Raw genomic sequence first — 71,770 nt, 5'->3', positions numbered from 1 at the left:
AATTTATTGTAAATACGCTTTTAAAATTCTAAGTGATGAGACTCTGATCTTACTAATTTTAATTGATGGCATGTAACTTGGATGCTAAATACGTCAAGATATTCGGATGCTAACACCTGTAACTTGCTCAAGATATTCATCATTTCATTTAAAATCATTTTTGTTGTATTTATAATTTTAAAAAAAAAATACTAAAAATTTGGGTAAAATTTTGAGGTGTTACAAATGTCGTCCATCCCTGTGATAAATAATATCCAAACACTATGACTTTAAATGCAACCAACTAGAGCGTCAACAGCTTTAGAAAAAACTGTAGGACCCATCCAATGGTGTTTTTTTTTAATATTCAATATGGGAAACCTCAAGCTAGGCCTCAAAGACATTGTCTCCTTACCCAAGCAAGAAAATGGGAAGGGTGTTGTGTGTTCTTGCGCGAAGACGCATTGTTTGCTACAGTGCGTGTTCGGGGGTCCGAATGCGCGCCACGTATATAAGCACATGGGGCTCGTATTCCCGTGTGTGTTGGCATCACTTAGCGTTGGAGTCTGGTGCGGTTGCAAAGACTTAAGTACCCTTTTTGTTATTCTCATCACGAAACAATTGTTTAAGAAAATGACAAAAATAGCCTTCATTCAAAAAAAAAAAAGAAATGATGGTTCGAGAAAAGGACAAAAATGTCTTCCATTCAGAAAGTGAGGATAATGTTAACTCTTCAAAGTCCAAACAGCGAAACGAACATGAAGTGCTCTCTCTTTCTTTTCTGTTTGAACTTTTCGTCATCATCATCTTCTTCTTCCTTCTCCGTGAAACACTGTAAAACCCTCGCTCTCTTTCTCTAGAGAAGAAATTAAGAGAGGCAAAGAGCTGATGATCCGATAGCGATCGTCGTCCTCTTCCTGCTAGCAGTGGTCAGAATATTGCCCTCGTCCAGTAGGCAACTGACTGTGGCGGCTCCTCCGCCGCCTTTGAGGGACACCTACAACAGAATCTTCCTCCAATACACCTACAGCGAAGTCTTTCAAAGTACAATCTGTCTACTCCTATGTCGGCAATACTTCCGATCAAGGCTATGCCTTGCAGGCCACCCTGACGCTGCTCAACATGGGCGTTCGCACCCTCAAGTCCTGGCAGGCATTCGTCGGGTTCTGGCATCATGAGGTCCTCAACTCGACCTTCGGTGTCGTGTTATCTGATAGGACCCACCTCCCCGCCAACGTAGGGAATGGCATGTTCCTCTCCAGCTTCCCCGTCATGGACCTTATGACTGCCACCTGGACGACTGGCGACTACAGTCTGATTATGGTGAAGATCGTGCTCAAGGAGGCGGAGTTTGACGTCGTGATTTACACACAATAGTGATTTATGAAAATCGCGTAGCAAAAAATGGAAAATCGCTGCACGATTTTCGTAAATCGCTATATCGAGTAGCGATTTACAAAAATTGTGTAGCAAAAAAAATAGAAAATTGCTAAATCGAGTAGCGATTTATGAAAATAGTGTAGCAAAAAAAAATGCTAAATTGAGTAGCGATTTACGAAAATCGCGTAGCAAAAAAATAGAAAATCGCTAAATCGAGTAGCGATTTACGAAAATCGTGTAGCGAAAAAAAAATGCTACACGATGTTTGTAAGTCACTAAATCACGTTGCAAAAAAAAAGGCAAATCGCAACGCAATTTTCGTAAATTGCGTGGCTAAAAAACAGGAGAAATTTTATCCTTTTCTAGAATCATCGTTTCGTGACACCAATGACAGGAAAGGGTGTTACGAAAACCACGAGCAAGAAACAATTGAAGGAAACAATAAACAAGAATGATTAAATAAAACACAACGATACACATATTTACGTGGAAAAACCTCCCCTCAAATCCGAGAGGGAGTAAAAAACCATGGCCGCCCAGAGGAAAAACTTTATTTCTCTTTTTCGATAGTTTCAAGAGGGAAAGAAAAGAAAGAATTTTTATAAGGCCCAAAAAAAATTCTTCTGTGGGGGGGGGGGGGGGGGCTAGACTCCCACCCACTGAATGCGTAGCAGGACCCGTGTCGGGGGGAGCCCCCGGACCCCCCTCTTGTAAGGGCAAAAACTTTGAATCAGGCTCCACAACTCATCAAGTTGAACCATGCTACAGTCAGTATGCAGGTCAGTCGGTACTTGATGGAGCAGTGTAGGATCGTTTGTTGGATGTGCACACAGGCAGAAAGAGAAGGGAGAGAGAGAGAGTTGATGTTCATAGCCTTCAGGGGGGATTCCTTTCTCGGATAATACTGCAGTGCAGGGACTGGGTCTTAAATAACCATCTATGGGGTATTTAAGTCTTTGCAATCGCTCCTTTTCTAGAATCGTCATTTTATAGCACCAATGGCAGAAAGGGTACTTAAGTCTTTGCAACCGCATCAGACTCCGACGCTAACTGAAGCTGACAAACATGGGGATACAAGTCGCATGTGCCTACATACGTGGTGCTCATTGGGACCCCCAAACACGCACTGTAGCAAATTGTGCATCTTCGTGTGTGTGTGGGGGGTGGGGTGGGGGGGGGGGGGGGGGGACATATAACCTGCTTCGAGAAAACACTATCCTCAACCCCAGGGCTTATGCTTGCTTCGGCTTACAAAAGAGGTTACCACCTGCGGGAGTCAAACCCTGATTGTCTGTTTGATAGATGAAGCCCTCTCCAACTATGCTAACCCCTTTGGGTTAATCCATCGATGGTGTTTGGGATGTTGTGCATCATCAAAAGGATGAATTACTGTTGGGGGGTAGTGGTGGGCATCATGCCAGGTGGCCCATGGGTTTGTTTTGGCTAAGCCCGCCATGGGTCAAGCTTGGGCTTATAAATTAGGCCCAAGCTCGGCCAGAATCGAGCCGACTCGGGCCAGCCCACAGCCTCGTTCAACCTATATATATATATATATATATATATATATATATATATATATATATATATATATATATATATATATATATATATATATATATATATATATATATAACATATAATATAATATATATTTTATATATAATACAATAGGCCCGACCCGATTAGGTCCACGAGCCCAGGTTTTCCCTATCTAGTCCATTAGCGGGCTGGGTCGGCCCATTGCCCACCCTTAGTCAGGGTTACCTTTGACCTGATTGGCACTCCTTGTGGCTAGGGTTGTCAACGGATCAGGTTTACCCAGACCCAACCTGGACCAAATCATATAGGGTCCAAGTATGGTGATAAATAAGAAGACCTGATTAAGACTCGGGTTTGGACCCAAAGGTCTGATTAATACATGGATCCGGGTACAATTTGTAAAATTTTATACCAGACTTGGGCTCGACCAGAGTTATGATTAAGACTCATAATTTTTCGATATAAAAATGATAAAAAAAAATTAATTTACCAAGTATGATCGGGGTCTGGTGTTGGGGTTAAAATGGACGTATCAGGTCTTCCCACAAGTATGAATCGATGAAAACAATAAAGCAATAACAGTGGAAGAAATAAAACCAAAACAAACCAATAGCGAAAACAAAATAGCACACAACGATTTACGTGGTTTTCTCTCAACTAAGGTACTTCTTTACTTTAAATGAGTGTAAGTACAATAAATGCTTTGAGATATTTATTTGTACATAGTCATGTCAAGTGTTGTGTTTTTCAAAGTCTACAGAGAGAATGAAGACTTTAAACAAGTCGACATTCTTGAGATGGATATTTAACAAAGATTTCTTACAGGAGGTATTTAATGCTATACAAAGAGAATGATGACTTCAAGTAAGTCAACATTCTATGGTTTTATAAAAAGGTAACTAGAGTCCTTTTTAAACATATTATATTTGTATTTTATGTTTAGCCGATTTCCTGTTTTGTCTTTTTCCTATAATTGAAATCATTTCTTTAAAGAAGGTAACTAGAGTCTTTTCAACAAGTTTTATATTTGTTTTCTTTGTGTAGCCGATTTCATGTTTTGTCCTTTTCCTATATTTGAAATTATTTCTTTAAAGAGGGTAACTAGAGTCTTTTCAAAACATATTTTATTTGTTTTCTTTGTGTAGCCGATTTCATGTTTTGTCTTTTTTCTATATTTAAAATCATTACTTTTCAAGTTGTCTTGTATATGATATAAGGTGCAATTATTACATTTTGAAATCATGTCAAAATACATTTTTCATAAAGGGTTGTAAGAAGGTACAATTATTTGTTTTCAAAAAGAAGCTTTTTGAAACTATCGTATACTTTTATGAAGTAGCTTTTATGAATGAGTATGTAATATGCAATATGCATGCTTCTGAAGGTTCTGTTACATATGACTCTAAAGAAGAAAAAAAATCTTCAACTTGAGGTAGCCGGAATCTTTAGATGGTCTTTAGGAATGCATGGCTCATCAAGCTTTTTCTTCAAGGAGTATGATTGCACCATAGTTGTACTTGAACAGGAGGTCTCCATCCTTTTTGAGTGAGATATCCTTGCATCAAATACTCGTTAAGTATATGGCAAAACATATCCAGTCATAATATAACATTTTTCAAGAAGACATATTATCATATCATATGAAATCAAATAAGACAGTGTATCATATTATGTGACATCAAAACAAAGTTTCTCAACATTCTCCCCCTTTTTTATGATGAAAAAATATGCTCCCCCTGTCAAAAAGACATTATGCATAGAAAGAATACTTATCATAAAAATATTGAAAAATGTTAAATACGAGTATTTTTCTCCAATAATGGAGACAGGTTTTCTCCCCCTTTGTCATAAACAAAAAGGAAGGGATCAGAGTAAGAGAGTTATTACAGACAAACAAACAAAATAATGTAAAGTTATTACAGACCGAAGAAAGTACAGTTAGTATATTCTAAAAAATAAGTGGTTGGATGTTGGATCTTCTTCATCTGAGCCGGGAAGGTGCAGGGACCTTAGATTAAAGGAAGTTGCATCGAGGATCTGAGAGGGATAGAGGATAACTTTGTTTTGAAGAGGTACTTGGAAGTATTTTAAAATGGGAGTTATAAAACACCCGAAAAGAAGAGGCTAAAATTTTTGATAGCGACTAAATAGGTCGAAAAGGATGTTGGACCAGTTGATATGAGTAGAACTGAAAATTGCGTAAAGAAGGAGAGAGATTTTTCTTGGTACTAATCCCTTGCGTGGAGGCTTGGGATAGATATTGTGTAGAAGAATCTGGGCAAGCAGTTGAGCATGAGGTTGAAGATTCCTCATGTGCCAGGGAAGTTGTGAGCAGTTGGTACAGAGAAGAATTTTTCGAAGTACCGAGCGTTCGAGTGGTACTATGTTGTCTAGGTCTATGCCGGTGGAAGAAAGGTTTAGAATTCTGCCTAATGAGGAAGCATTAAAGAACATCAGGCGTCCTCGGACTTTGGTGGTGATGGTAGTTTGCTCATGATCAGAGGAAAAGTTTGTGTAGAAGAGTCGGACGAGTTCGGGATAGAAAGCAACTTGGGATGAAGATCCTAGAAGGTGTTTAAGTTCGGGGAGAGATCTTTCTAGGTCAAATAATGCGAAGTCGTTGTAGTGAACCAATTTACCTTCATGAATTGGTCGAGAGCAAAGTGAGTTGTAGTGGTGAAGTAGATCGGGATACCTTAGGTCGGCGGCAGTGATTAGAGTGTTGGAGGAAAAAGCCATGGCAAGAGCTTAGGAAGAACGAGCAAGAGATAAATAAAACTTGGAAAGAGTTTGTAAGAGAATAGAGAAATTCGTGGGAATGAGATATGAATCAATCTAATAAATAGAAGAAGAAAAATAATGGTGATAAGAAATGAATGACATTGGAAGTGAAGGATTTTTAGATTTTAGTTGAAAGAGGAAATGCGTGAGTTGTAAAATAAGAAGCTTCTGAATGACAAATCAAATCAATTTTGGAAGATAGTGTATTATATTAGTGAAGAAGGACATGGTTTCTAAAAAATTGTTCGAATTTTCCATGGGCGAGTTTCTTGAATAGTGAGAAGTGTCATGAATTGAGTATGGAGTGTCATATTACACGAAATAGAGAATGATTCAAGAGTTTTAAAGACTTTCGTGAAGATTATGAAGAATAGATATAGAGTGAATAATGGCCTAATAAGAACAAACAACTTTTTCAAGAATTTACTTTATGTGAAAGCATTCCAAAATCGTGAAGAGGGAGTTTGGAATAGGACAAACATGAGAGTATGAGGAAATGCAATAATTTCTTATTTAAGAAGTGTATATTTTGGTATATGTGAAAGGAGTGTGAATAGATATAAAGAGAGGTGGTACGGATATGTAGAGAAATGAGAGTAGTCATAAAGGACAACAATCACTTGATGTTAAATAGGAGATGACATAAAGTGGAGTTAAGGACAAGGTTTTAATGAATCTCGATTGGAGAGAGATATAAAATATATGAGAGAGTCATGATCACGGATGGAAAGGTACTTCGTATAATGTAGAGAGAGATAAAAGGTGATACAACTCGTACTTATGAGTGGAGTACAAGTTTTTGAAAAGAGAATTTTACAACACTTTTTCGTAAAAGATGTAAAGTATAAAGAGATGATAATAGATTGTTCTTTAAGCTATGATATAATAGATGATATAGTAAGAATTTACGTGAAGTATAACAACTTAAAAGGTGGTACGAGAGGATAATCATTTGAATTTTTCATAAAAGGCATTAAGATTTTAGTGAAGTGTCTCGATAGGAGGAAAGGAAGACATGATAGAAATAGGGTGTATATGATATAACACATGATATAGTAAAAATTATACGTAAAACACAACAACTAGATCTTTAAAAGAAGATAAAAAGAGCTAAAAAGATAATCATTCGATTTTGTCTAAGATTTGAAAAGCAAAATCATAAAACACTATTTTAAGTTATGTAGGTCGATTGAGTGAAAATATGTTATCATGTTGAAGGTGAACCAACTTATCATAAGAGAAGTTTTCACAAAAGGATAAAAGTAATAAAGGAGTTATGAGATGAGTGATGTGAACAATGTCATGATAGCTTTTACTTTAATATAATTAATTCTTATGGATATGAGTGAAAGGAAATAGGACAATGAGTCATTATGGATGTGTACTTGAAAGATGACAAGTTGAAAGACATAAAAAATGAGTCTTATAAGAGTTTAGAGTATACGTGAATATGGAAACCTAGTTTGACCAAAAAAAATCGATAAGAAGAAAAATCCTTTTAAAATAAGATTTTAACATAACTTATAAAAAGTATTAATTTTAATAAGTGTGATTAATTTATAAGTCACTTAGTTTGCATATTCCTAGTTCTCTTCTAATACGTGTAAAGTCTTCATGTTTCAATGGTTTAGTGAATATGTCTGCTAACTGTTGATTAGTGGGTATGAATTCGAGTTTAATTATGTTGTTTAAGACTTGTTCTCTTAAGAAGTGGTGTCTTATTTGAATGTGCTTAGTTCGTGAGTGTAAAATAGGATTCTTAGATAAGTTTATAGCACTAATACTATCACAGAAAATAGTAGTATTTTCAAAATTTAGACCAAAATCTTTTAAGGTTTGTTTCATCCAGATGACTTGAGTACAGGCTAGGCTAGCAGCTATGTATTAAGCTTCAGTAGTAGATAAGGATACATAGTTTTGTTTTTTACTGAACCATTAGCATATGACATGTTCCACTTGTGCTTTTTCTGTCAGATTTACTTCCAGCAAAGTCAGCATCGTTGTATGAGATTAGATCAAATGTAGAAGATTTTGATAATAATCCAAAATCAACTGTGTCTTTTAAATATCTCATTATTCTTTTTACAGCTTTAAGATGTGATTCTTTTGGATTTGACTGAAATCTAGCACACAAGCAAACACTGAACATAATATCTGGACGGCTAGCAGTTAAATATAGTAGTGATCCTATCATACCTCGGTATACCTTTGTATCAACAGACTTACCATCTTCATCTTTGTCCAAAACAGTGGTTGTGCTCATAGGAGTGGTTTTTGAAGCAGTTGAGTTCATGTTGAACCTCTTTAGAAGTTCATGAGCATACTTGGATTGATTGATGAAAACTCCATCCTTGGTTTGCTTAATATGCAGTCCAAGAAAGTAGTTGAGTTCTCCCATCATACTCATTTCGAATTCCTTCTGCATGGGCTTAGAAAATTCTTCACAGAGAGTGCTGTTAGTAGATCCAAAGATGATATCGTCTACATATATTTGAACAATTAGGGTATGATTATTCACTATTTTCACAAATAAAGTCGAGTCTGCTTTGCCTACAGAAAAACCAGTTTTTAATAAAAAGGTTTTGAGTCTGTCATACCAAGCACGAGGTGCTTATTTTAGTCCATATAAAACACGTTTTAGTTTGAAAACATGATCTGGATATTTTTCATTTTCAAATCCTGGAGGTTGATTTACATAAACTTCTTCATTTATAAAACCATTTAAAAAGGCACTTTTAACATCCATTTTATATAATTTGAAATCCATATAGCTTGCATATGCTAAAAACATTCTAATAGATTCAAGTCTAGCAACAGGAGCAAATGTTTCATCAAAATCAATACCTTCCTCCTGGTTGTATCCTTGAGCTACTAGTCTTGCCTTGTTTCTTATAACATTAGCTGTTTCATCTAGCTTGTTTCTGAAGATCCATCTTGTCCCAATGATTGGATGATCTTTTGGTCTTGGTACAAGATCCCAAACTTCATTCCTTTGGAATTGATTCAGTTCTTCAGTCATGGCTAGCATCCAGAACTCATTGATGATGGCTTCATCAATCTTCTTTGGTTCAAATTGAGAGATGAATGCCATATTTGCAATCCGTTCTAGCTGAGCTCTAGTCTGAACCCCCTTTGTCAGGTTTCCCAAAATCTGCTTTTGAGGATGATCTTTGATATCGACAAATGTTCTTTGATGATCATCTTCATTAGACTTAGCTGTGTTATCTAAAAATAAATTTGTACTTTCAACATCATCATCGTTAGTTTGCTTATGAACAGATTGATTAATAGATTCACAGAAACTAACATGCATAGATTCTTCAATAGAATTAAAACTCTTATTGAAAATCATGTATGCTTTACTATGACTTGAATATCCTAAAAATATGTCTTCAATAGATTTAGCATCAAATTTATCTAGGCTATCTTTTGTTTTTAGGATAAAGCATTTACATCCAAAGACTTTGAAATAGTCTATTCTTGGAGTCCTGTCATAGAATAATTCATAGGGAGTTTTATTTAATAAGGGTCTAATGAGAACTCTATTAGTTATGTAGCATGCAGTATTAATAGCTTCTGCCCAAAAAGATTTAGCAAGATTATTGTGTTGGAGCAAAGTTCTAGCAGATTCTTGAAGGGTTCTATTCTTTCTTTCTACTACACCATTTTGAGGTGCAGCTCTAGGAAAGGCAAAGTTATGAGAAATACCATGCAAGTTACAAAAATTTACAAAAAGTTCATTTTCAAATTCTCCTCCATGGTCACTCCGGATTTTAACAATAGAACAGGATTTTTCATTCTGTAATTTTTTACATAAAATTTCAAATTGACAAAACGTATCACTTTTGTTTTTCAAAAATATTACCCAAGTAAATCTTGAGTAGTCATCTACAATGACAAAAACGTATTTATTGTGATTAAGACTAGCTACTCTAGAAGGACCAAAGAGATCCAGGTGGAGAAGCTCTAAAGGTCTTTTGCTTGAAATGATATTTTTTGATTTGAAAGATGATTTAGACAGTTTTCCTAATTGACATGCATCACAAAAATAATTCTTTTTAAAAGATATTTTAGGTAACCCACGTACTAACTTATCTTTAGCTAATTTAGACATGTACTTAGAGTTGACATGACCCATTCTCATGTGCCATAAATGTTGAGAGTCATTATTAGCTATGAGGCAATGTTCTGTGATGTTTTCTAGGTATAGTTCATATATATTATTTTTTCTTATACCTTTTAAGATGATATTTTCGTTGGAGTCTGCTATGAGATAAGCATTATGATTAAAGCTAACATTATAACCTGTATCACATATTTGACTAATACTTAGTAGGTTATGTTTTAAGCCTTTAACCATGAGAACGTCTTTGATAAGAGGTTTATCTATATTGTCAATATTACCAATACCAATTATCAAACCTTTGTTGTTATCACCAAAGGTGACAGTTCCTCCTTCTTGTTAATGAAGAACAACAAAGAGGTCTGAATGTCCAGTCATGTGTTTTGAACATCCACTGTCTAGTATCCATCTGTTCTTCTTGTTTGGAGCCTGCAAAACATTAAGTAAAACTTTTTTTGGTACCCAGTCGGGTCCCTTTTTGATAGACTTTGGAACCCATATCCATTTAGATTTGGGTTTGTCTACAGACTTAGAGGAGTTTAAGAAATTAAAATTATAATACTTCTTATTGGGTTTAGAAGAAATTTTCACAAAAGTGGTCTTTTGATTCATACAAGAAGGCTTATTGAAATGAGAATAGCCAATACCATTCTTGTAAAAAGACACTTTTTGAGAGGATAGGAGTTTATCCAAGTTCTTTTTTCCTTTAGTAAACTTGAAAACTGTTTTCATAAGGTTCTCAGTTTTACTTTTTAATTCTGAAATTTCTACTTGCAGATTTATAGTCTTGGAGCTAGTAAAAGAGATTTCAGAAGTAATAAGAAGATTTTTCTTTTGTAACTCAGAATTTTCAATACTGAGTTTTTTATTTTGAAGAGTGAGCTCCAGATTCTCAGATTTCAAATGTCTGTTTTTGAGAATCGTTTTTCTTGATTCTTCAAAAAGTTCCTGAAAAGCATTTTGAAGTTCTTTAAAAGACAAAATCAAGGGATTCACTTACAGAGCTTTCAGCCATGAAGCACATGTTGGCGGTTTCTGCTTCATCATCATTTGACTCTTCACTTGTGGATGGTTTTGAATCATCCCATTGAGCATGCAGAGCCTTTTTCTTGAAGAACCTTTTCTTTGGTTCCTCATTCTTGGATTTTCTTTTAAGAAGAGGGCAGTCACGTCTCAAGTGACCTGGCTTGTTACACTGGTAGCACATAGAATCTTCCTTTGGGTCTTTTCTTTCTTTGTGCTTATTTGGAAGCCGGTTCCTTCTCATAAAGCGCTGGAATTTTCTGGTGAGTAGCGCAATCTCAGTTTCTTTTTCTGAGTCCTCATCTTCAGATAGGGCTGGGAAGGCTAGAGTTTTCTTTACAGGTTGTTCCTCTTCCCTTCTTTCCTTCATGTGGACTTCATAGGCCATAAGATTGCCTATTAAATCATCCAGAGTAAGTTTGCACAAATCTTGAGCTTCTTTAATAGCAGTAGTCTTTTTCTCCCAATCAGTTGTGAAAGATCTCAAGATTTTCTTCACCTTTTCTGTCTGAGAGTGGGTTACACCCAGAGATTTCAGATCATTGGTGATGTTGGTGAATCTGGTGAACATCTCTGTGATGGGTTCATCTTTGTTCATCTTGAACAACTCATATTTTCTTACAAGAGATGAGATTTTGGCTTCTTTTACTTTGTTGGTTCCTTCATGAATAACCTCTAAAGAATGCCAAATATCATATGCAGATTCATATATAGATATTCTATTGAACTCATTCTGATCAATAGCACAATATAAGGCATTCATAGCCTTTGCATTTAGATTTGCCATTTTTTTTTCTTCATCAGACCATAAGCTATAGTCTGTGGATGGAGATGTGTATGGATGCTCAACAATTTTCCATACAGCAAAATCTATGAATTTGAGAAATATAGCCATTCTGCACTTCCAGTATCCATAGTTGGAGCCATTGAAGAAAGGAGGACAAGATGCGTGTTGACCTTCAATATCACGAGCATAGGAGGTAGATGCCATTTGTGCTGGAAGACTTGTTATGTTGAAACCAGCAAACCTGCTCTGATACCAAATGAAATTCCACTAGAGGGGGGGTGAATAGTGAAATACTGAATAGATCGATGAATTAAAAATATAAAGCAATAAAGTCACAATACATAAACACAGAATTTATACTGGTTCGGTCAAAACCCAAACCTACATCCAGTCCCCAAGCAAACCACTTGAGCTTTCCACTATAACATCCGAGTCACCGGATAAATAGTACAACACCCTTTTCCTCAGAGGTCTTCTTCTCTCAACAGAGAAGGGGCACACCCTCTTCCATAAAGGTCTTCTTCTCTCAACAGAGAAGGACAACACCCTCTTTCACAAAGGTCTTCTTCTCTCAACAGAGAATGACAACACCCTTTTTCACAGAGGTTTTCTTCTCTCAACAGAGAAGGACAACACCCTCTTTCACAGAGGTCTACTTCTTTCAACAAAGAAGGAATACAGTGAATAACAGAAAGATACAATACTTCTTATAGAACCTTCAGGATGATATGAATGCACGAATGGAGGATTCTCAGAATGTTCTGTTTTTCACTCAGAAGATGCTCTTTGTCAAAGAGCTATTCTAGACTTTTTCTCTTTCTTTTCTAGGCTCTCTTTCAAATATTGACTAAGAAATTTTCTCGTTGTAAGCTCACTTGTCTATTCCATTCGTTCTATTTGAATAGTTCATTTGAGTGTGTTTATATAGCTTTAAAAAACTAGTCGTTGCCTTTTTGAAATCATAGCCTTTTTGAGATGTGAAATGTCATGTCATTTCAAAAACCAAATTCGTGGATGTTTGAAAAAGTCTTTATTCCATAAAAGTAAAATATGGGGTACAATAGTCGTTGTAATATTTTAGGGAATATATATTTTATGTAAAAAGTCTATTTCTTACAATAGTACATTGAACGTTGGATTGTAGGCTATCATGTAGTTTTGTCTTTATATTAATTAATGCTTTGAGGTACATAAGTACTTCTTTACTTTAAATGAGTGTAAGTACAATAAATGCTTTGAGATATTTATTTGTACATAGTCATGTCAAGTGTTGTGTTTTTCAAAGTCTACAGAGAGAATGAAGACTTTAAACAAGTCGACATTCTTGAGATGGATATTTAACAAAGATTTCTTACAGGAGGTATTTAATGCTATACAAAGAGAATGATGACTTCAAGTAAGTCGACATTCTATGGTTTTATAAAAAGGTAACTAGAGTCCTTTTTAAACATATTATATTTGTATTTTATGTTTAGCCGATTTCATGTTTTGTCTTTTTCCTATAATTGAAATCATTTCTTTAAAGAAGGTAACTAGAGTCTTTTCAACAAGTTTTATATTTGTTTTCTTTGTGTAGCCGATTTCATGTTTTGTCTTTTTCCTATATTTGAAATTATTTCTTTAAAGAGGGTAACTAGAGTCTTTTCAAAACATATTTTATTTGTTTTTTTTGTGTAGCCGATTTCATGTTTTGTCTTTTTCCTATATTTAAAATCATTACTTTTCAAGTTGTCTTGTATATGATATAAGGTACAATTATTACATTTTGAAATCATGTCAAAATACCTTTTTCATAAAGGGTTGTAAGAAGGTACAATTATTTGTTTTCAAAAAAGAGCTTTTTGAAACTATTGTATACTTTTATGAAGTAGCTTTTATGAATGAGTATGTAATATGCAATATGCATGCTTCTGAAGGTTCTGTTACATATGACTCTAAAGAAGAAAAAAAATCTTCAACTTGAGGTAGCCGAAATCTTTAGATGGTCTTTAGGAATGCATGGCTCATCAAGCTTTTTCTTCAAGGAGTATGATTGCACTATAGTTGTACTTGAACAGGAGGTCTCCATCCTTTTTGAGTGAGATATCCTTGCATCAAATACTCGTTAAGTATATGGCAAAACATATCTAGTCATAATATAACATTTTTCAAGAAGACATATTATCATATCATATGAAATCAAATAAGACAGTGTATCATATTATGTGACATCAAAACAGAGTTTCTCAACACAAATCACTATCCAGCGATACCACAAATCGTTATTCAGGTTAAAACACTCTTTCCCAAATCGTTATCGACAAATCGCTGATACTCAAACTCTAAACAACTGAATCATCATTCAGTTGAGAGGACTTCTACAAATCGCTATCCAGCGAATACGAAAATCGTCCTTAAGAAGATCAGGCGTCATGCTTGAAATTCAGCAGCGATACTGAATGTGTATCGAACCAATGGATCTCACAAAGGAGGGAAACCCAACAATTCTCCTCATTCCCAACTTATGTGGAAGCTTCTTCCATTCCTACTAGGAATCAACACTTCTCATGCTTGTCCTTGGGCAATGATTTGGTCAACATGTTTGATGTATTGTCATCAGTATGCACTTTCTCCAATTATAGCAATTTTTCATTCAAGACATCTCAAATCCAGTGGTAACGAACATCGATATGTTTTGATCTTGAATTAAACGAGGAATTCTTACTCAAGTGAATCGCACTCTGACTATCACAGTGAAGAACATACACTTCTTGCTTCAAGCCCAACTCTTGCAAGAATTTTTTCACCCACAACAATTCATTACTGGCTTCTGTAATGGCGATGAACTCAGCTTCTGTAGTGGAGAGAGCTACACATTTCTGTAATTTTGACTGCCATGCAACTGCTCTCCCTGTAAAAGTAATCAAATACCTAGAAGTAGACTTTCTACTGTCTATATCACCAGCCATATCAGAATCTATAAACCCATCAAGAATAGGTTCACTCTTTCCAAAACACAGGCTCAACTTTGTAGTGCCATGAAGATATCTCAGAATCCATTTTATTGTTGCCTAGTGTTCCTTCTCTAGATTTGACAAAAATTGACTAGCAACTCTAACAACATGAGCTATGTCTGGTCGAGTATAGACCATAGCATACAACAACGAACCTACTGCTGAAGCATAGAGAATTTTCTATATCTTAATTTCTTCTTCATCATTTGCAGGACATTGACTTGAGCTAAGTTTGAAATGGCCTGCAAGTGGACAATTAATAAGCTTTGCTTTATCCATGTTGAACCTCTCAAGAACCTTTTTGATATACTTCTCTTGCGATAACCAAATTAACCCATGTGATTTGTCACGAACGATTCTCATCCCAAGAATCTGTTTTACTGGACCTAAATCCTTCATGGCAAAGGTCTCACTTAGCTCCAACTTTAACTTGTTTATCCTACTGATGTCTTAGCCCACAATCAACATATCATCTACATAAAGCAAGAGAATGGTAAAATTACCATCTGAAAATTTCTTCACAAATACACAATGGTTTGTGGAGGTTCTTGAATATCCATGCTCAGTCATAAAAGAATCAAACTTCTAATACCACTGCCTTGGTGCTTGCTTCAATCTATACAGGCTCTTCTTCAGCTTGCAGACTAGGTGCTCTTTACCCTTGTCAATGAAGCCCTCAGATTGCTCCATATAAATTTTTTCTTCCAAGTCACCATGCAAAAATACAGTTTTCACATCAAGCTGATCAACTTCCAAATTCATGCTTGCAACTATACCGAAAACAGTTCAGATGGAGGACATCTTTACAACTGGTGAGCAGATTTCATCAAAATCAACTCTCTTCTTCTGAGCAAAACCTTTCACTACAAGCCATGCCTTGTATCTAGGTTGAGAGTTGATCCCATCAGTCTTCTGCCTGAAGACCCACTTATTCTTCAACACCTTCTTCCCTTTAGGTGTTTTTACATATCAAAGGTGTTATTCTCATGCAATGAATTCATTTTCTCTATTATTGCCTTAAGCCACTCAGTTTGATTTTCGTCCTCCAAAACTTCTTCAAAAGTTTCTGGCTCACATTGATCTGTAATCATCACATACTCATTCGATGAGTATTTCCTAGATGATTGTTTCTCTCTGGTAGACCTCCTTATCGGAGTCTGAGGAAGTGACTCTTAAGGTGTTGGCTCCCTCTCAATTTATGTCTCATCATATCCTTCCTCTGCATCATTGTGAGGAGGTGGCATCTTCTCCACGAAATCTTGAACAACCGACGTATCAAGGGGATCTAAGTCAACAAGATCACCTTTACTAGACTCTGATGGCTTAGACTTACCAATGTCTTCAATGGTCTGATCTTCCAAGAAGACAACATCTCGACTTCTGACCACCTTCTTATCAACAGGGTCATAGAGTCTGTAGCCAAATTCTTCATGTCCATAGCCAAAGAATATGCACTGCTTGGCTTTTGGGTCAAGCTTGGACCTCTCTTCCTTCAGAACATGAACAAAAGCTCTGCAGTCGAACACTCTTAAGTGTCCATCGGAAGGTTCTTTCCATGTCCAAACTTTCTCTAGAACATCTCTCTTCAAGGGAATAGAAGGAGACAAGTTGATAAGATCAACTGTTGTCCTCATTGTCTCACTCCAGAAAGATCTTGGCAATTTAGAGTGTGACAGTAGACATCTAACTCTCTCAAGGATGGTGTGATTCATTCTCTCAGCAACCCCATTCTGTTCAGGTGTCATCCTCACAGTCCTTTTATGCTTGATGTCATGATTGGTGCAATACTGATAAAATGACCCAATGTATTCGCCACCATTATCCGAGCAAACACACTTCAACAGCCTACCAGTTTCTCTTTCAGTCATGGCCTAAAAATGCTTGAATATATCTAGAACTTGGTCTTTAGTTTTCAGTGTATAAGCTTATACTTTCCTAGAGTGATCATCAATGAAATTCACAAAGTATAATGTACCACCAAGTGTCTTGACCTTCAAAGGTACACAGACATCAGAATGTACAAGATCTAGAATATGAGATTTTCTAGATGCAATGCTTTTATGAAAAGAAAGTCGATTCTGATTACCATGAAAGCAATGAACACAAGGTTCCAAAGATGTACTTGTTGCACTCGCCAAGAGATCTTTTTTAACTAGGACTTGCAGTCCCTTCTCGCTCATATGCTCGAGCCTTCTATGCCATATCTCTGTGGATGAGCCAGTTTCCACAACATTCACAACACTCTTGCAGGTCTTTGCTTGCAAAGTGTAGAGAGAGCAGGTCTTAGTTCCTCTTGCTACTACCAAAGAACCCTTGGTTAACTTTCACCTTCCATCATTGAAGGTATTGTTGTAGCCCTCATCATCCAAATTTTCGGTAGAGATCAGATTTAGTCGGATGTCTGGTACATGCCTCACATCTTTCAGCAATAATTTGCAGCCAACGTTTGTTTCCAAGCAAATATCGCCAATGCCAACAATCTTTGACACATCTTCATTTCCCATTCAGACATTTCTGAAGTCACCTTGCGAGTAAGAAGTGAAGAAATCAACCTATAAGGTAACATGAAATGAAGCTCCAGAGTCAATAACCCATTCGGTCTCTTGACCGATCAGATTGATTTTAGTGTCATCACTAATAACCATGAGCTCTCCATCTGTGACTGCGGTTGTGGCACTCATCTTTTCTTCTGAGCTCTTCTCTTTGCTTTGCTTCTTGAACTTGAGCTTTCTGCACTCTCGCTTCATATGCCCCTTCTTGTGGCAACAATAACACTCGACATCTTTCTTTGAGCTCGAGTGTGAGTGGCCTTTGAATTTGTCATGGTAATGCGGAGCCTTGCTCTTACTCTTGCTTTTCCCCCGGTTTTCAATCACAAGTGCCTCAGAGGTAGAAGAACCTGATGACTTTCTTCTCGTCTCTTCATTTAAGAGACTACTGATAATTTTGTTCATTGTTACAGTTCCATTAGGTGTGGAGTTACTGACTGTGATCACCAAGATTTTCCAACTCTTAGGAAGGAAACTAAGGAGCAACAAGACTTGCAACTCATCATCAAAAGTGATTTTCATTATAGCCAACTGATTTACAATGCTTTTGATCTCATTTCAATGCTCTGCAATAGAGCTTCCCTCTTTGTATTTGAGGTTCACAAGCTTTTGAAATAGAAAGGTCGTATTCACTGTCGTCTTTCTATCACAAAGACTTTCCAGTTTGGTCCAAAGACCATGCGTTGAAGTTTCAGTGGATACATGATGAAAGACACTATCATCTATCCATTGCCGAATGAAACCGATAACCTTTCGGTCTAGCTTTCTTCATTTGTCATCTTTCATCTTTTCTGGTTTGTTGCTATCACCCTCTATAGGTCCATTCAGATCTTTACAAATTAAAAGGTCTTCCATTTTTGTTTTCCATGTCATCCAGTTTGTGCCATTCAAACTAATCATGTGACCGACATTGTTCTCCATGACTCACACACAAATATATGACAAACTGAGACTAGAAACTAAAGCTCTGATACTAGATGTTGAGGTTAAAATGGGCAGTGGAAGAAATAAAACCAAAACAAACCAACGAAAACAAAACAACACAAAACGATTTATGTGGTTCCCTCTCAATTGAGGTACGTCCATGGTAATCAATAGGTCAACAACTTCCACTTTCTTCAAACAGAGATTATAGAGTGGCCAAAAGGCATAAGCCTTACAAACATATAAGGTGTAACGAAATGAACAAGAGAATATACCTCACTGAGGAACAAAGAACGAATGATCTGAAGAACCAGCTTGACAAAGTTGTCCTAAAAGAAGTGTAGCAGCACTTCGGTGCCCTAAAAAGAGTTTTTCACACCTTTTCGCTCTCTTCTACTTTTTTTTTTGCTTTCTCATCCATCTCTTAAATAGAGGATGAGACCCACATTTAATGTGGAAGACTAAACGTCTTGCACAACTTACAATGTGCTTGAAGCACATTAGCATAAATCACTATCCACCTGAAGCCACAAATCATTATCCAACGACTACTATAAATCGCTATCCAGCGACTACTACAAATTGCTATCCAGCGATACCACAAATCACTATGCAGTGATACCATAAATTGCTATGCAGCGATACTATAAATCGCTATTCAGGTTAAAGCACTCTTCGCCAAATTGTTATCAATAAATCATTGATCCTTAAACTCTGAACAACTGAATCATCATTCAGTAGAGAGAATTTCTATAAATCGCTATTCAGTGAATACAAAAATCGTCCTCAAGAAGATCAGGCGTCGTGCTTAGAATTCAGCAGTGATACTGAATATGCATCAAACCAATGGATCTCACAAAGGAGGGAAACCCAACATCTGTTTCATGTAGTTCTTATTGAGTTCGGGTATGGTTTCTCTTATAGTGATTAGATCCAAGTTTGGAACCAATACCATACTCGAAAATTTGAGTTCAAGTCTGATTCTACCTGAGTCCTAGCCAACCAAACCCGACCCATTGATCACCATTTATTATTTTTATTGTGAGTATTAATTACCTGGATTGCTTGATGATGCCGCTGACATCCTTGATGATGCTATCTTGTGCTCCTATGGACTTCAAACCAAGCAATCTTAGCAAACCCTAAAACCAATGGCTGATAGCTGGTTGGATTGTTAAAATTTGTTTCTCAAAAGTCGACTCTTTGGAATTTCCCTCTCTAATGCACAATTATATCGAGGATGATCATGCGCCCTTCAACAAACAAGATACAATCTTTTCTAGATCTGTCAAGTTTACTTGGTGGTGTTTAAATGGAGATATGGTGGATCCTTGGATGTCCCACATGACATTTCTCTAAAGAATTCAATGCAAAGAGGGGCTATTGGGCACCCTCAACTTTTTTAAATTCTCCTGGTACATGTCGATGCTTGAGTTTGTAGTGCATTATATTAAACTCTAGAAAAAAAATTCTTCTATGAGTTCTAATTAACTTGGATGTAACTTCAAAGTAAAGCATGCATAGGTGAGAGCAGTTTTGGGATGTTGGGATGTAGAGATTATGTGAAAAATGATCAAGTTCATGGATTTCAGCGTTATCATAAGTTTTCCTACTTTTAACTTGGGTATAACTTCAAAGTTAAAGCACGCTTAGGCGACGAGATATGGAGACTACATTAAGGGCATATTTGGTTGTGTTTTTAAAAAGTGAAAATATTATTGAAAAGAGATTTATTTTCAAAATCTCAAGACATCTCTTGACAAATAAGATTCACTTTTTAAATCTTATTTTTGAGTTTTGTGCCAATTCATTTTTCATGAAGCTTGCTTTTAGGGCTATGTGTCAAAAAAGATTTTATGTTAGGTTCTATTCAAATGAAATTCACTTTCAAAAGTATATTAAGAAGTGAATCTCATGTACTCGAAAGTTCATGAATTACAACATTGTGTCAGAAAGGCTCCATACCTTTTGAGGTTTTGGTGACAACATATACCTTTTTTTTTGAGAAGTAATATATACCTTTTGTTAGAAGGGTCTAGCTATAAATTGCCATTTATGCATGCAAAGACACAGAAATATAGAAAAAATGTTTCTGTACATAAGCTTTTAATATCCAAACTTACATATAAAATGCTTTTGGCTGCATTCCACAATGTTGGTAGACGCTTCCCATCAACCACACAAAGATTCTTATTATAAGATGACACTTTTAATGTGGTTCAGCCTCAAGATGAGAGCCTACATCCATGATTCCTTCTCTCTCTCACGATAACAAGAGAGAGGGTTTCCATTGAATTTATAGCTTATAATGCAATTCTGATCCCTTGATTCAAGGGATTTGTTACATGAAGATTTATACGATAATGAGAGTTATCTTCAGCAGTTTTGTATTTTAAAAACTCTCCATTTGCGTCATCCTTGTCTTTTTTTCTTCTACCAACTATAGAAGACATCAATGTTGTAGTCAATCTGGACTCTGGGTCTGGGTCCGGTTCATGATATCGTCTAACACCTCCTCTCAAGTTCAATGTTTCTTTTATCACGTTGAGCTTGATGGCTAGGAAACTGTGTTGATCCTTGGCAACAGGTTTCGTGAGAACATCTGCAATTTGATCATGAGTTGAAATGTACTTGATACATAATTCTTGCTTTGCAAGTTTGTCTCTGATGAAATGAAGATCAATTTTTATGTGTTTTCTCTTATTATGAAAAAACGAATGTGATGCTAGACAAACATCTCCAATATTATGATCACACCATACCAGAGGCGTTCTAAATTTAGTGATTCCAAGTTCCTTTAATAGAAACTTCAACCATGTGATTTCTGCAACAGTATTTGCTAAAGCCCGATATTTGAATTCAGTGTTAGATCTTGAAACAATTGACTGCTTCTTGGAACTCCATGATATTAAATTTGTTCAAACATATATAGCATAACCGCTTGTGGATTTTCTATCATCAGGGTTCTCTGCCCAGTCAGCATCTATATAGGCATTAATAGAGTAATCTTGAGATTTCTTAATAGAAAATATGTGATCAATAGTCTTCTTGAGACATTTGAGAATCCTTTTGATTGCCTTTCAGTGCTTATTAGTGGAGGCATGCATATATTGACATGCCCTGTTTACGACAAAAGATATATCTGGTCTAGTAAGAGTGGCATATTATAGAGCTCCGACGATGCTTTTGTAGAGACTTGGGTCTTTAAAATTTGAGCCTGACTTTGCCGATAAAGGAGGGGATACCACCATAGGAGTATTTGCAGTTTTGGCTTCTAACAATTTTGTTTTGTTTAGGAGTTCTTCAATGTACCTTTTCTGAGACAAAGATATTCCTTGAGAGTTTTTCTTTACTTTAATTCCTAAGAAAAAATGCAGATCTCCGAGATCTCTAAGAGCAAACTCCTGTCCAAGCATGCATATGAGATTATGAACAAAATCTTTCAAATTTCCAGTTGTTATAATATCATCAACATAAATGAGTGCATAAATAGTATATTTATTATTTTTAAGAATAAATAATGAATTATCTATTTTTGCCCATGTAAAGCCAAGTTGTTGAAGGAAAGTACTAAGTCTAGAAAACCATATAAGTGGTGCTTGTTTAAGACCATATAGAGTTTTTTGGAGTTTGCAAACATAATCGGGATGTTTGTTGTCTTTAAAACCTTAAGGTTGACTCATATACACTTCTTCCTCGATATACTCGTATAGAAAAGTATTTTGGACATCAAGTTGTCACATATACCAACCTTGATCAACGGCCAGAAAAAGCACAAATCTAATAGTAGGGGGTTTCACGACAGGACTAAAAGTTTTGAAATAGTCAATTCCTTCCTGTTGACTATAACCCTTGGCAACCAGTCTGGCTTTATGTCATTCTAAAGTTCCATCAGCCTTTCTTTTGATTTTATAGATCCACTTGCATCCAACAATGTGATGTTTCTTGGATATAGGAACTAAGATCCAAGTGTGATTTTTTTCAAAGCATCAATTTCCTTTTCCATGGTAGAGGTCCAATTGGAATCTTTTATGGCTTCTTTAAATGACACATTTTCTTTATCTTGAAATAATGAGGCAAGTAAGGTGCTTGGTAAAGAATACTTGGACACGCCATATACCGTTGGTTTCAAGGTTTCATCTTGAAACTGAGTTATCATGTGATGAGTATGTGTAGGAATCACTTGAATACTGTTAGGGTCATCACAGACTTGATTTCCAGGCATCATGGGTTGAGCGAGCTCTTGGTTATCGGATGACATGGATTGAATGTCCTCACCTTCAAATCGGGATTCTTCAGAATTGGACTCAATCATAGAGTCGCTGATTTTTTTTTTGTTTGCGAAGAGAAATCTTAAAATAATGGGATCTTGATTGATCTTTTCATTCAACTCTACGCTTTTGTCTTTGTTTCCACTTCTAAAAAGGAAACTATATTAATTAAATATGACATGCCGGAAGATAATCATTTTTCCAATTTTCAGGCTTAAACAGAAATAACCATGATGCTTGGGAGCATAACCCATGAACACACATTTTTTGGATTTATCCTCCATTTTATGTTTTCGATAAGTATGCAATCACGGGAAACAGGCACAACCAAATATTTTTAGAAATTTATAATTTGGTTCCATTTTGAAGAAGACTTCAATAGAACTTTTTACTTTTAGAATCTTAGTTGGAGTTCTATTAATAAGATATGTGACAACACTAAAGGCATAAGACCAAAATTTTTAAGGTATACTAGCTTCAGCCATCATAGTAAGACCACATTCAACGATGTGACGATGACATCTTTCAACAACCCCATTTTGTTTGGGCGTGTGAGGGCAAGATATCTGATGTCCAATGCCATGAGATTCAAGAAATTTCAAGAGTCCTTGATATTTGCCTCCCCAATCCGAGTGGGCAAATTTAATCTTAGTGCCCATGACTGGTTCAACATGGGCTTTAAATTTTTGAAAAATTTAAAATAAATCTGATTTTTGCTTGACTAGATATAGTCATGTGTACTTGGAGTGAGCATCAACAAATAAAGCATAATAATGAAAACCATCAATACTAGTGACTGGGGCTGGACCCCAGACATCAGAATAAATAACATCATGCAAACCATTTATTGGTGTTGCTGGCTTGTCAAATGGTAGATGATGGCTTTTTCCTACCTGACATGCCTCACACACTTTATTTTTAACGAAATCTTGAAAAGGCAAACCATGTTTATTTAATACTTTCACCACTGTATCAAGAGCAGAATGGCCCATACACTTATGCCAGAAATCAATGGAGTATTTTTCCGAAATACATGCATGCTTATCCCCTGCAAGAGTCATCTTGTAGAGTCCTCTTTCACTTCCTTTTGGATAAGAGTTCTCCCTGTGTTGCAGTCCTTCACATAGCAACAACTTGGGTGAAATTCAAAAAACACAATGTTATCTTTAGCAAATTTTTGAACTGATAGAAGATTTTTTGAAATTTGAGGTACATGTAATATGTCATTCAACATAAATTTATCAAAAAGGGAGGAACCGATATGCTTGATACTCAAACTTGAACCGTCTCTGATTATGACATTATCATCACCTTGATATTTTGAGTGAATGGATAAATTGTTCAAGTCACTTGTGACATGATGTGATGCACCTGAGTCCGGGTACCAGTTGTTGTCGTCGCTTGAGTCATTGTGAGGAGTCACATGATAAGCACTGGGAGGAAACGTTGGATTGTTCTGAACATACAACTGCAGTTGATAACATGTCTGGGTTGAATGACCCAGTTTTTCACAGATCTGACATATGATACACGATCTATCATTTTGGTATCGACCACCTCTACTGCGAAAGCGACCTCGGCTACCACGTCCTCTTGGAGTAAATCCTCCATAATTCTGGTTTTCATGGTTAGGTTTGAGTGCCGTGTTTACAGAAGCATTAATTTGATCAGACTCAGTGTTGTTGATGCCAACAAGATGCCTTTATTGAATCATGAGAAGACTATAGAGTTCATTCAAAGAGATTTGATATGTAAAAGTTTCTATGGAGGTCTTAAAAGCATAAAATTCTGAGGGACAACCTCTTAGGAGTTGTATAACCAGATCCTCTTCAGGGACCGATTTAGATGCAACGATCAACTGATGGGATATAGACCTGGCTTGTTGAAAATATTCATCGATAGATTTGCTTCCTTTCTTGAGATCTTGAAGTTGTTCTTTTAATTGCATTACACGAGATCTTGAGTGTGCCACATATGATGCCTTAAGGGTGTTTCAGACTTCGAAAGAAGAGCTTAGACCAATCACTTGGCAGTGAACCGATTCACTCAATTAGGAAATCAACCAACTCATTAGGAGTTGATCATGTTTTATCCAAGTAACATATGAGGAATTTAATTATGTTGATCCTTCGACATAACAAGGACACAATTTGCTACCGTCGACATATCCCATAAGATCATATGTGATCAAAATGGGTTTGAATTGTGATTCCCATAGTAAATAATTTTCTGAAGTTAATTTGATGGACAAAAAATGCTGAAAATTAATTAGTGAGAACCTGAGGGAAGATCAAATTGCAGACATCTGATGAAGAGTGTTGATTCCCAGCGCCACTGGATTGAGAGGATGACATCGAGCTTGAGGCCATGATCGCAGAGCTCTGATACCATATAAGACGACACTTTTAACTTGGTTTAGCCTCAAGATGAGAGCCTACACCCATGATTCCCTCTCTCTCTCTCTCACGATAACAAGAGAGAGGGTTTTCATTGAATTTATAGCCTACAATGCAATTTTGATCCCTTGATTCAAGGGATTTGTTACATGGAGATTTACACGATGCTGAGAGTTATCTTTAGCAGTTTCATATTTTAAAATCTCTCCATTTGCACCATCCTTATCTTTTCTTCTTCTACCAACTGTAGAAGACATCAATGTTGTAGCTGATCTGGACTCTGGGTCCGGGTCCGGTTCATGATATCATCTAACACTTATGCCTTATTTCTATAGTTGGCACACCAACTCTGCCAGAAGCAAAACAAAATCAAATGACTAACCCTAAAAATATATAGCGAAAACATCAAAAGTTTACAAACAAAATTCATGTATGATATATTCTAAAAGGTATATATGGAGCCTAGCCATAGTTCATACTAATGGGAAACATTAGATACCTGTCTAATCTTTGTTTCAGCTTCCATAATAGCCTTTGGTTATCTTCTTGACTTGTATATAAACAAGCTGTCTTTCCAGTGCTCCCAGCTTTGTAACATCCATCAGCCTCTTCCCTTGAGTGTCTCCAAGATCACCATTCTCGACATCGACGTTCGCACCTGATCAAAAGTAGGCGGCCTCTCGATCGCTGCCCAATACAATTCTTCATCCTCATCATCCCCACTTATTGATTTCACATTTGATTCACAGCGCTTCCCCTAAAAGATGAATGCAAACTCCGGCCAATCTCCGGCAATTCGTTCCGCAGAGATTCGATGTCGTCTTCTGTGACTAATTGGGCCATGCTGAAACGTCAAAAGAGCTTAGAAGCTTGCAAGGAAGAACACTGACGGGAGAGAGATATGGCTATTAGCTCCACATTGCTAGTCCAAGGCATGGCGTCACACTCTAACTGTTTAACATGTATGTAACCTTATTACTTAATCAAGGAATATGCTCATATTTTTTTATTGGAAATGATGCTGAATAATAGATGTTATAAAATATTTTTTTTAAAGAATATATGTTATAATTTGAAGTTGGATACTTTCTTGAAACCAAAAAGTACAAGCAGAATCCAATCCCACTGCCTGGCACAATGTCACTCACGCTCTTATGAGAGAGCAAATTAGGTCATATCGGAATCCTCAGGACCTTTTATTGGACCTGTTCTCAACCTAAACCAAATAATTTTTTTTTTGCTTGATAAAAAAATATAATCTTAACTCCTTTTATTTGTAATAAATAGCCATCTACAAGCGTTGACTAAGTTGGTATTGCAAGTCACAAAGTTGGTGTCCATTGAGAGAAGTTGGCAATTGAATTTGATTTTTACTTTTTATATTTATATTAGAGATTAGGGCTGGTAAACGAGTGAACCACGTAGGGGATGTTTGGGCTCAGCTTATTTACCAGTGGATTGAGCTTGTGGCTCAGATGGTGCTTGTATTTAGCCGAGACGAGCTTGATCTTGGCTCGTCCCTACATGAGACTAGCCAAACATGAGTTGGCTTGTGCAAAAAACATTTCATGTTATTTATACATGAAGAAAATTGGTAGCTGCAAAATGCTTAGCTACTAAATTGGTGGTCAATCTAGCTGGTCATCCATTGCGCGTGTTGATGGATGGTTATACGCAAAAAAAAAAAAAAAAATAATGTCAAAATGATGAGTTTTTCTATCAAGCGATGACAAAATTGTCCCAAATAAAGTTCATTAGCGGCGATTTTGTCGCTGCTAATGCTCTTTTTTTGCCCAAAGCATTAGCAGCAATAATTTTGTCACCGCTAATGCTCCTATGAGGAAAAACTCATCAAAACACTATTTTTTGTTTTGTTTTGTGCTGACAGTCCATCAACATGCACAATGAACAGCCAGCGCATTTGACCACAGATTTAGTACCTATGGATTTCGCTGCAACCATTATATATATACATACACACACACGAGCTCTTCAAAGCCGAGCCAAGCCAAACACCCTGTGTTTGGGCTCAACCCATTTAAGCTAAACGAGCTGCTCGGGGCTCAGCTCGCTAGCTACACCAAACAAGTTCGTGAACCCAGCAGTTCGGTTCGTTTAGCAGCCATATTAGAGATACTTAACAGATATAAAAGCGCTGGAACGCGCACACACAATACACTTTTTGGTTTGACCAATGTATTATTTCATCCAAGTGCTTGAAACCATGTAAGGGGTCAAGGAAAGTTCCGACGTCATTTTTTTATGCAGCGTCGCTGCATGCTGGGCACGCAGCAGCATGCTGACAACTGTCCATCTCAACACTTCTCGAGATGAACATGTCATCCCATCTTGAGAAACGTTGAAATAGAGGCACCAGAATTTGAGAACACAATTTAAGTTTTTATGTTAATCCAAAACATGCTTTTTTGGAAGAAGAAAAGTTATAATAAATGTATTCAAAAGTCTCTAGGGGGCAAGGGGTAAGCTCATGGAGTTTTATGCTGCCAATGATCGTAAGTACGTCCGGCAGAACCAGCACAGCTAGGTCTTTGATCATGAGAGAGGTTTCTCTGAACAAATATATAAAAAAAAAATTTAAATAAATAAAATATACGACAGCCATTGTTGGATGTAGGTTTTGAACTACCTATGAAAAAAAAACACCTAAAAAAATTTGTAGGTATCGTTTGGATGACACTCAAAACTAGGGGTGGCAATTTCTGACACGACCCGCCAACCCGACTCTTAGGCGGGTTCGGGTTGGGCTTAAGCCAACCCATTTAATAAATGGGTCGACCCGTGTAACCCGTTTATTAAACAGGTCGGGTTCGGGTTGGGGGTATGCCAACCCGCCAACCCGTCTGACCCGTTTAATAAACGGGTTAGGCGGGTGGGTCAACCCGCCAACCCGACCCGCCAACCCGTCAACCCGCCAACCCGACCCGCGAACCTGAAAACCCGTTTACCCGACCCAACCCATTTATTAAATGGGTTGGCGGGTCATGTCGGGTTACCCGTTTATTAAACGGGTCGGGTTCGTGTTTGCCACAGCCGACCCGTTTAATAAATGGGTCGGGTTCGGGTTGAGGTATGCTGACACGCCAACCTGACCCGCCAACCCGACCCGATTGCCACCCCTACTCAAAACTGGTTAAAAACCAGATTTTGGGTGTTAAATCTGGTTTATGAGTTAAAACCTAGTTTGTGCAATGTTTGGGTGAAACAAACTGGGTTTACAACACCAGGTTTGTGATACAAAACCAAGTTTTATAAAATGAGGTCGCCCTCTGTTTTTTAATTCCAAAACTTGGTTTATTGATCCAGAGGGGGAGGGGCTTCCCTCTCCACCGTCCCTTCCACACCACCTCTTCAACAACTTCTTGTGTCCGGCCATTTCAGGCCAGAATGGTGCTAGCCTACTGCTGTGACACCATCCAGACCATTTTTCAGCTGGTGACCAATTAGATTTTCTCTTTTAAAAAAAAAAAACTAACATTCGGTCATTTTTCTACCAGCCACTGACCAGAAAATGGCCGGAATGGTGCTAGCCAATTTCCATGACACCACCCCAATCATTTTTCAACCAATGACCGGCTAAATTTTTTTCTTAAAAAAAATAATGATTGGTCATTTTTCAGCTAGCCACCTACCAGAAAATGGCCAGGGTAGTACCTCCCTCACAAAGTGGTATCATGTTGGACTTTGGATCAAAACTTTCCTATGTCTTTCCTCTATTTTGTAATTTTTCTTAAGTTTTATATAGGTAACGAGTTCTCTACAAAAGTTTAGTCACACATTAAAGGATTTTGATAAACCTATTGTCCTTATATAGAAGGGTAGTGCCTTAAATGACAAGGCTTTTAAAGGCATTAGATCTTGGGCTTTGCATCACTTTATTCTTGGACCTTAGACCTTGGATTCAAATTTGGTCTTTGTATTATCTTTTTAGTAGTTGTGACTGATCTAATTAATTCCTAAGTCTAAAATCAATTGTTGACCAGCCCATTAATTGACTTTGACTTTTTATTAATCCTTTTTTGATCTTTTTAAATCTTATCTGGATCCGTAAGACCATTCTCAATGATTTTTGCATGGGGCTTTATTGGTCTTAACGGTCCAAAAAATGCACCTTATCTTTTATCTTTTGACTTAGTCAAGACTCTTCTTGGACCTTTCAGGGTCATTTTGGACCCTGTTTGACGCCCCTCTATTCCCAACGGTTTGAGCCTTTATGGCTGGCCGTTTTGGCCAACCATGGCTCATTAAGTTGGCCATTTGGGCCTTTTAAAGGCCCTTTATGACATTTAATGGGTGGCCTTGGGTTGGGGCCTATATAAATCCCAACCATCTCCTATTTTTCTCATCATCAACTCTCTCCTCTCCCCTCTCTCTCGAGTGCTCTTTGCCCCTCTCCCACGAGTTCTTCTATGCCCTTTCTCTCTCTCACTCTCCTCTTTGGTTTCAGAGTTGTAGTTCAGATTCAGTTTCAATTCCGATATAATCTTGAGATTTAAATCCAATTATAGTTCAGATCTAGATCTAGTTACTATTCTGATTTAGATCTATTTTCTATCCAAATCTAGTTGATGTTCTGATTCATTACTAAGATCTTGATCTAATAGTTATCTAGATTCAAGTATTGTTCATATTCATACCTACTTATAGTTTGGATCTATACTCATATATAAACCCAGGATCTATAATCATTTTGAACCTAGATTATTCCTTCCAAGTCAAGAGGTTGTCCAAGGTGGTTTGTGTCGAGGTGATCGATCTCACTCAGTGCAGGACATGGACCAAATGTTCGTGAGTAGGTAAAAGCTCGATTGTATTCTGTGAGCATAGTTGAATGAGTACCCATTGCTCAGAGAACTTGACCCTAAGTGAGACAACTATTGCTTGAAAGATAATGAGTTTATTCATGCCTTCGAGCTCACTGGTTAAATCTGAGTTGCTTGACCCACTAATTTAAGTAGAATTTCTAATAATTTTCAAGCGATAGTTTGGCAAAATGGCGACTGTGAAGGTTAAAAACCAGGAGCTACCCAAGTTGTCTAAGTTTGATGACACCAATTGCAAATGATGACAACACAAGGTGCTCATCTTTTTCACGATTGCAAAAGTGGTGTACGTGCTCACAAACGACTATCTAGAAGAATGGGAGGACAAAACCATTGCTGAAAACTGTAGGAGATTAAAGTGAAAACAGGATAACTTTATGTGTTGCAAACACATATTCAATTTACTCTCTGACACTTTGTTCAACCTCTACTCATAAGTCAACATTGTAAAGAAACTGTGGGAAGCCCTTGAAAGCAAGTACAAAATGGAGAATGCAAAAAATCATAAGTTTTTAGTTAAAAAGTATATGGATTTCAAATTCTTTGATGACAAGTCACTACTATCTCAAGTTCATGAGATGCAGATGTTGGCTAATCTAATCAAGTTTGAGGGTATGAATCTTGATGAATCATTTCAGATGTCTGCAATTATTGATAGATTGCCCTCATATTGGAAAGATTATATAAACAAATTAGAACATAAGAATGAAGAGTTTACCTTAGAACAACTTCTTCAACATTTTAGAATCGAGGAGAAAACTCAATCTCGAGATAAGAAAGATGAAATAAAAGAAGTTTGTAATAAGGTAAACATGGTTGAACGCAAACCAATGTTCAAACATAGACTTAAAAACAAGTACAAAAAATTCAAATTTGATACTAAAAAGAGAAATACAATTTATTACCATACTTGTGGAAAACCAGGCCACTATGCAAGAGAATGCCGACACAAAAAGAAATTCTAAGTCAATAAATCCAGTAAACCCAATAATGACCTAGTGGTTGTAGTTAGTGAGATATTTATGATTAATTCAAATAAAATTATGTTTTGTAGATTCTGAATCAATGATTCATTCATGTAATGATATAAGTATGTTCAAAATATACAAAATTGTGAGAAAAGATCATATGATTTATATGAGAGATAAACATGAAGTTAAAATTCATGGAAAAGGAAGTGTAAAACTTCACTTCACCTTCAGAAAAAATTTAACTCTCCAAAAATGTGTATCATGTATCTACCGTCACAAAAAATCTTATATATGTCTATCTGCTTACAACTCATGGTTTCAAAGTTGTAATGAAATTCGATAATATTATTCTGTCGAAGAACCACAAGTTTATAGGCAAAGGCTACGCCACCAATGGGTTTTTCAAGCTCAATCTAATGAATAATGTTGATTCTGCTTATGTTTATATGCTTGACTCATATGATTTATGGCATGCTAGATTAGAACATATAACTTATAAGTCTTTGAGAAGCATGAGTAACTTAAGATTTATTCTTAAATACAAAATTGAACATCTTAAAAAATGTGATGTTTGTATTAAAGTAAAGTTTGAGAAAAAACCATTCAAGAGTGTTGAAAGAACTTCTAAATTGTTAGATTTAATATATAATGATGTATGTGAATTAAAAAATACTTCAACACATGGGAATAATAATTATTTTATAATCTTTATTGATGATTTCACAAAGTATGCTTATGTTTATCTTATGAAAATAAAAGATGGATCATTTGAAAATTTTAAGATTTTCAAGGTAGATGCTGAAAACTTTTATAATTACAAAATAAAATCTTTTAGATCTGATAGATGTGGTGAATATCTTTCAAATGAGTTCATTTAATTTTATGAGATTCATGAAATACATAGACAAAATATTGGTCTATATATTCTTCAACATAATGGTGTAGTTGAACTTAAAAATAAGACTTTAATTGACATGGTTAATTCAATGTTTATTAGTTCTGATATAAATTATAGTCTATGGGGTGATGCTTTACTTAGTTCATGTCATATTCTAAATAGAGTTTCATATTCTAAGTCAAACACTAAACCGTATGAACTTTGGAAAGGTAAAAAACTATATTTAAGTTATTTAAAAGTTTGGAATTTTATTGCTTATGTAAAACTTACTGAGCCAAAATTAACCAAACTAAATAAAAAACCCAGAACATGTGTCTTCATTGGATATTCTCAAAATAGTAAGACATATAGGTTTATAGATATTAAAACCAAAATGATTTTAGAATCTATCCAAACCAAATTTAGAGAAGATTTATCTTTAAAATCATTTGAAGCTCCAAAAGTTATTAAAAATAATCGAAGGAAAAAGATTTGTGAGCTTGAAAATCTTAAAATTCGAAAAAGCAAAAGATCAAAAAAACCAAAATATTTTGGTCTTGATTTTCATCTCTATATGATGGATGAAGACCCTGTTTCTTTTTCAGAAGTTATGACCTCTTCTGACGCTCTTTCTTGAAAATATGCTATAGAAAGTGAATTAGATTCTATTATAGAAAATAAAACCTGAATTTTGGTTGATTTACCTACTGATTTTAAACATTTGGGATGCAAATGAATTTTTAAAAGAAAACTTCGAATTGATGGCTCTATTAAAAAATTTAAAACTAAACTTGCATTTAAAAGTTTTAAACAAAAACCCATACTTGATTATCTTGACACCTATGTTCCTGTAAGTAGGATTGCATCTATTAGTACTATGGTTGCTTTGACATTAATTTATAATTTTAAAATTCATCCAATGGCTGTCAAAACTATTTTTTTGAATGATGTCTTAGAAGAAAAAATTTATATGGAACAACTAGAAGGTTACATAACACCCGGTCAAGAAAAGAAAGTTTGCAAATTGTTAAGGTCATCGTATGGTTTAAAACAATTACCTAAATAATGACATGAGAAATTTGGTGAAGTAATCATTTCATATGGTTTTACAATTCGTGATTTTGATAAATGCACATATAATAAAGTAGAAAATAGTCATGTTATAATTATTTGTCTCTATATGGATGATATGTTAATAATGAGTAATAATATAAAATACATAAATAATACCAAAAGTTTTCTTTCATCTAAATTTGACATAAAAGACATGAGTTTAGTTGATGTCATACTTAGTATTAAACTGATTAGACATAAGAATGGTTATGCATTGACTCAATTCCACTATATTGAGAAAATATAATCATTATGATTGTAAGTCAGTTGTTATTCTGATTGGTCATAGTGTTAAGCTATCAACTAATACTGGAAGAAGCATATCCCAATTGGAGTATTCAAGTATTATTGTCAGTCTCATATATGTTATGAACGAAACTAGACCAGATATAGATTTCAGTATGAGCAAGTTGAGTCGATATACTAGTAACCTAGGACAAAAGCATTGTGATGCAATATATCAAGTCCTGAAGTACTTGAGAGTAGCTTTAAAATATGAAATATTCTATGAGAGAAAACCTTCCATACTTGAAGGGTACAATAATGCAAACTAAAATTTTGATTCTAACGAGTCATTATTCATAAGTGGTTGAATATTTACCCATGGATTTGAAGCAATTGATTAGGGATCCAAGAAGCAAACTGTGATAACGTATTCTACAATGAATGTAGAGTTGATAGCAATAACATCAACTAGTATGGAAGTTGAGTGACTAAAGAAACTCTTAATGGATATACCATTAGGAGATAAGTCAATACCCTCGATAGTTATGTGTTGTGATAGCCAAACAATTATATATAAAGCAAAAAATAATATTTATGGTGAAAAATCTAGACACCAATCTAGAACACAATTATGTAAATAGTTTACTCAAGTAAGGAGTAATCTCAATTGAATATGTGAAATCTTATCAAAACTTAACGAATTCATTGACAAAAGGACTTTCTTGAGATATCGTGTTTAAGACATTGAAGAGAATAGAGTTAAAGTCTATAAAAGTAATCACCGTGGATGAAAACCCAACCACATGATAAGGGTCAAACCATGTCGAGTGGTTTAATGGGAAGAACAAGTCTTTGAGTGATTGGATTAAGCACTTAATAATTTTTTCATTCCTGATGTCAAGTGCGCAAAACCTATGTACGGAAATTGAGTTTGAATTATACTCTTAATAACATCCATAGGCCTTATGGCTAGGGTATTTCAAAGTAGTTTACACCCTTGATGAACTTACATATGTGAGTGTGAAGGTAGGGGTCACCTTTTATGAGACTAAAACTTTGCCTCTAAAGCACTCATGAAACTGTGATACAACACAAAACCCTTAATGTGCGGCTTTTATATATTGGTAGACATAGTATGGCCACCTGAAGTGAAAATATGTGTTACAGTGTGTAGAAGGTCAGTTAGGATTCTCAATTCAACGCTAACGCTATTAAGATCCCAGATTGATAAAGATTAAGTAACACTAATGTATAGGTTCAAACCCAAAAAGTATATTGACTTATGTACTAAATCTTCGAGAACAACCTTTTGAGTTCGCTTATATAGTTTTGATCAACGTGCAAGATTGTTGGATTTTGACTCAAAACTATCCCTATTTATTCTCTCTATTTTTCAATTTTTCCTAAGTTTTGTGGGTAATGGGTTTTCTAAAAAAGTTTAGTATCACATTGAAGGATTTTGAGAAACCTATTATCCCTATATAGAGGGGTGGTGCCTTAAATGACAAGGCCTTTTAAGGGCATTAGATCTTGGTCTTATGCATCACTTTATTTTTGAACTTGGACCTTGAATCTTAGATCTTGATCTTGACCTTGACCTTTGACCATTGAATTTGGATATTGGATCTTTGACCTTAGGCTTTGAGTTTGATCTTTGTCTTATTTTTTTAGTACTTGGGACGAATCTAATCCCCAAGTCTAAAATTGACCATTGACCAACCTATTAATTAACTTTGATTTTGTATTAATTATTTTTGGATTTTTCTAGATCTTATCCTGATTCGTTAGACCATGCCCACCATTTTTTGCATGGGGCTTTATTGGTCTTAATGGTCAAAAAATTACCTTTTATCGTTTATCAGTTTGACTATTGACTTTTGACTTAGTCAAGGTCATTCTTAGACCTTCTAAGGTCATTTTGGACCGTGTTTGGCATCCCTCTATTCCCAACAGTATGGGCCTTTATGGCTGGCCATTTTAGTCAGCCATGTCCCATTAAGCTTGCTGTTTTAGGTCTCTTAAAGGCCCTTTATGGTCTTTAATGGGTGACCTTGGGTTGAGGCATGTATAAACCCCAACCCTCTCACATTTATCTCATCCTCAGCTCTCTCCTCGCCCCTCTCTCATGAGTGCTCCCTCTCCCATGAGCTCTACTCTGCTCTCTCTCTCACTCTTCTCTTTGGTTTCAGAGTTGCAGTTCAAATCCAAATTCATTTTTAGTTTGGATCTAATCCTGAGATCTAAATTCAATTGTAGTTTAGATCTAAATTCAATTGTTATTCTGATCTAGATTTAGCTGCTATTCGAATTTATATCCATTTGCTATCCAAATCCAGTTGATATTCTGATCTATTGCTAAGATCCCAATCCAATTGCTATCTAAATTCAGGTACTGTTCGGATTCATATCTACTTGCAGTTTAGATCTATACATATATCTAAACCCAAGATCCATAACCATTTCAAACCTAGATCATTCCATCCAAGTCAAGAGGTTGTTCAAGGTGGTTCGTGTCAAGGTGATCGATCTCATCTAGTGAAAGGCATGGACCGAATATTCGTGAATAGGCGAAAGCTCAGTTGTATCCTGGGAGCATAATTGTACGAGTACTCATTGCACTGAGGGTTTGATCTTAAGTGGGGCAACTATCGCTTGAAAGACTTCCTTTATGTGTGCCTCCGAGTTCACTAATTCAATCTGAGTTGCCCGACCCACTAAATTAAGCAGAATTTTCAACATATCAATTCAACCATTTTTTGATTTGTGTCTGGCTGGAAAATGGTTGGCCAATTTTTCACTTTCGGGTCATTTTTTGGCCAACCACTGGTCGGAAAATGGCTGGACTAGTACCCACCTCATTGGGAGGTACCAGCCTGGCCATTTTCTAGTCAGTGGTTGGCTGGCCAAATTCTTTTCCTATTTTCTGTTTTTTTCACTTTTTTTAATATTTGGCTTGTTAGCTATTTTCCCGCTAGCCACCAACAAGAAAATGGTTGGACTGAGGCTGCTTGACACATGGTAATAGCTAACCATTTTGCAGCTGGTGGCCTGAAAATGGGGTCTCACAATTTTTTGAATTTTGAAATTCTGAAACTTAGTTTTTGAGGTTTTGGGTCATCCAAACACAATGAAAACTGAAAACCTAGCTTTGCCTCTTGTCATCGGAATGGGGACGTAGATTTTGAACTTTCCTTGATTGTAGAGAGAGAGAGAGAGAGAGAGAGAGAGAGAGAGGTTGCTATTCAGAGCTTGCATATAAGAGGCACCTGCCTCCCCAAGGGGGGTTGGCGTAGTGGGGTGGGAGGTTGGCCACTAGACGAGCAGTCAAGGTTTGATTCCCATGGGCATTACCCCTCTGTGCAAGCCAACACCCAGCATAGATCCCAAGCGCGGGGTCCTAGCTTCGGAGCTTTATGCCACCAGCATGTGCCACTAGGTCTTTGTGTCAGGTGCAGTTTCTTCCGGTTATAAATTGAAAAAAAAAGAGGCACCTGCCGGGGCTCAGCTCAAGCTTAAGGTAATTTGATAAAACAATACTCGAGTAGTTGAGGGTAGGATTCTAAATTAAATTGAATGAAAATTAATGGACTTTACATCTGTTTCAAGAACAAACAAGGTTAGAAGGAAGCATGTAATCATTATCTTCTCTGAAAATTTAGCTTTGAGATGAAGTAAGCAAACAAAGAAGCAAAAACAACAGGATAGGCCAGAAGTACAACTGCAACCACGCCCAACCGATCATGGCTAAAGCCAAAGTAATCTTTCAGGAACAAACTGACTGCTTTTCTTTCCCCAAATATGTCTATATCCTTGTGTATGTCACCATATTGCGAAGTAAAAAGGCCACGCAGACTCCAATTTGAAGGGCAGATCCAGTATAACCAAATCCACCACTTTGGAATTTGCTGCATCAGTAAAAACAATCACATCATTAGTAACCGGTTGGATGATTCCATAAACATTTTGTTTTAAAAAATAAACTAGGTAAATATTGGTGATGACATCTTGATATTTTTAAGTAGGAAAATACTTCCAAATACTTTGAATCTGCCTCCCGATATTAACATTATCAAAATTGCAATTCATAAGTATCTCAGATACTGCGGTTGTGCAGGTCATGGCTAGTTTAATACCTAATGTTCTTAAGATCAAGTGACATATTAACTCCAGTTCTATTGGTAAAGTCGTTACCAGCTTTTCTTTGAAACAAATTGAATGGGACACTGGGCTAGAGTCTAGTAAGTGATGTTAGGTTTAGATGTCATATTGCCTCATTTATAAATGGGAAAAAAAGGGAAAATTTTCTTACCCGCCCAGGTATCAGGAAGCCAGAAAAGAGAGTAATTGCTGTGTTGAAAACAGATTGCAGGATTGAAGCAACTTGAGGGTTTGGAGTCAATGAAACCACCAGCATTCCAAGATAACTGCTGTATAAGAGCGTACAGAACATTGCAAAGATATACCAAAAGATCTTATAAGCAGTCCAATAGTAGCCCACTGAAGGGTAAGTAATGATCCAAAATATGAGTGCTAGGATGAATGCACAAGGAATTTCAATCGCCACCTGCATTTATACAAAGACAGGAAAATATGAGTTCCAGGAAATGAGCATTGTTTTTTTTCCTCTTCCATTTCCACCATCCATTTGCAAATAGATAGTGGAAACCGAATGTAGACACAACGGATCCTTTAATCAGATGGCATGCACTGACATGTCAACCATGTCACATACTACATATCAGCTTCTGGGATGGATGGTGGATATGGGATGAACTGGAAATAGCTTTGAACAAAAGAATTCATATCATTCAGATTTTCTTTTCAACCTGTGCAAATGAATAAGCACGTGCAGAGTACATCCCAGCAAATCTTTCACGATACAGCACAATGCGCTCAGTTGCCACAACAGGATGAACTGTCATGCAGCTGTTTATGGTTAAGAAGATCGTTGCTGAGAACAACAACCCCAGCATGGTGAATAAATTCTGCTGTGTATCTCTACAAAAGAAAGGTCAGAGAGTTAGTCTATCTTATATCCTTATTTACATTACCAAGACATCTAGAGTAGCAACATGCTACTCTTCACATCTTCACATATACATCTCTTATTCATGGATTTTTCTTCGGCGTAGACATGCCTGTGTACCTTTAACTACCCGTGTACATGCATATGTGTTAATGTGTATGCACATATGCTTGCATATGTGTATGTGTGGCATCAATCAAATAAATTCATTTGGACGAGTAGCTTACATTTTTTGCCCATGCTTCCAGTAGAGTGCACCAAAGAACACAGAAGTGATGATTACAAATGTGATACGAGACAAGTTGTACGAAGGATTTCGCCAATATGACAGGTACTGCTTCCAGAGGCATGCTTTGAACTGCCCCCACTCATTTTGTGGGAATACAGTTGGGAAGCTCAATTCTTTTGAACCTGGAGGTGGTGTACTCAATTGTTTGACTAGTTCTTTGTTGTTCCTGAGCATAAAGGAGCATATCATATATACCCAAGAACTGTATAATGGGTGAATGCTTTAAAAGATGTATGTTAAAATAAAGAAAAAAAAAGAGAGGAAAAATCCACCGCTGCTTCAATTGACTCCATAAAATTCTGAGTTATTAACTCGATTGAATTCCAATTGGAATCGACTGATCTGATGGGGTTGGGCAACTCAATTACAGTCATTAAGCCCCAGAAATGATGCTAAAATGGGAATTGAGTTCAAATCAAATCCATTTAGATGTTGGTGTTATTACTCACTGGTAGAGGGATGACTCCTTGTAAAGTTCAGCAAAATCTATGTTAAGCTGTCTTTCTATCGACATAGAAGTAACTTCCAACATCCATGTTGCTGGGTTGTAGTTGTTTTTGATCTTTGGAACGCCAGAAATTCCCTGCACATCCATGTCCCCATGTTATTCTGTATTGCAACTTCAATGCATAATGGCACAACACAAGAGGGGATGTAAATACACCATTTTTGCTTAGACCAAAGAATATCAGCAATGTTTGGAAGAATACATGCAAGATTACTGACAAACACTGTAGGGGATATTGTTCTAATATTCCAATCTCATCTCTGGCTTACACTGCATATAGATCACAGTGTTAGGTAGCCTCCTTTTTTTGTTTTAAAATAATGGAGGACCCATCCCTAGGGATGCTATCATGAGTTTTAGGTTAGCAAACTCCAGGCAAATATGGGTCCTTGGAACCCTACCACCAAGCATGCCATTTCATGTGTAAAGATTTGAAGCTTGGCAAATAGAATCATATTGTTCCAGGCACTCCATCTGATAGGGTTTACATTAGGAAAAATTGATCAGTAAAATTAAGCCCGTTGATGGAACTGCTGGGACATGAGGTATGTACTATCTCACAAATCTGGATTGAACAACAAAGTCTTGAGGCATGATTGGCATAATATATCAATGCAAAGTGGCTTTACTTCCATAGTTCTGTACTTCTGCAGGGATCTGAACTATTGAGTCACTATCAAGACACTGTAACCGGTTTGAGAACTGGGACAGTAGATGATTCCTGTTGGCATGGACCAAAAGGTTTGCTTGACACAAATTAGTTCAAATTCTCTAGTCCAAACTAGTGTAAAAGGTTTGGAATCCTCTAGAGTTTTGCAAAAACTTGGATTATTATTGAAAGGATCTTTCATCCAATACAATTGGGGTTTTAGGCAGATTTACTTGGATTTCAATTTCATGATTCATCATTGCTAGTGTGACGCTGGAGATCATAACCTTAGCCTTTGACGGAAGCCAGAAAAGGATAATACTTAATTATCATGAAATGTGAAGTGATAATCATAATAGAAATAGAAACGATTTTAAGAATACAATATCACAAATTAAAAGCATTTTGTTGATGCTCACCTCAAAATATTCAATTACATTACTCGAATGCCTACCCAGTGGTCCAGCGTAAATTAGTTGACCACCACGTTTCATCAGCATTAACTGCAATAAACAACATCGAAAAGAAAACAAAAAAATTGATATTGATGCAAGAATATAGAAGATGGACTAAACCAAGTTGGAAATTGCATCACCCCCAGCACAGTCCCTAACATTTGTCTGGGGTCCAACCTATACCACGAGAATATGTCAACTTGAGGAAGAGTAAACTGCAGGACAAGAGCATCACTCCAAGTAATATTTACCTCATCAAAGGACTCAAATATATCAATACTTGGCTGGTGGATTGTGCATACTACTGTTCTTCCAGTATTAACCACATTCTTCACTACTCGCATGACAATAGCAGCTGCCCTTGCATCTAGGCCTGATGTGGGCTCATCCATAAATATTATAGATGGATTTGCAACAAGTTCAACTGCAATAGTTAAGCGCTTGCGCTGCTCTGTTGAGAGACCGGTTACACCTGGAATGCCAACCAATGCATCTTTGATTCCATCAAGTTCAATGGTTTCAAGTACTTCATTAATGAATTCCTGTATAGTCATGCAACAGAGAAAACTATCAGTATGTAGCCCCTTTCTTTCTCTTTCTGTTCTATTCCAATTTTCAGGCATTTTGCATATCCAATAGGTGGCTTCTGATAATAATGACCATATCCTCCCTGGCTTGTATAGAAATGATTTAACTTGATGTTTCAAGCTGCTGATCAAATTAATAATGGTAATGAGGTTTCTGTACCATGGACATCCTAATCTCAGGTCTGTTTACAGTCCTGAATTGGTGATATATCATATCAGCTTGCACAGTCTAGTGTGTTGATGCTATCATGCTCCCTTGGTCAGTGGTAACTCATACTTTTTCAGTTTTGGCCTAGTGTTCTAAATCAGCACAATCTCCATAGAAATAAGTTAGATTCAATTATTGGACCTTTTTTCCATTACATCTTTGGCAATTGTTAAACAATCAAACCTAAAATCAAGGGCTTAGGATGTGGCAGATCTCCATTTAGATCAGTCACATAACCAACCTAGTGTCATCTGAAACTACTCCAGCATAGGTCCAAGCTCACAGAGTCTCTTCCGCTTGTCTTCAAACCGTACCCTGCTATGATTTCACTGGCAAGCTGAGCTGTTGATCCCTAATTGTGAGTATGTTCAATTATTTCATGGTTTCACGTCTGACAGCCATTCAGGCAAACTTGGACAGCCTGAAGCCTGACCAAGTTAAATGATCCATATGGAAGAACATAAAACACATCATGTACACACATACACAAAAAAAGACACACACATATGTACATACCTATGTAACATGGGTGCTTCCAGAAGAGTGCTGTACCTGTGCCAGCCGTGTTGACACTGGTACTGATACTGGTACTTCAGGGGTACAAGTCAGGCCATTTTTGAATGACCTGATTCAGATCTGACCCTCTATTATGTTGTATCATTTCATCAATCCATCATGGTTGTTTTCATCCATTTTTGTATTGTGTTTCACACACACACAGATATATATATATATATATATATATATATATATATATATATATATATATATATATATATAAACAGAGCCGTACTCCTGTACCCATACTTAAGAAATTTACATATCCTACTCCACATACCTGCACCTGTACGTATGTCAGACAGACACACATGCACAGAGCTGTTTAATCCACAGTCATTCATGGGCTTCAACAACAATCACCAGAAACTTTTACCCTCACACATTCATAACTGGGATTCTGATTTGATGCATTAATTGTTGCAAACCACGGGTATCTTAGTAATTTCATGAAGAAAACATATTTAAAGTCGTTGCACACATTTAAATTGCAGGTAATAAATGTATCATTCAAAACAATGTCCTTTATTTTTAAATTAAACGAACATGGCTGGTGACAATTAATCAATCAATCAGAATATCAGTTTTGATTCTTTTGAATTTGTGAGAGGTATGAATTTTGTGATTGTTGTTGGCATCCACATAACTCTGTGGAAGTTAACAGCTCCTATATACACAAACTTTCTGACAATGAAATAGTACACATCTTGAAGTTGGCTTACCCTTTTGGTATTTTGGTCGATTTGAGGGGCTAATCTCAACCATGCAGAGTAGATAACTGATTCTTCAACAGTAACCTGTGGAGAATGAATGTCAGTCTGTTCACAGTAACCAGATATCCTAGCAAACGTCTTCTGAGACTTGGGATACCCTCCAATCCATATGTCTCCTTCAATAACCCCCCCAGTTTTCCTTCCAGAAAGAACATCCATGAGAGTTGTCTTTCCTGCTCCACTGACACCCATCAACGCAGTAAGAACGCCAGGCCTGAATGCACCTGTTATATCTCTAAGTAGCTGAAGTTTTTTCTCTGTCACACCTTGATTTCTCATTTCCTAACAAATGACAAACAACTGTAAATGGTCTCACTCCATAATACCATGAAACCGAAGCTTTAAAAGTGATAGGCCCCAATAACAGAGACCCAACTGGGCATGGATCAAGCCCAATACTGACACGGTACAGTTTGGTGCTGCACAGAATCAGCGAATAAACTTCACTGGCCAGGGAGACTTTGCCAATGCTCAAATTGAGTCATCTGGTTTCCGAGTTTTTTAAGCCATATTAACTATAGGGAAAATGACTAGTGACTGGCTTGATTGAGATTACCTGAGGAGTATCAACAAAATACTGTACCTCCTGAAATACTACTGATAATGGCTCAAAGGGCAACACCATTCCTCTTGTGAAGTCTGTTACAGACTACATAAAATTGACTTGATTGAAGAATCAATAGTAAAGTGCTTTTTATTGAGACAATCAATTCTCACCAGTTTTCTTGTGTTCTTCATTGTTATTATCCTGACTGCCCTCTTCCTTTCCCTGTAGTTTAGAGAGCTTTTCCTTGGAGACAATAGCACGTGCCCCACCAGCAGCTGGACATGCAGTTCTATTGATCAGCGATAAAAAACCATTTTCTGCCCTTCAGAAATAGATGTAAGTGAACCCATAATCTGCATTTTCCAAGTTTCTACATGCCACACAATTAATGTTTGAACAATGGGATATAATTTCAAATCTTGGACCTCACTTCCAAGATGACCCAGGCTGTGCCCAGACAGATCCCACATTGGTCCTGTGCAATTCAGAATAAACTTTGAAATTCAGTTGGTACATCAGCTCAGGCCTACATCTAATTTTAAAGGCAAGTCAGAGTCAACGAGAGTTGGGTCCGTAAGTTATAGTACATGAAAGACTTGGATTCAATAGGATAGATGACTGATTAGAGACACATATCTTAAGTGGGGAATCTCAGGTTGGAATCCAATTGGGCAATCCCTAAGCTTGACTATCAGAAAGAAGGTTAATGACAAACTTGGTAGAGGGAAGTTAAGAGTTACTGCATCCAAGGGAAACTTGGTCTACGGCCTCCCAAGTTATTGTGGAGTCTTCCTAATTACACAGCACCATGTTGGCAGATAGTGTCATGGTTAGCTTAGACTGGGTCACTAAATCTCAATTAATGTTCAGATTGCCTTCCATATCCAGGTAAGTTACCTGACCTACATTCTTGGGAACTTCTAATGTGCCTGTTTTGGCTCCATTACAGGGCAGATTGAGGCTTACATGATTTGATGACTGAAACCAACATAGCACGAGGTCAAGTCATTGTGAACATTGCAACAGATGATTGGGCTAATAAATGTCCGTAACTTCACAAGGACAATATCTGGTCAGCCCATGCCAGGCACTTGTTTGCATTAGTTCCCAGTTGCCAAGGACTCATACTTTCTATCATTTCCATTAAACAATCAAATTTCAGCCACTAGTTTAATTATGTCCTTGTCTGATCCGATTAATGATTGGACCTTGTTGAGATGACACCCAAACATAATCCAATTTACTAGATGTAAAGGCAAGGAAATTTAGCTTACACTTCACGTATGTTAAGGCTAGAGTGAATCCAATATTGAAAAGTATGGTGAAGCCAAAAAGCGCTGCCACAGATATCCAATAAAAGTATCCAGGGAAATCAAGTCCTCTGCTTGTCAAAACTTGATGCCCTATGCTGGTGTTTCCAGAGGAAATCTGTGAGGAAAAAAAAAAAACCTTATCAGCCTTACCTTGAAAAAGACAAGCACAGAATCTGATAACTGAATGCATTAAAATCTTACCTCTCTCCATCTTGGAGCAAGGAATTCATTTCCAGAAATTCCTATCTGTGCATAGGTCAGTGGAGATATCCAAAATCCCCATTTCAACCAAACTGGCATGGAAGCTGTATACAAAAAACATAAACATAATGTCATTTGGTTGAGCACTCTTTGAAGACTTGCTGCACTGACCCAAGACTCAGGCGACTTGGCACAACTCAGATTGGGCATGAATATGACAGTAGGCCTTAGCAACTTGGTAACTCTGCTAAGATGGCAAAGTATGAATCTAGTTGCATGGAAAAGTTCACAGAATTGAACAATCAACCTAGGATATTGTCAGTTTCACCTCACTCGATCTTAAATATGAGTATTGAAGATTTACTTGGGTTGACTTAGTTTAATGCAGTCGTCAAATATTATGATTTATGTGTATTCAATATTGGTGGCCAAATTATTGAATTTTAAAGGTTTTTTCAGACATTAAAAAAAACTCCGAAATATTATATGGTAAATTTAAAAGATCAAAATAAAAAATATTCTCACAATATTGTGTCATTTTCAAATATTTTTCATTTCTTATAAATCTTTATAAAAAAATCCCCATGATTTTTCACAAGAAAACAACTCATTTAAATTTTTCAAGAAAACCTTTTACCAATATTGGCGACTATGGCTGTGATTAATAAGACATGAGCATCATTGGAGTCTGCTGAACACAAAACTTGGAACTTGTTTGTAGTGTGTCCATGGGCCAGACAACGGCCTGTCATGCATTGGGGGAAACCCCAGGCCCTACTGGGCCCAGCCAAATATTTCTCAGGCTTTGCCTAGGCCTGGTTCTGCAGATCAGGCCCAAAAATGTTGAGCCAGGCCAGGTCTCGCCATAAAAGATTTTGCACCAAGCCGGAGCACAGTGTGACTGCTGACTACATATCAGGCTCGGCCAATCCCCCCCAAAGGGCCCAAAGCTCAGCCAACACTGGATAAGCACGCCAGAACCCAAAATCAGGTACCCAGCCTGATATCCATCCCCACCAGCGACTCAATTTGAATAGTTAAGAATAACGTGATGAACCAAACTATTTGTTGATCTATAAATTCAAAGCCAAGCTAATTCATGAAATATTGATGGTTCCAACTGTCTCAGCTCACATCCATGTGAAAAACTACATATAACAGCAACTCAGGCGAGCTCATCTGTGTCCATGGTTCCACCTAACTATGTGCCTCTTCATGTTTCAATGTTTCGTGATGATTGTAATCAATGCTTTGCCCAGTCTAGCTCTTGTATTTTACAATCTTTGGATCCATTATGGAGAGTTAAAGAAATAGGGTGAAATACAATCCTTACGTCGTGGAATAACGAAGCCTCCAAATAGTAGGATTGCTAGCAGAGTAAAAATGCCTGACATGAACGCAGCAGCCATTGTCTGGGTTACAGAGGCAAGAAAACGGAAGAGAGATGCTGCCATCTGATGCAAGCCAAAGAGAAGAAGGAACTGACGGAAAAACCTGCATCACAGATTACAAGACAAATAAATACACAACAGCAGTAAGATTATAAACCCATAGGTTCAAAACACCTTGGCCTGATATAGTCAGCCCGGATCAAGTTGGTGCGATTCCACCAAATCCACGACTCTCCAGAAACAGAAATAGAGACTTTGCAATCAGATTCAGAAAGATTTTAGGAGTTGGTTGAAAATTGGAAGAATAGGCTGATTTCGCAGTGGCAAAAAGGTCACTAAGTGGTTTGAGCCTGGTTCAGGTCATTCAAACTATATTAGAACTGATGCACTCCTGCTCAATGCTGGTAGCAATTGAATGGGAAGCAGCCTCCACTGCTGCCCATGTTGATCACAAAGGGCACTATTGAGATGGGCCGGCTGACAAACCAAACACGAGATAGTACGATGTTGGCTCCTTGGGTCTAATATAACTTGTCCAAATATGGGAGGAGACATTAAGTACCTTCCTATCTCAGGACTGTATCCAATCACATAGTAGGTAAAGCCTGTCCAGATGAAAGACTCGATGAGCGAATGAGGGATCTTCCATACAGCTGCAGTCAGGGTATATGCCCAAGCAGGATAGAAGTAAAAGTCTCTTTGTTTATGGAACACAGGAAGCCTGGAAACTGTCATTCCCAACTCTGGAAAACCGTTGACCATGAGTATGATAAGAGCATAAAACAATGAACCAAGATAGTAGTTTGCACCCATCAAGCTGACATGCATCTTTGTGCGCAAATATACAGTCATGGAGATAAATGCTACAATAGAAAGCTGCACCAAAGCAAAAGGAAAAGCACAATCACAATGTTTTCCAAAGTTTAACTCATAAACCTTTCTTGGAGAATGGCTCACATTGTGCCATATTCCATGTTAAAGTTAGTTTAGCTCCGCAGTCAGGAACAAGTCACTTGAATTCGAAGTCAACTTGAACCAAAATGTTGTTACTACCAGGTCAGTCTGAGTTTTTGGTCAGCAGATAAACAGAACGGTTCACTGAATTCATGTGATCTCGCAAAATCGAAGAAACTTATGTTTCCGCACCGCTTCAAACAGCTAAGAGACCCAAATGGCTTGAGTTCTGCAGGAGATCATGGTTGACATACGTCAAGCTAATAAGAATCAGCCTTGCTCTGAGTTGTTCCCCAAATGCTAGGCCATATGAATTCAGCCAGGTAGGTACAGTAGGGTCACCACAAGACACACATCTCCAGCCTAAGTGGCTAAGATGTGCTAACGGACAGAGACCCATCTTACAACCCTTGGTCATTATCAGTATGATCAAAAGAACAACTGCACCCACATACCTGAACGGTTTTGAAGATATAGACGAATGAGTTTCTCCTGACCAAGAGCATCTCCCTGCTCATGCATGCCTTCAAAAGTTCCCATTTGCTTAGGGTGTAAATGCTGAAGGACACTGCATCTTTATGGCTTTGGGACTGATTAAATGGTTCTAGAAGTTCTTGTGATAGCTTCTGACCAACATCTGATGCTTTGAATTTCTCCACAAACTGATCTACAGATACATAATCATATGGCTCTGTTCGGTACCAATACTGTGCTTGATCCTTTCTAGATATTACCTAGATGTGTTCCACAAAAGCTGCCAGTTAGTATCATCACTGACTGAAGATAAGCAAAGAAATGAATTCGGTACATGATGAGAAAAGGAAATTTGGTTTGTGGGAAGAGTGGGGGTGTTCGTTTGTGTGTGTGTTTGGGCACGCCTCTGCATTCTTATTTTCAGTATGGGCAGACTTTACTGGATAGCAAGAGGTTCATGAAATCTGTTTACCATAGAATACCAAAATAGCTTTTCATAAAATAGTCACCACTAAGGGCATCTTAGTAAATTATAATTCATTTGCATCAAAAGATGACATTCAACTAGTAAATGTGTTTTTCTTTTGCAGAAGTACTTACATGGGATGGTGACAATGAATGAGCGGACCATCATGTCATTTCAAAATTGGTAGGGCAAAAGGGTTGGTAAACTAGCTAACATCCCTGACATGCTTTGGACATTAGCAAGCTCACTACAGAGCTTAGAAGTAACATATTACAGTTTCATGTGTTAATTATCACTACTAAGAGCAAAAGAATTTTAGTAAGAATACCCTTGTATTCTCAAGTACAACTAATAAATGTCTTTTTACCTTTGTAAATTACTTTAATATCCTTGGTATTGACAAGCTATGGTGGAAACACAAAGAAAAAAAGACATTATTTATGTGGATATTCTTGAGGAGAGAGGTTGTTGGTTGGAAAGAGATGATCCTAATACATGCCTCTTGGAGGAAATCAGCCGCACCCTTTCTTTCTGGGCACTTGAAACCACAATCCTCAAAGAACTGAAGGGCATGAATACGAGGACCATGATAAACAATCTTGCCTTCTGCCATCAACGTGACATCATCAAAGAGGTCGAATGTCTCTGGTGCTGGTTGAAGCAGAGAGATCAACACTGTGGCATCTGTTATGTGTACAAATTGTTGAAGGCATGTGACTATCTGAAATGTGGTCGAGCTATCTAATCCAGTTGATATCTCATCCATGAATAGTGTCTTTGTGGGCCCCACAATCATCTCTCCTGGTAAATAGATGAGGCAAAATTCATAATTGGTAAATAATTCCCAAGTCCACTAAAACAGCCAAATGATTGTACAAGATGATATATAATCCCATGAAAATTGGAACGGAGTAGGCTCAGAGAGGATCAAGTTGGACCTCATTGGTTAGTCGCATAGGTACATTTACCCAGATACCATGTCCATCAAAATTGACCAAGTCCAAGTCAATACAGATTTGACATGGAACCTACCTCTGGTTGAAACCAGATGAAACTGAAAGTTAGATAACATCAACAATTCTCAAGGCACTGAAAAGCGCCATACAGATAATGAGTTATTTGTGTATTAGGTTTCATTCAGTTGACTAAGTTTACCAAGTCCAGCAGAGCAGAGTCCACAAAAGGGTAGGGTTAAGCTGGAGTTGATGAGAATCAGTAGGAACCTACGCGATTTAGGATTTGACCCTTATGAACTCGAGCAAGTTGAACGGTTGGACTGGACAATGAAAAAGAAACCAAGCCAAGAATATGCAACTATGTACCAATACAGGATTCAGCCACAGTTCAAAAGTTAGATTTGAAATGAAACAAGCAAATTCACAATGACAATTGAGGCAGAAACATAGTCAAAATATAATCAGGGATCATTTTTACCTGTAGTTAACCTTTTCTTTTGTCCACCTGAGATGCCTCTTCTCATTGCATCACCTACAATGGTATCAGAGCATATGTCTAACCCAAGGATCTGAGCGATTAAAATTAATCATCAGTTTCAAAGTCACGGCATTGATCACACACAAATAGGCCTTATGATTCAACTGGAGTCCATGCAGTTGTCGGATCCAATAAAATTCCATAAAACCCATGTCCTACACCAAGAAAAACAACCTGGGCAGAGGGAGATCCCAAACCATATGCAGCGATATTAATCAATTAATTAAACCAAGATCCCTGTGATTCATAAACTCCCAAGGATTAGACATAGTCATACAGACCTTTGCTTTCAAACAGGGTCTGTTGTCAAACATGGGAACACTTACATGACACCTGGACTCGCTTGAAAGAAAAACCTTGGTCAAAGGTTTTATTTACACCGTTCAGAAAATCTAGTCACCAGGTTCAGAGTCCCTGTGACTACACTTTGACTTTGGTTCAGAATCTCAAGTTATTTCACCAGATCTCAATCCTTTTGTCGTGATGATAGCTGTAAAGGGAATATGATGAAATGACAAATTATGAACATATCTAAGCTTCAGTTTAAGTTAGGAAGAGACCTTCAAAACGTAGTCTGTTTGTAGACTTCTCTTCAATCCCTCTATTGATGTAGCCTGCCAGGATCAATCTCATGGTCATCAATCAGAAATGGCAGGAAAAAAGAAAAAGACGTAGAAATAATTTAAGCTAAATTAAACGCAGATAGAGAAGTGATAATAGCCGAGAGAGATAGAGAGAGAGAGAGATTATGGAAAAATTTTACCTTCATATATATGTCTATATCATGATCTGGCATAATTCCAGCTTGTTTCTCCTTTTGGCTAAGTTCCATCATCATCTCTTCATATTCAAAGGCATTGGTCATTTCTTAGTAGATTCCACATTTAACTAGTTCTGAATTTTATAGGGAAATGATGCATTTACCAGGTTTCTTTCCCACACCCTGGCATCTAGCTGAGAAATCAAGGGTTTCCCTCACTGTCATCTCAGGAATGTGAAGGTCATATTGGCTTATATAAGCTGATGTCCTTTGAGGGACAAACTCATTTAGCCTATACCCGTTGTAGAAAATCTCACCACTCGACTACAATAAGACCAACATCTTCTAGTCAAATACAAGTGGGTCCAGAGTAAGCAGTTATGAAATGAACAGAGACAATGAAATGAAGAAAGACCTGCAGAGATTTATCTAATTTTCCTGCAAGTGCAAGCAGCAAGGTAGTCTTTCCACATCCGGGTGGGCCAAGCAGAAGTGTCAGCCTGCACATAAAAATGAAGGTATAAATCTCTCTCTCTCTCCAAGCAAATAAGAAAACAGATAAGCTATGTCCTGATATTCTTGGCTAATATGTTGTTCATGAAAATTTGCTTTGTTCTGTGCATGAAAACTTGTTCTTTCTACGATTATATTAAAATTAGTTTCGTTTTAGATAATTTTTCACTTAGCATTGAAATTTATCAATTCAACTAAGCAGGTAAAAATCAAAATATGCCAAACACATCCTACGGACTATCTGGCTCTTGGACGGGATTGATCCACTATAAAATATGATGTTTCAATGCCACAATAAGATCTCTCAACATATAATACTAATAATGATGATGATGCACCAACTTATCGAGATATATTGGATAAGTGGGATCAAGGGTTGCCAAGTGTTGCACCCTTTCACACCACAAGGGTTGCCTGTCTTCACCTATGGCAACCACCACCTAGGGGAGTGGGAGTCACCGCGTGCGGCTATCACTCACACTCGGGGTCAGGATACTAAATGCAGCAGTGTGAACCATGGCCTAACAAGTCTGGATATTGCTGAATATTTTGCAAAACAGTATGTTTTATTGGTTTTGGACCATAGGTGGCATCTCATAAGTTATTTTGAAAGCTGTCTAATTGTGAAAATCCAACAATGTCAAAACTTGCTAAGATTCAATCCTTATGTCACAAATCTCGTTCTCTGAAAATTCGTGTGATACATAGAAAAATTCTGTATTTTCTCAACAAAAATGTCAGGTGCATATCAGTCAAAGACCGCCGCTAAAGGCTTTTTTAAATACACTTGCAAGCTTTGAGGGCTTTCGATTTTTGTCCGACTAAAGGGGGTTCGATGTTACCCCTATATATATATATATATATATATATATATATATATATATAGAGAGAGAGAGAGAGAGAGAGCCGAAAGTAATTCAACATTACCACTCATGAAGATCAACAAAATGTTGAACCGATGAACCGAACAAGAACAAAAGCCAAAACAAATAAAGAGAGCACAAGAGAAAAGAACATTAGACAGATAAAATGGGCTCACGCCATAGCCGCGTGCCCAGATTGTGACAAAGGATAGGTAGCATCAGCAGGAGGGAGTGGAAGATCACTAAGATGCATACGCAAGATCGCATAAACATCTACCAAAATTTTATGCACCAGGTTTTGAATGTTAACTCGAATATGACGAAAATGAGCATCGTTACGCGCCATCCAAACAAACCACCAAGAGGTAAGCAACCACGTCAGCCAGATGAACCTCCACCTCTTGCTGCGCCTAATACAAACCAGACCCAAGATCAGATCTAGCGCAAAGGACTCCTCCTTAACAAATACTTCCGGATGCCTCCAGGTCCTACTAAAGATTTCCATAAATATTGGGCAAGACCAGAACAAGTGAAACGTAGATTCTTCTGCAACTTGACAAAGCACGCACCAACTCGGGAGTTGAATGCCCCACTTCTTTAAATTACTGTGGGTCTGGATCCTATCGTGCAAAATTAACCAAGCCAGGACTCGCGAACGGGGGGAAGGACCCTTCGCCCAAAGCACATCCTCGGGCAACCAATCAGCCCCTGGCGGTAGCAACGATCTATAGACTTTTTTGGTGAGAAACTCTCCGCTTGGTGCCAACGCCCACTGCAGCCACTGACCAAAATTTTCGGAGACCTCAAAATGGTCTCTAAAGCAGGCTAAAGCCCTCAACCACGATTTACGCAAGTGCGAGAGCGCCAAACCTCGGGTTCCCAGACGAACCGGAATAAGAGTTGGATCCCCATATTTAGCAAGAAGAAAACTAGCACAAGGGTTATCCGGTTGGTGGGCCAACCAACATTGCTTGGCGACAAGAACAATGCTTCGCAGTCTGGGCACCGGGATGCCTAAACCACCCATACGCCGAGGTAGAACCACCGAACGCCAACCAATCAAGTGACGCTTACCTGTGAGTTTACACCCAGACCAAAGAAAGCCTGCCAGCAAGCGCGTCAGCTGCTTCTCTACTCCCACAGGCATCACAAACAGAGACATGAAAAATTCTGGAATAGTTGAAAGAACATGTCTGACTAAGGTTAGACGTCCAGTGCTAGAGAGATAAGACGACTGCCACGAAAGCAATTTGCGCTTCACTTTTTGAAGCGTCGGAGCCCAAGCCGCTGAAGATAGAGGCTTCACTTGTAACGGCAAGCCAAGGTACATAATAGGCAAGTCAGAAGTAGTGCAATTAAAAATTCTCTTTCCAGCTGCAAGCATATTGGCATTAACATTGAACATGGTAATAGAGCATTTGGTCTCATTTAGAGAAAGCCCAGACATGGAGAGAAAGAACTGAATGATAAGCTTGAACCTGAGCATATGTTGAACATTTGCACGACAAAAAATGATCATATCATCAACATAAGTAAGAATATGACCCGGGAAGTCGGAAACCTGCAAAGGATCAATGAAACCCGATACAACAGCCCACTTTAGCAAGACCACAAGACCCTCAGCAACTGCATTGAACAACAAAGGTGATAGGGGGCACCCTTGCCGCAGACCCCGCCCAAGCTTGAACCGGTCTCCTCTAATACCATTGATATTTAACATGGCCTGGGCATTTGAGACCAGCTCTCTCACCCAACCAGAAAAACGACGACCAATACCGAAATTTGCTAACATTTGAAATAAGAATGGCCAATGCACAGAGTCAAAAGCTTTATGAAAGTCTAATTTAAGGACAAAGTAAGGTTGACCGCTATGCTGCAAGGAATGGACCACCTCGGACGCCATGATGAACGAGTGCTAGACCCTCTTATTACGGATAAAGGCAAACTGAGAGTCTGAAAAAATCTGGTTAGCCACCGATTTCAACCTATTCGCCAAAACTTTGGCAAACATCCGATAGAGAGCACTCATAACTGAGATAGGTCGGAATCGAGAAATATCATTGGCCTCATCATCTTTCGGAATGAGCGAAATAATAGCAACATGCAAATGATAAGGCAGTCTGGAGTTACGATGAAACTCATCGAACATACTCACCACGTCTGATTTAACACAGTCCCAAAAGATTCTAAAAAAGTCGACATGAAACCCGTCAATGCCAGGCGCTTTCCAACCGGACAGATCCTTAATGGCCGAAAAAATCTCATCTTGAGAGAACCTTCTTTGCATATATCTGGCTTGCTCAAGCTGAATTGAGCCAACTAGGAAATTACCAAAGACACCCTCCACAGTTAACGAAGCAGAATATAAGTCCTTAAAGTATAGCGAGACTGCCGGATTAACGTGCTGATTGAGATAAGAAACACCCTCAATGGAGATAGAAGGAACAACCTTCCTCCTATGACGATGAGAAGCATATGAGTGAAAAAATTTAGTGTTGCCATCACCAGCCGCAAGCCATTTCACCCTAGACCTTTGCTTCCAACAAATTTCCTCTTTGATCCTCCAGTTTTTCAAGAGCATGGTTAATTCTAAGGACCTGGCCTTACGACTATGAAGCCAAGCTTTGATATCCTTAGCTAGACGAGAAAGCTTATTTTGAACACGTAGCGCGGCCCAATGCACATCAACAGTTTTGTTCCAAGAATTAGTAACAACCGTGAGAAAATCTGGCTCTTAAAGCCACCATTCTTCAAACGCAAAGCTCCTAGTGGGTTGAAAGCCATCTCCCCAATGAGTGATGATCTGCCCATGATCCGAGATAGAGGGAGCAAACAACACACACTTAACGTCGGGAATGAGGTCCAATAAATTAGGTGTGACAAAGACCCTATCAAGGACCCTACAGCACGGACGGGACCGCATATTCGACCAAGAGAAGCGCTCCCCAGTTAAAGGAATAGGGTAGAGAAAATGATGGTGAACAAAGTCTTGGAAACCTCGCATAGAGGGATTGGGAATTACGAGGTTATTAGAGTCATGGATAGATAACAAACAATTGAAATCCCCCATAAGATGGTGACAATCCGCGCTGGAAACGACAACCCTATCCAAATCATCCCAAAAAGCGGGCCTCATGGCGGCGAGATTAGGACCATAAACAACAGAAATCACTACTCTTCTATCAACTGCCTGCAAATTGAAAGCAACAGACAAAGAGAAAAGACCCACATCCAGCTGTGATAAATTTAAAGACTGCTTTCCCAAGATAAGGATACCGCCTGCATGATTTACCGCTGGCTTATAGAAATAGTCAGCTTCCTGCCAGATGCTAGAAACGACCACGAGCGAGATGACCTCCATTTTAGTTTCACATAAAGCAAGAAGGTCGGGCTTTTGCTCCCTAACCCAATTAGCCAGAAACAGGCGTTTAGTGGGACAATTTAAGCCCCTAACATTCCAACAAACAGTCTTCATGGAACAAAATCTGGAAAAACCCGTGGTTGGTGGCACCGAGATGACCTTCTTGGGGACCTAGCATCGGTAGCCGAAACAATTAACGAAGGCCTCCTTCTTCTTCGCTGACCACCAGCACTGACAGACGACCTCAAGTGACCATCGAAAATGCCCAACTGCTCGCAATCTGCTCCACCAGAGTTGCAGAGAGAGTCCCCAATAATCGCAGAAATATCTGAAATCGTAGAATCCATATCAACAGCTATCGCTTGCAGCTGTGAAGATGAGAGAGAGATATCCAGCAACTTAGCTGCATCGACAACTGTGACACCCAGGGGTTGTGGACTAGGATGTTGCTGACCCTGTGCTGGACTAATGAAGGAGACCGCGTCTGGCGGAATACCAAAAGATTTGGTAGAAGAAAAAACCTCAGAGACATAATGCGATACAGGGAAAGGACGAGGAACCGAGGAGCCAAGCACCATGCATCTGATTGCCATGTTGGTTCTAACATTAAACGCAATAAGATTGATAACCAGATAGTCATAGCGTCTGGAGGGAAAAATAATAAGGGACGATAGCAAATTCGTCCTTTGTTCATCACGCGCAAGCCTGCCCAACCGCGCCTCCAAGCTGAAATGGCAATTGGTACAAAGAGAAGTAGATACCAGGCCCCGAGCTTGAGAAAAAGCTGACGACTGAACTCCATTAGAGAAAGCATTGCTATCATGGTCAAATATTTGTGGGCTCACCCTAGACAAAGCTCGTGATGACGAGGATGGCAAAAAATTTCTCTGCTTCCCACGAGCATACCTACCCAACCGCGCCATCAGTCCGCCACGAGAATTAGCACTAAAAGAATCAGACGTCGAGCTCTGAGCATTATAAATAGTGAGCGGCAAATCTCCAAGAGATGAAGCATTGATGGCAGACCCAATTTTTTTGGGGCCCACCCCTGACAGAACTTGCAAAGGTTGGGAGATGCCATCAAAAGCTGGCGAAGAGTCTAACATAGATGGAGCAATAGACGGAATAGATAGCCCAAAGTACTGCAGCTCGACTGGGACCCAGATAGACCCAATCTTGACAGCATTGAATGAAATCGCCGGGTTGTGGAGATTGTCAATCTGCACCCATGGCGAGAAGCATAATTTTTGGGAAGGCCGTACAGGATTCCGATTTGCCGGATGACGCACCACCCCAGAAAAATCTTTAGAGACTAGATTCATCCCCGATGAATGAGAATGAGAGGGGTTAGATCGTCTTCGCTTCCAGACTGGGTGCCGACGAGAGAGAAAAGATAAGCCGCACTTATGACAATCACAATGTTTATGGAAATTCAAAGAAAAACAATTAGCACACCACCAATCCCCCGGCCTGGCACGACTCAACTGAGATCTATAACGAATAGTATGGAAGGAGCTTTGCCAAGTAGATGAGACCTGCTTCCATCCTCGATCAGCAACCCATTCTGGAAGCTCACGAATGAAGAAAGGAGAAACAAGCAAAGCCTTAACAGAGCACGCTTCGAGAGGCTCCCGTCTAATAGCTCGCAGGAAAAACCTAATGTCTGAAATACGAAGAGAGCCCACATCTAGGCATGATCGGAGGGACTCCGAAAGCTTAGAGAAGAACCAACGATTGAGTCTGAAAGGCAAGACGACATCCAATCCCCATCGGCGAAGCACAAAAGCTGCACCCCAGTCGTTCACTACTTCCTTGATGAAATGTAGGGCTCGCTGGTTGACCCTCAATGGGAGATCCGGAGCAAGTCCCCAAAAATGGCTAGACGAGGGGCGCATAACCGAAAGACGAAAGGCACCGATGAAGGAGCCTACGAAACTCTGAAAAAGGAAATAAACAAGATAGAGGCACACCTGCGAGGGTCGGGGGCTCCGGTGGTGATCGGCACGACCAACCAACGCAGCACAAGATAGGGCAACCTCCGTTCGAGCCTGCAGCGTTCGACGAAACTGGAAAACCACTGGAGGCAAACGTCGGCGGTTCCTGGGCTCAGAATGGCAGCATCGGCCTTCCCTTAGGCACCGGAGAGAAGAGAGAAAAACGAAACCGTGGCTCCCACGGGTTATGCAGCAATAGGCACCGCGCTGCTCGCCAAACCCAAAACTGGAGGAAGGCTGAAGCGGCTGGATGTGTGGCTACACGGCTCAAGCAAACACGAGCTCCCATCGAGAGGATCGACTTGGGTTTGAGAAGAAAAGGAAAACAGTGGGGTCGCCGAAATGGAGGCAATGGTGGTGCATCGTCAGTGGAAAAAAATCAGGGGAAGAACAAGACATCGTGAGCCGAGGGAGGCAGCTCAGGCATGGTGGATGTCGGGCGTCGCCGAGTTGGGGTCAGCAGCAAACAGAAAATGGAGCGGAGTTGGGGTTGTCGGCTGGTGGCTGCTGCTCATGGAGAGAGATGCCGAACGATAAGGTTTTCGTAAGGACGGCCGATTTCTAATAAATCTTAAAATCTAACCGAAATATACTTTCAAGTGAAATTCCTTCTATGTGGCCCGACTCTTTCTGGATTCGGACTTGACTAGAATTAAGATTTTGTGTTTTGAATCTACGTCAAATCCGAACCATTTTCAGTTTCATAAACATTAAATATGAGTTTCTCCAAGGTATTGTTACTGGATTTGACAGTAACACATGAAATTCAGATCCAGATTCAAGTCAACTTCACCCAACCTATTATAGATTTTGGAATTAGACTTACAGCTAAAAATTGAGATTCGGATTCAGGTCAACTATGATAGGGACCGCATCAGTTGGAGGGCGGCCCACCCCGATTTTGAATCAGTCTGGATCCAATAATTCTAGATCTGGTTTGGTCACATTCTGTTAGTGATCATATTTTTGGCTGATTGAGGCCGAGCAAGTTATCACATGACAGCATTTCATGTGAGGCCTGCAGTATATAGCTTTTGGCCTCATGCAATGCAATGCAATGGTCAATGCTATCATGTGATTGGCCATGTCACTAAGCCATTCAACTGGCTTCAGGCCCATCCAAGTCCACGGGCTCCCACAAACAACATACGTCAGCGAAACAGCCGTCTACGTCACTTGTCGATAAATGACATTTTTGCCCTTATGATTTAAAGCAAATAACAGATCCAGAAGAAAAGGGTCTCCGACTTTCTCCGGCAAGTTCCTTTCCATCGATCTTCGGACGGAGTTTCCATAACCGGCATCGCGCCTCCGGATTCCGGTGATCTTCCGGTGGAGTTCCTGTCAGAATGCCAGAAACCCCGCATTACCCTCACGATCTCCAGCACCAACTATTCGTGCCTTCAATTTCAGAGCGCCGTTAGGCACTATTCTTTCCCGTTCCTCGAGCTCGATGTCCCAAGGAAATGAAAAAATCCCCGAAATTTCATCGATTCGGAAATCCGGTGCATCCCTATCGTCCTTCCCACTGCCTCATTACCCTTCTCCTTCGTCGTCTTCCTGCATTCCCAAGAACTCTGACGGAGGACGCTCTCCGAAGGCCGCCAGATCGTTGCAGATGCCCGCACGATGAAACGCCTAGACCACGACGGCTTCTCTCAGACATCTCCATCTCGGCTTCGCCGGAGATTACCGTGCGATGGAATTTCCGGTCTGCTCCGGCGTTAGGATTCAGGGTTTTAGGGCTAGCCGGCTAGGGTTTTGAGGAAGATCGTTTTCCATGGGAGGGGTTTCCCAAAAGCATACCCGCATGGCATTTATCGTAATTTGGAGGGAAAGAGGAGGAGAATTATGTAATGTTCCCTAATTAAAAAATAGGACGCGATCGACCGAGAGAGAGAGAGAGACGCTAAATTAAGCGGTGCGAATGGATCGGGTCCAGACCCGGGGTCAAAATCAGACCTGATGCTACTTTCGGAATTGGGATGTTATCATCATATTGTCATCCGGGTTGGATCCGGAACATAATGGTCGGGTCTGTTTTGATCCAGAACTGGGATAGCAAACTTAGCAACAGGTTGGGGTCCAAATCAAGTCTAACCTGACTCGCATTTTCTGTATTTTGTTGAGCCGTTGATATTTTACGTTATAAAATATCTACTCAGTTGTCATTATCGGACAACACAAGAGCTTATTCCTACAAAATCAAGCTTGCAGAATAGATTCATACAGAAAAATTTACCAAAAAGAAGAAGAAGAAAGATATCAATAAACCCAGTTTATAGGATCCAATCACTCCGTGAATTATTACTGACATAAATCTCACATCTTTTTCTTAGGTCACCAAAACCAGTGTTTGTTTACCTCCAGTTTTGGGGTGAGCAACATCTATGATTCGATACAAGATATGAGATTCCAGGTAGGGATGCAAACAGGTCAGGTTTTGGAGAGTCGGATGGAATTGGGTTCAAAACAGCCAAAATTTACAAAAATGCCTTCCTGAACCCGAACCCAAACCCGACCCGTTTGCAACCCTAATTGCAGGCTTTCAAACACACTCTTAAGAAGGCAATTCACATGCACCTTATCCATCAACTTAACCTTATGTCTACGTTTGATAATTTCTCTAAAGAAATGAGACCTCAAATATCTTTTCTTCTTTTATATTTACAAGAAGAAACCTTCCCCGAGATCAAAGACCTACCGCTCCGTTTACCCTTGCACCCGAGGGAGTCATCACTCTTCGGCTTGCGCAAGTGGTGATGCCCATTAATATAAACCTAGACCACCTGCTTAGCGGCCTAGGCTCCATCCCACTACGCCAAACCCCTTTGGGCCTCAAATATCTTTTATAGTAAGCGTAAAATTTAAAAAAAAAAAAATTATAAAGCAAAAAAAGATCTTTGTATTGAATTTTCATGGTCGCCTGTGACTGCACAATCACGTGGTTTCTCTGGGCAGACAAGTTCGTTTCAATGCATAGCAAGCAGAAGGGTGGTCCAAATTTGTGTGTTCTTGTGTGTACGGAGGAATATCTTGGAACCCGCAATAATTCATATGTCAATGTTGCTCGCGATGACTTTATAATAAAATAACATATAAAAAAGGTAGATATGCTTTTGACGAAAATGTCCTTTGATAAGATAGATATGTGTTGGATGAAAATGTCCTCCCGCTCCCCGTAAATAGATTTGCATGTTTCGCCTTTGTTTTTAGTTTGTGTTACAACACATGTATGCCTTCTTGTTCCTGTCTAGTGAGTTGTGGAGCCTGATTCAAAGTTTTTGCTCTTGCAGGAAGGGGGGGGGGGTTCGGATGCTCCCCCGGTGTGAGTCCTTCTGCGCGGTCAGCGGTCCAGGGGGGCAACACCCCCTGAAAGATTTTTTTTTGGGGCTTATGTTTGAGACTCAATTTCTTATGGATCAGACCCAACTTGTTTAGGTTTAGGGTTGTCGCCCTTGCCTTGTATAAATTCTTTGTTTTCTTTCTCTCTTGTAACTGTTGAAAAGAGCAATAAGATTTCTCTTTGAGCGACCATGGGTTTTTTTTATTCTCTCTGTTGAAAAAAATGATTTACAGTAGAAATCAAATCAGAGAGTAGCGATTTACAGTAGAAATCAAATCAGAGAGTAGCAATTTACAATAAAAATCAGATATAAGAGTAGCGATTTACAATAAAAATCAGATAAGAGAGTAGCGATTTACAGTAGAAATCAAATCAAAGTGTAGTGATTTTCAGTAGAAATCAAATCAAAGAGTAGCGATTTTCAGTAGAAATCAAATCAGAGAATAGTGATTTACAGTACAAATGAGATTTTATAATTATCGCTAACTGTAAATCGTTATTCTCTGATTTGATTTCTATTGTAAATCGCTACTCTTTTATCTGATTTCTACTATAAATCGTTACTCTCTGAATTGATTTCTACTACAAATTGTTACTCTCTTATCTGATTTCTACTGTAAATTGCTACTCTCTGATTTGATTTCTACTATAAATCGTTACTCTCTTATCTGGTTTCTACTGTAAATCGTTACTCTCTTATCTGATTTCTATTGTAAATCGTTACTCTCTGATTTGATTTCTACTTTAAATCGCTACTCTCTTATCTGATTTTTATTGTAAATCGCAACTCTTTGATTTGATTTCTACTGTAAATTGTTACTCTCTTATTTGATTTCTATTATAAATTGCTACTCTATTCAGTTTGGCATTATCATTATTATCTCTGTTGTAAATCATTATTCTCTGTCTACTCAGTTCGACGTTTGCACCCTCGTATTATGATGAACAATAAACATAATATTGATTTTTCTGATAGTTCAACTATTTCTCATAAACAGACAATAACAAAGGGTGATCTGATGACAGCAGAGGACGACAAAGGGTGTGTCATAAATTGGAGCTCATATTACAGCAGATGATGCATCGTAAAAGGGTGATCTAGAACATTTAGGGCGATATATTGCGAGGAGCTCCTGTTAAAATAAAGGAGTTTACTCCTTAGGATGAAAACGATGATGATTTTAACCCTTTTTGGAATGAGGACATTTTTGTCCTTTATTCGAAACATCATTTTATGACGCTAATGAGGGAAAGGGTACTTAAGTCTTTGCAAACGCACCAGACTTCGATGCTAAGTGATGCTGACACACATGAGGAAATGAGCCCCTCGTGCTTACATACGTGGTGCTTATTCAGACCCAAGAACACGCACCTGCGTGTTCTGGGGGAGAACATATAACCTACTTCGATAGCAAGCAAGCACAACTACAAGAGTACGCGGAGCCCCATTCATTTTCTTGGGCTCTACTATAGAAACAACACAAACAAAATAGCCTCTTTTCAAAAAATAATATATATATATATATATATATATATATATATATATATATATATATATATATATATATATAAATAAGAGACCATATCAGTAAGATTATGGTCAGAGGTGCTTTAGATGCCATGTTTGAGATGACAGAACCCAAACACCGTCATTTTTTTTGTCCAGCCATTCATTTTTTGTGCTTTAGATGTCGTTCGTCTGCAGCCTGAATGGCTCTGAAATTTTTGTGGGACCTATTTGAGAATAAACTATCCAACCATGGCCTTTGGGTTGCCATTCATTACATAGATGGACGGCATCCAAGATGCCTCTGACCTGATCTTATCTCTTGGTTTCTCAATGAGGACCACGCCAACCACCTACTTCAATTGTTTCTGCTCATTCGCTTGCCTGCTTTTGCTTTATGTATCACTTTCCATATCCTTTTCGCTTCCTGGTAACTATGATCTGGCCATGAGTCTACTAAAATAAGCTTGGGTTGGGTCTAATTGATTATGTTCTTGGCCTTGAATTAGGTTTGCCAGATCCGCTTGCACTCCTAAGTGTACCTTTATATGTACTACAGTGTTTGAGGTCTCAAGCTTAAGGTCCAACAGGGGTAGATACGCCCTTGTGCTGTAGGGTTAAAATTTGGTTGACTTGGTTCTAGTTGTGGATTGGACTTTGGAGCCAAAGTTAACAGGTTGAGCTTAAGGGTAGACATCATGTTGGGCCAAGATTGGAGCAGATCAACCCAATTACAACAAGGCAAATCAGCCCCAACCCAATCCAAGTCTTTTCTAGTTGTTGTATGTGTTATGAAAATTTAGGAGCTTCCACAGAAATGCATGGAAGCCCATACTTCTCCGGCAGGGGATCAGGTCCAAGGAGCCTTGGACAGAACAAGCGTCCAACGTATCGCGAAATACATGCAAGTGGGTTTCAATTTCAATTTCAATTTTCTTTCTTATTCATACGTTGTAATCTTATTATATGTTTGTATTTCCGTTTGTCTGTCGTTTGATGCCGTCCATCTAGAAAGTGAACGACGTCAAAAAAAAAAATTTGTGGGGCTTGTCCAAGTAAAAACCAATTGGGTGCCGTTCAATTCCATGATGGACGGCATTCCGGTGCCTTGGACGGTTTTCCCATCCATGGCTCGATCCTTGGAGGACCTGATCCGCTCTCTACTTCTCCACGTGTCACGGCCTCTTTGTTTATTTATTATTATTGTTACCTGGATGGCTTGATGATTCCGCTGACGTCCTTGATGATGTTAATATTTGCTGTACGCGACTTCAATCCTGGCAGTCTCACCAGCCCCTGAAAATCAAATGAACTCACCCGGTTGGTATTTTTGTCTTCCCAATTCTAACCTTAAAAAAAAAAAAAACTTTCTCTAATGGCATCATGTTCACATTATTTAAAGCATAGTGTGACGAACTCTTAGTTAATGATGTGATTTGTTAAAAAGGAAAAAGTCAAATTTCAAAAAAGAAAAAAGAAAAAAGTCAAATCACTTAAACAAACTGCCAAACCAAGGCTTTGTAAAACAAACTAAAAGAAAGATCACATCTATAAGATTTAATTTAAAAAAAAATCTAAAATCTATAATTTTCAGAAGAATAGTTTCATATAATTGGTGTCTTCAATAGCACCGTGTGTGTATCTATCTATCTATATATATATATACCCAACTAATAAAAACTTTAGATCTTCAAAATTCTTAAACTTTTTTTTGCTCATCAGACCCAATAGATATGATCTATAACCATTGTTTAGTAGAAAATAATTTTTAAATCATATGATTATAGGCTCACAATATATCAAAATTTCATTACTTAAAAAATCCTATTTTTATGTCCAAAAAACATGATCCATTCATATCAAATAAACTAAGGCACCTCAGCATTACTCATATATATATATATATATATATATATATATATATATATATATATATATATATATATATATATATATATATATATATATATATATATATATATATATGTGTGTGTGTGTGTGTGCCTAATTAGTCCTTGGGGGGGAGAGGGGGAGTTGCAACTCCCCCCATGCGACTTTTTTCCCTTAAAAAAATTATTCCAAAAAATGTAACCTTCCAAAGCATTGATCATCGCCGGCATCTCCTCCATCTGAGTTATTTCTCTTCGTCCTCTTCCTTTCTTTCTTTCATTCTTCTTCTTCTTCTCCCTCTATGCCCTGTCCCTCTGGGTTTTCCTTTCCCTCGGCCTCTCGTGCACTATCAAACATGACATTATTTTTTCATTTTTTTTTCTTTTTGACTGTCAAACACAGAAAAATGACTTTTCTATCATTAAATTCATCTAGAAAAACTTTTCTTGGATGTTTTTATTATTGATAAATTATCAGGGCTATCAAACGCACTCTTAAGGGAGGAAACTTCTGTTTTTCCTTTTTTTTTTCTTGTGCTAAACATTTGTCGATTGGGTAGGCCAAGGAAAAGACTCCTATCACTAACAGCAAATTGGCAAACCTCTGGTTGGTGAAAGACCTTAAGGTCCACAGTCCACCAGATCATCTTGTGACAAGGGATGCAGTGGGTTTCAAACTAGTGACGTCCCTTCAGCTTGATGGTGTCTGTGCTGAACTTTTAGACGAGGCTTGGCTAACTATTTATTAGAAATAACAATGATTATAGTAACAACATAATAATATTGTTGTGGTCAAATTTTTTAGCTGGGTTAAGGCAGACTCTTACCAGTTATACAACTATACCGTTGGGTTTTGAACCTGCAACGTCCCAACACAAGGTTAAGTGCACTAGCTGCTCCTACCAGACAAATGGAGACCCCGTTGGTATTGTGGTCATTGTTTTTGAGGATAAAGAATTATGCCATCTTTCCAACAAATCAAGATAATCCCACCCACAACTCGGCATGATCAGACAACTTTGCCAATTAAATTTGCATTTTGACTTGGTGAAAAATACCCTATTTTACCAATGGGGGCTCCGCTTATCTGGCATGAGCAATTAGTGCACGCCATCTTTTGTTGGGACGTTGCAAGTTCGAATCCCAATGGTATATGGTTGCATAGCTGGTAGGGTCTGCCTAACCCCAGCTCTCTCTTTAAAAAAAAACAGAACAATACCTTATTTTGTATAGCAGACTATAACGGGATTTTTCTCAATAAAGTTTTGAAAACCAAAAAAAATGAAACTCTGCGTTTTTTAAAATATCTTGAAAAAATCTCTTTAATTTGAGAGAAACATTTAGATGTAAACTTATATTTTTTGTAACACTTAAAAAAAATAGTGATGAATTTATTTTCTTTGACAAAATATGCCAAAATTTTCTTGAGAAAATATATAGAAAAAGAAAACTAACATAAAATATAATAAAATTAAAAGACTGATATACTCTAGTTTATTCAAAAACAAGCAATGTTTTGAACTTTTCATTTTTTTGGGGGTGCTAAAAACAATCCCCGGTATTTGTGGCATAGCTTCAAAAATAATATTGCATACTCGATTTCAAGAGAGATTTCCTATTTTTCAAATACGGGACGGACACATGGGGAGATTCTGGATGCACATGAAGATTGAGTAAGTTTTGAATTTCAATGCTTATACAGCAAGGACCCTGAATCTTAATTAAGCATTTGAAAAAATGGCAATCACTTCCCTGTTTTTGAGATGGTGTAACAAATTGCCATCTCAGCAGAAGAGTTGAATACTGAACCATCATAGCATAGAAGCGAAGTGGATAGGGGAAGTGAAGCAGAAGCAGAAGCAGAGAAGGCTGTGTTAAAAAGTAGTATGAAGAGTGAAGTCGGGTTTTGTTTTGGAAGCAATTGTGAAAAAGTATGTAAGCGAAAAAGGAAACGAAGGGGAAATTAGTGGGAAGCGTAGGGAAGTGAGTAGGAAGCAATGGGGAAGCGAAAAAAAAATAAACAATAATATGAGAAATACAAAAAACAAAGGGGAAGTGAGGGAAAAATGAAGGGGAAGCAAGTGTGAAGCGAAAGAGAAACAAAATAAAAGCGCGAGGAAAGTGAATTAGGAGGCTGATTGAGAAGTGTGCTTCCCCCAAATGAAAGCGCGGGGTAAGAGTGGCACTTCTTCTCCCTTAGGGAAGCCCTTCTGGTAACTATGCTTCAGGGAGTACATTAAGTTACAATCTCGTGGACAGAAACGTACACCCGTAGGTTTCGAACTCGTGATGTTCAGTTAACTTGGTGACATTCACTAATCAACCAGATGAGTGAAACCTAAGTTACATATACAATGCTTTTGGCTTCATGCTCTTACCTACAAGTCATATTTACTCTTAGGAAGAAGACTCTATCTTAACTTACAGTTGCCATGCTTTTGGCTACATTCCACAGTGTTGGTAGAGGCTTCCCATCAACAACTTCACATTTGGCATCCACACAGAGATTCTTATACCTCACTTCTACAGTTGGTAGCTTCACACCTACCCTGCAAGAATCCGAAAGAGTATAAAAAACTACCCTTTTAAGAGGACCAACATCAAAAAACATGATCACCAAACACAGGATCAATATAATTTTGTATCAGAATCTTGTTCTCCATAAGGTCTAGATATACAAGCATTTCTAGGACATTAGAGAGGAATACGTATTCATGAACACTAGTAAGAGTTCACATACTTGTCTAATCTTTGCCTCAGCTTCCATAATAGCCTTCTGTTATCCTCCTCTATATCCTTAATCAACTTCTCAATGAAGAGGCGTCTCTCAATAGCTCCAAGATCTGTAACATCCACCACTCTATTCCCTTTGCCATCTCCATGATCGCCATTATCGACGTGAAGAACTGATGTTCTTAACCTGTCAAAAGTCGGCAACCTCTCAATGGCTGCCCAATACAGCTCCTCATCTTCCTCAGCTCCACTTGCAGAGTTCACATTGGAATCGCTTCTAAAGCTGGAAAACCTCCTGAAAGATGATCTCAAACTCCGGTCGGTCTCTGCCAATTCGGCACGCAGAGTTTCGATATCGTCTGTGGCGGCCAGTTGGGCCATTTTCTGGGGTTTCAAATCTGCAGGGAAGAAACTTTGGAGTAGAATTATATAGCTGTTATCCCAGTTTGCCAGAGTTAAGGCATGTAGTCATACATATCATAATCATCTAGACAAATCACATGGTTAAGTTTTGGAAGATGCTACTAATTTTTTATTAATCAGTTGTTACAAGTTGCATAATATCTATTCAAGGTTTAAAGTCAAATGAAAACTTGAAAAACCAAAAAATACATATGATTCCTTGGCCGTTCATTATATGGTTCCTTGGGGTGTTTCTTACCCACTTGGGTTGCAAACATTACCCCTCTGAAAAGAGTTTAGTTTTGATTAAATTTAAGAAGTTGGCCACGAGTTGATAAGATCATGTGGCTTCAGATAGGAACTGGAGAAAATATATAAAAAAAGTATGAAAGTCCTCAAGATATTCATTTGGGTAATTTTTGCATCAAGATAACGACTTGGCGGTCGACAAGTCATTTAAAAAATGCAATTATTATGGATGTAGGGAATAGATATGCTAAGATTTGGATCTTCTTCACTTGATGGCATTCAACCTTGAAGCCCTAATTTTATAGTTTTATTAATTGAAAATTTCATTTAAGGGCTAACCTTTTGCCCCTATTTTCAAATATGGACCTCACGTTTGTGAGTTCCAAATATATGTTAAAAAATTCGAGAAAAAGTCAAATAGAGACCTCAGGTCAATATCCACCATGGAAAACGTGAGGCTGTTTTTGTTTCCTGTATCGTCCTTTGAAAATTGAAAAGTACTAATTCATTCTAAAAAAGAAAAACTAAAAAGTTTGAGCTTTTAATGATAAAGGTCACAGTAAATTGACTTGTGATTTAACCCAACAGTAAATGCAGGCAGTTGCTTGACAGCTTTATGAAAAAGTTTAGCTCATATTTGAAATTTCAAAAACATGTAACCCATATTTAAGGGTGTCAACCGGTTGGGTTTGGTTCACACCAAAGTCAAACTAGACTCAAACCATATTTGAGATGATGGTATCGGGTTTAGATCGGCTTTTAATCAGACCCACCACAAAAGATGATGTATTAGCATGTGTTTTCATCCTTAGTTAAATTTTGAGATTTCTGAAATTTAACTAAGTGTTAAGGAAACATCGATATTCTCTCCATATTAGGATATGATAATTGAGTTTGGGTGTAGCTCAGGTCTCATTGACAAGACCGAAATGAGCCAACTAAAATGTGATAAAAAGTTTTAATTTTAACTTTTAAAATTAAGCAAAATTCAAGTTAAATTCAAGCAAATTTTAGAGGCAAAATTTGAATTATATGTTGATAAATGCACCTCAAAATTATGAGTTCAACGGCATATTACTTTTCTGAATTCGGGCTACGATTGGCTCAAAAATAACAATTTTTCAAAAAAAGCCCGCCTCAACGAGGATGGGGCTGGGTCTAGATTGGATAAGACTGAATCTGATCCATATGATCCAAATTAATATGGATTTGGACTCAATCCAAGATTCATATTAATTAAGATCTGATCCAGCTTAAAATCCAAATGAATTTTGGATTTAGATTTAGATCTTGGATCTAGATCCAAATCCAAAAATATAGATCCAACGAAAATACACTATAAATTCAATACATAGTTAAATTGAAGGATTTTTTAAAATTAAAAAGACTCTCAGAGGGATAAGGTACCCTCTAGAAGCTTTTAAATATTTATTTATTAATAAATACTTAATAATTAATTAAATTAATATTAAATATTATTTAATTCTAGATTTTAGAAGTTGCTAAATGGTGGAGTCTCTAAAAGAGTCAATAATAATTATGAGAAAGGCATAAGGTAAGAGAATAAAGGAACTCGAATAAAGTTGGAAAAAAAAGAAAGAATTGAAAAAGTCAACAAGAAGAATTTTAGAAAATTTGGAAGGAAGCGTTGGAGATGGACTCCCATATGGGAAGTCCAATCTCCAGCCCTCTTTAGAAGAGCTGGAAAAAAGGGGGTGTCACCCCCTAGAAGCCTTTATATAATAAAAAAAAGGGGGGGGGGGGGGGGGGGGGGAGAAAGGAAAAGAGAGAGAGATAAAGGAGAAATTGTGGGAGTGAGAGGAGGAAAAGAAAAGAGAAGAAGAAGGAAGAAACCTTCTTCCTCTCCCAATACCCGAAATCTGTTTTCCATCATTTTTCAAGCTTCGATAAAGGTACGAATTTTGTCTCTTGATTTGAATAGGGAAAAAGAGCATAGGATGGATTTGTGCAAGGTTTTTATTGGAAAAAAATTAATTTACGCATGGTTGTTTATGTAGGTTGCATATTTAAATTTTTTGTATGAATTTGTTAATCACAGTCATAACAATGCTATAATCTATCATTTTTCTTGGTGTTCTTGAAATATCTAGATTCGAAAATATGAAATGTTATGGGGTTAAAGTCCCTATATTAAACTTGATGCAAAACTGGGTTCGGTTAATAAATTTGGGTATTTATTTGTGTGAACCAGTTTGCAAGTCGGTGCCGAATTAAAACATGTAAACCGTGATGTGATACCAGTTTGCGAGACTGCAGTAGTACCCTATATCATGAATATTTTTTATCGAAGCATATGGGTGGGAAAAATCGACCAGGTTACTCTAATCCATAATTATCTGGCTTGGATCAGATCTAATCCAAACCAGACATGACACATGTTTGTCCAGCCGATTCTCCCATACATCGAGTTGTAATTCGAGGAGTTGGTTGGGCAGACTCTTTATCTGTAAAAAAAAAAAAAACATATATAGTTTTCTTTGAACAGAACAGTGTGCTATCCAGGCCCAGCTGACTGGTGTACGTTTTATGAAATAAAAACGTTTTGTGAGAGCCATACACCAAATAATAAAAATCGGCTCACACTAGGGTAAGATCCGATTCGAACTCAAAGAATGGGAGAAAACTTTATATTCCACACAAATTGCAAGGTTTATTGCCTTAAAAATAAATAAAAGTAACTAGTTATTACAATGAATTACCCTCTTGCAGAGGGCTAAAAATAATAAATGACCTTATTACAAACTCAAATTAAAAATGAATAAATAACCCTAAAGCTACAAGAAAAGAAAAAGCAGATCTTCTTGCATGGGCTCTAGTCCCTTGATCTTCAATGCTTTACATAAACCTTAGAGTTGTTTGCATTTGATCTATAAGCTCTTGTATTTGTTGCTCACTTGATAAGGGTTCTTTGAAGGGCATTTTAGGGACCTTCAGGAGATCTTTGAGGGGCCACAGAGGACTCTTCAGGGGTACTTTTGAGGGTCTATCGCACGTACAATTGCTTTCCTGCAAAACAAAAATAAAAACAAAAACAAAAAAAAATGCTAAAATTCGAGGTTAGTTTTATAAAAAATCAAGAAAACAAGACTCTAACAAACTGATCTAACAAACTTTAACAAACTAACTAACATGTAACAAGAAACAAAAAAACTAACTTGTGACAAATAAACTAACTAACAAACTAAATAACAACTTGATAACCAACTAACTACTTTGGAACAAGAAAGAAACTAACTAGTAACAATCAAATTAACCAACTAACTAATTCTAAAAACAATAAAAACGTGAATCTATACTAACTAAATTAACACTTAATGAAATAAATGAATCTAATTTACTTGATTACACTAAAAACACGTGATTTTAAATAAGTCGATTAGCCTAATGCTAAATTCCTAAATAGACTAAATAAGGAATAATAAAAATGCCAAATAAGATATAACTAATAAAAAAAAGCTTATAAAATTTTAAAACAAAGTATGTAACCAACAACAATGATTCAAACGTCTTAACTAAACTAAACTACACTAGCAAAAAATAAATACTATGAACAAGAGACATGAATTGGATTATGACTAATCAACCATAAGACTGAAACAAGAATCTAAACACTAATTAAACAAGATCACAATGATATAAAATAACTAAACTAAGTTATTTAATGAACTAATAAACACACAGCAAACATGAATTCAGCTACGACTAATAAATCATGACATAAGACAAAAATCTAAACCAAACTAGTTAGATAAACAACTACATAATGAATCAACAACCTATTCTATACTATAAAAAAAAATTATGATTGCGGCTAACTACAAAAACACAACAACTATTTTGTTTATTGCAGCCATGATCATCCACATTAGTCACATCGGAACGTGACTCATGTTACTGATACAATCTGCACGCGACCCAATCAGAAAAGTATGGTATGATCAAGCATGAGCGCGGTAGCCAATTGCGTGTGGGTTGCTGAAAATCGCATGACCAGCATGATCAGGTCAAACAATGAGAATGCACTTGCACACTTTATCGATCTGTGTTCCACACGAGAACTCATGTTAAACAAAGATTTATTGAACAATCTGCACAAAGCCTGATCAAGCTCTGCAGATAAATGTGTGTTTTGACTGGTTGTTGAGGTCCAACACACACAAAAAGAATTATATGGCAACTGAAACACATTGTACCCTGTTTGGGTAGAAAAAAAATATCAACTGATCTGCGTGATTATATAAATCATGCAGGTTGATTACGGGTAAAAAAAACTAAAATTATGAAGATGTTGTAGTAAAATAAACTAAAGAACATTGTATATTTTTTTTCTTTTCAATGGATAAAAGTACACAAAGATTAAACTATACTATATGCTATGATGAAATATTATGCATGTATTTTATGAGATAAATAATAATAAACTATAGAGAGATAGGGAAGAAGAAGCAAACCTTGCAGTTTACCTTTGATGAAGGGATTGAGAAGAAAAACGCGACCTTCCACTGAGCTGCATGTGCCTTCGACGACAAGGATAAGAAGAACCGATGCTACATGAGATTAGAAGCAAAAAGAACAAGAGGGAGAAAGATGAAGAGTAAAAGGGAGAATCAGTTGGGAACGAAAAGGAGGAGGAAGAGGGAGAGGAGGCTATGTTTTTCTCAAGAGGGAGATGCCTCTCTATGCTAAAAATTGAGTTTTTATACTAAAAATTTAGGTTACACGATTTTTCCTGAAAACCCCAATTAATTTTTGAAAATTTCAATTGAGTACTTTCTAGAAAAATATGTTTTCAGAAAAGAACACTTCTAAACTAACTAAAATATTAGTTGACAATTCTTAAACTAATTAAACTATAAATTTAAAAGTCATAAACTACTCAAAACACCGAAAAACGCAGAAAAGAATTTAAATATGCGATTTTATGTTTATTTTGAATATCAAGCAGTTTCTCAAAACTATTGATAAGAATGAGTTTTTAATGCCTTTTTTCAATGGATCATGCATAGAAAAATATATATATATATATAGAATTTATGCATGATCACCTATATATATATAGAATTTATGCATGATCACTAACACAGTCGGCTGGACTTCAATGGTCTGCTTAATGTACATATACGCATGTATGTATATGCAGCCATGGGCTGGGGGTCAGACTTGACCTCAAGCCTTGTCTGCCTCAGTGTTTTATATTTAAACTGTAGTTTTAATAAGATATCACATGATTTAACTGGTTAAGAAATTCTAATAAAGCATTGACTCTTGTATAAAAATTAATGTATTGCATGAAGCTTCCTATGTGTATATTAGAGTCAATGAGTTTATGTGCTTGAGTTTCACGTTATACCAACTGTCTTTTGCTGAGAAATTGTTAGCAGACATTGTTTGGTGCTGCCATAAAAGCTGGCATCAAGACCACCTTGAAATTTTAAATTTCTATCTATGTTAGCATTATGTCAAAAAA

The 71,770-nt window shown here is 37.7% G+C and overlaps 1 protein-coding gene across 2 annotated transcripts; it reads right to left on the bottom strand.

The window, feature by feature from the left end:
- Positions 1 to 36,317: 36,317 nt before the first annotated feature.
- On the bottom strand, positions 36,318 to 66,038 carry LOC149813711 (pleiotropic drug resistance protein 3-like). 2 transcript variants are annotated; one of them, XM_089990880.1, is made up of 24 exons: positions 65,639 to 66,038; positions 65,324 to 65,447; positions 62,220 to 62,305; positions 49,841 to 49,925; positions 49,590 to 49,749; positions 49,429 to 49,505; positions 49,226 to 49,279; positions 48,606 to 48,696; positions 47,671 to 47,972; positions 46,687 to 46,965; positions 45,840 to 46,153; positions 45,220 to 45,380; positions 43,887 to 43,990; positions 43,647 to 43,800; positions 42,543 to 42,647; positions 42,382 to 42,464; positions 41,775 to 42,107; positions 39,951 to 40,241; positions 39,664 to 39,747; positions 38,537 to 38,670; positions 38,026 to 38,253; positions 37,599 to 37,770; positions 37,082 to 37,336; positions 36,318 to 36,677 (listed from the first exon to the last, which is right to left on the bottom strand). In XM_089990880.1, the coding sequence occupies exons 1-24, from the start codon at positions 66,010 to 66,012 to the stop codon at positions 36,411 to 36,413; spliced, it is 4,317 nt and encodes a 1,438-aa protein (XP_089847006.1). In that variant the 5' UTR covers positions 66,013 to 66,038; the 3' UTR covers positions 36,318 to 36,410. The 2 variants fall into 2 exon arrangements, with proteins under 2 accessions (XP_089847006.1, XP_089847007.1); XM_089990881.1 differs by lacking the exons at positions 65,324 to 65,447; positions 65,639 to 66,038 and adding an exon at positions 63,102 to 63,234.
- Between the last annotated feature and the right edge of the window lie 5,732 nt (positions 66,039 to 71,770).

Source organism: Nuphar pumila, chromosome 16 (assembly GCF_984573655.1).
Source record: "Nuphar pumila chromosome 16, dmNupPumi1.hap1.1, whole genome shotgun sequence".
NCBI lineage: Eukaryota > Viridiplantae > Streptophyta > Magnoliopsida > Nymphaeales > Nymphaeaceae > Nuphar > Nuphar pumila.
Note: the sequence above shows the minus strand (reverse complement) of the source record. Positions and strands in the feature narration are given on the sequence as shown.

Coding starts and splice junctions, on each gene's coding strand:
- LOC149813711 (XM_089990880.1), bottom strand. CDS start 66,012: ATGGCCCAACTGGCCGCCACAGACGATATCGAAACTCTGCGTGCCGAA. Junction 47,973..48,605: donor AAAGAAAAGGTTAACTACAG/GTAAAAATGATC, acceptor TCTATTTACCAG/GAGAGATGATTGTGGGGCCC. Junction 42,108..42,381: donor ATTTTGTTGATACTCCTCAG/GTAATCTCAATC, acceptor GTCATTTGTTAG/GAAATGAGAAATCAAGGTGT.